The sequence below is a fragment of the Daphnia carinata genome, chromosome 2 (assembly GCF_022539665.2).
Source record: "Daphnia carinata strain CSIRO-1 chromosome 2, CSIRO_AGI_Dcar_HiC_V3, whole genome shotgun sequence".
NCBI classification, from domain to species: domain Eukaryota; kingdom Metazoa; phylum Arthropoda; class Branchiopoda; order Diplostraca; family Daphniidae; genus Daphnia; species Daphnia carinata.
Genome location: NC_081332.1, coordinates 7,215,733 through 7,287,821, shown reverse-complemented (window position 1 = coordinate 7,287,821; position 72,089 = coordinate 7,215,733). Strand labels below are relative to the sequence as shown.

Genomic DNA, 72,089 nt, shown 5'->3' with positions numbered 1-72,089 from the left:
CAGGAACAGCAAAATGTCCTCTATTTGAAAACAAGCAAAAGAACATCTAATACGCTTACATTTCGGTACAGCACACACAGAAACTGGAAGAATCTACTCCAATCCAGCGCAACCAGTCAAGGAACCGACAGGCACGACACACCTAAACACAGAAGATACATCACTCAAACAAGAAATTGACCTCCTCAAAGCTAATTTAGATGAACTCCAACGAGCGAGTGAAATCTCAAGTATCCCAAGATTGGTCGAGACCAGACTAAAAAAAGTTGGGAAAGATATCAGAACAATAAAGAAACTAATAGAACCAATCTTGAAATTAATAACCCAGATGACAACCGGGATCAGTAGCCTTGGTAACCTCGTGACACTGATGTATGAAATGTTTATCCAGGAAAGGAACGACAGGATAGCCCGACAAAAAGAAAAAGCCATGCAACATGAGACTATACAACACGCGAATGACATATAAAGGAACCTGGGGAAAAGAACGCAACCAAAACCCTAAACAAATCCAGAATTGAGCCCCCAAAGAAAACAGTAAAACCATGACCACACCGCTAAAAATAATACATTGTAACGCTAGGGAACTCTACAGATCAAGACTGGAAGAATACAAAAACCAGCTACGATACTACAACCCACATGTTGTACTACTTAGCGAAACTCATTGGAGAGATGAATACAAAATTTTCTTCTTGGCATACAACTCCTTCCTTTTTCTTTAATCGTATAAAACCAGGAGGGGCGGTAGCCATCCTAACCAAGAAAAACATCCAAGCTACAGTACTAGATGTCTCTTCACATGAAAACCTGGAAGCAATAGCAGTTTCAATCAAAGTAAAAAAACGATGAAAAAATGGCAGTGATAGCAGTACACTGCTGTGCATGACTAATAACTGGAGCGCAACAATTGATCGAGCACTGTGCACCCCCAACATTGCAACCAATACATCCATTTTGACCTTACTGGGGAAGTGACTATCTGCCCGATATCATTGAGCTACGAATAATGTTCCTGACTTCCGTGCAGAGTCGTAACAAAGAAGAATGAGGGATGAGTGGTGATAGAGATGAAATGCAAATGACGATGATATAAAACAAAAAGGGAATACTGCTTTATTTCAGGGCTTGAAAGGAACAAAAACCGCACGCTTGCTTGAACAAAACCGAGGGGACGAAAAACGAGACAACTTGTCTGAGTTTGAGGAAAAGAGGAAACGAAAAGAGAAATGAGTGTCTGGGTCGGCTTACAAATGCAATACTACCCCTCCCATGTGAGGGGTAAAAAGCAAACGAAATGGGCACACAGAAATAATGTGTAGGCCCGTGCCCCCTACAGCGCTGCCCGCGAGGGCAGCACCGTAGGGGTCAAATAAACACCATAACACAAACATTTCCGAGGCAACCATGGAAATTTGAAGACACAAAGTGGCAGCAGTGAAATGAAGAAATCAAAAACTTATTAAATGGAAACATCCAACTTACCCAAAACCCTGGAATCATGTACAATATCTTTTACTCCGCATTGATGAAAGCCACCAACAAATACTTTGCCCCCAGAACTAGCACACTCCTTCGAGAGGCACAAAAACCATGGTGGTCTAAAGAATGCAGCACCACAATAAAAATCGCAAGGAAAGCCTATAAAAGATGGCGCTCTACTCTCATCCAAGCTTACCAAAAATACCTTAACAAAATAGAAGCAATTAAAAAAAGAACTAACCGGACAGCAAATCGTGGAACCGGAAGAACAAATCGTGGGCACGTGATATCGAAACCCTAGACGAAAGAAACGCCTCAAAATTCTGGACGTTCTCAAACGCAATGATGAACGTACGTAGTGAAAATGTTAACAAACCACTAAACAAATCTAACGGTGTGCGGACAGATGACTCACTAGAAAAGGCAAACATCTTCCTGAACCAGTTATCCCCGGCTAATGATAACGATAACAATACTTCAGCCGACCCAGAGATAGAAAATGAAATTGAAGCTAATATAAAAAATTTGACCCGGATCCTCTAAATTCAGACTTCAGCCTCCAAGAACTGACAAAAAGCCTCACTAATGTCACGAAGCCAATATACGCCCTCAAATTTTATTCCCCTTCTGTCGTATCTTTATTGATTAGTATAAACATGTCAATTGCAACACCATGTACGCAGCACGGGTGACGCAGATGAACACCTAGCTAGTTGACTCACGTAGACGGTACGTCACCAACATCGCACCACTGGACATATCTCCTGATTGGCTGCACGCGTGAGGTCTACAAGCATCTCTCTATCACGCTAATTTACTAACATGCAGAGTTCCATGAAGAACTTGCATCTGAGTGAACTAGTCGCCTGAAGGTATGCTTGTTGCGCTTGCGTTTGGTTAGTAGTATTTTGTAGTAAACTGTACTCCTTAGCTGTGAAGTTTTATTGACTAAATTGACTTAATTGCGTCTGTTCGGACTTAATTAATTCCTGGACAGTGTGGTTCTCCTCTTGTAATAGTTATTCGATCCACCTGTTTGCGTGTTGCCCTCGTGAGTCTGAGGTTATCACGTTCACTTTTGTGTCGGTTTCCTTTCCGCTATCCACTCGTTGTACAATTTTTTCACTCTAACTTGAGTTTCCCTATCTTTTCTTTAATTCTTCCTATGTTGATTGCCTCTTGTAGTTACGCTTGATTACAATAATACAATCATCATTGTGGGAAATACGCCTCCGAGCTCGCCCTTATTTCTATTGTCTTAACCCGTAAAGTCACTTCCCTACGGGAAGATGCTTTACATTATGGGTAAGTAATACGCAGCGTATTTCAGAGCTCTACCACAACGATGGGCATTGTTATTCCAGGCGGGCATAAACTTTCTCGTACACTTGTAAACACTCTGTTAATTCCAGTACCGCCAGTAGTGCACATCAATAACGAAACAGTCGCTATATTAACTAGTTTCGAAAAATTGTCAGCCCCTACCACGATCGTCCCGCGTACGTGTCAAGGCTGTAAGACGTCAGAAAAAGAAACAGAAGCCATTAAGCAGTCTGAATTTCCAATTTTTACTCCAAGAGTACAGGCAGATCTAACACCGCTTATGAGGCAGCAGCTCCACCTAGTTAAGACTACCATTAGGAAAATTTGGTCCCGTAGTAAGGCTTCCACTACACCCACTCAGCACGCGACGTCTGCTTATGCAGGATTAGCTTCTCATTTTTCTCCCGTCAAATCACCTGTAAAAAACCGCGTCTAGGACCAGCTTTCTCTCGAGTACGATTTTAAGTTATTTCTAAAAGAAGAGTCCATGTGGAAAATCACCTCAACTTGAATCTCAGTGACCTATACCAAGAGACCCTAACCAATCACGAATATTCCCAGAGCCGACGAGTCAGTTACCGTGCCTGGTACTAACGCTCAAGTACCTCAATGAGAGGGAGTTGGATTTCCAGTCAGACGATCCCAAAATTTGGGGACAACTAATCTCGTTGATGTAAACAATCAGGCTGCGAAATCACTACCAAGCCAAAGTGCCAAAGGGCTTGAAAAAACCGAAGACACTCCTGAAATCCTTGGGAGAAATTCTGGAAGTCAGAGCCTGTGGACCGACCGGGACGACGACGTAGATTTCGGAGCACCAACAGACCATGCTGATATCAATATTCATAACATATGCGAACTTACAGCATCGTCGAATTGCTGATATTCACGCCAGCAAAGGACAAAATACTCTTCCATTTTTCCCCCAAAGAGAGCGTAATCGACAACAGCGAGGACGGGAAATATTGCATTCTTGCAGTCGAGATATCAGAGTTCTCAACCCATCTGGAGGACACCTAGCGGGAGTTCCAGCTGAAATTTCTCACGGACACCCTACATCTAATCTCTTACCTAAGAAAACTGCAGTCCATCACCAGTTGGAGCTACTACTGCCGGAATTGAGATCGTTTCGGACCAAATTCATCAACTTCCGGACATGGTGTGGCCGGGCGGCAGGCAGATAACAAAGGATATTAGGGAAGCACTCATCCAGGATACCAACCAATTGAAGACGTTGTTGTCATCTATGCCAAGGAACTAGGAAAAGCAGTAAACCACGCCAACTCAGCTAGTATCGCCGCTGTCGGAACGCATTCCGAAGAAACGATGGACACGCCGAAGAAACTGACATTCCAATCAGTCACGCACTCAGCACTCTCCTCGAACCCGGCGATCCAGCCAACCGGGAGATATGCCAGAGAGCCTCAGGCAATTACGAACAGCATTTCAGGATACCCTCAGAATCCACAGCGAGGAACGTTGACATTTCCCATATTCGATCCAAACATGGCCAAATCTTTTCCCCCATCACGAGCAGACTTCCACGCCACGGTCAACGACTTAAATGATTTCCAGACCAACCAACACATTTTTTCGCGCCTACAATTGCTTCCTTCTTTTTCGGGAAGCTCAATTTCTCGCTTTGACTCTTAGATCAAATCTTTTGAAAGTATAGTTTAAGGTTCAGCGTGGTCGGAAGAGAAGACTATTAAGACACTGCGGGTAAAATAACAGAAGAGGCCTTTCCAGTACTTCAAAACATTGTCAAAGAGCACCCGTATGATTATGCGTCTACTAGAGAGGCGTTACTCGATTAATTCCATGGGGATGAAAACTTCGCTGTCTATATAAAAAAAATTCAATAAGGCTAAACGTAAGGCGGGTGAAAAAATTATCGACTATTGGCACAGCCTGCAAGAGATTTTTAAAACGGCGTACTCAGTAGGTTGTGCGGAGAAATCCATCACAATCATTCTTCCGCAAAAGTTTATCGAGGGATTGAATTCAAAATTGCAGGCCAAAGTACGGCATACGGATTTTCGCGACTTTAACGAGCTTGTTTCATGGACGCGTGTTCATGCCGTTCGTTTGGAAGCTTCTTGTGGAACAAAAAATTCGGAATTAAAAGAACTTAGGCAAATGTTAACTGACCAGAAGGAAATAGTTAATAATGCCTTAGCTAATATTAGTCAGGAAAATGAACACGCAGAGAGCCCAAAATTAGAAAGGGATAAAATTAGGGATGTTCTTCATGAACTCACGTAGTCAGTAAAACAACTTCAAAGGGATAAGAAAAGTTATTCTCCTTTAACGGGCACCCCATATAGGAAATATGTTTTGTTCCAAACAATTAACGGCAATCAAGACAGAAACTGGAGACGTCCTCCTCATATCCCAATACGAACACCAATTCTTAACAACCAGCCAGATTTCCCAATAGACCTCCACATTTCACACATTCTTTTTCGAGAGCTGTTATCATTCAAGGGATAGGCCTACTCAAACTGTAATAACTTGCGATTTCTGTGGTTATCGTTAACGTACACAACCGGATTGCCGAAAATTCCAATGGCATAATTTGGAACAAACACAGCCTCCGATTTGTTATTCTTGCCGTGAAATTTGACACAAATCGAATAACTGTCCCAAGTACAGAAGCTTCAATAGGCCTAATATTCCAGGTCCACCTCAGCATCAGGGAAACCAATAGGTATCAACTGTAACTTCGGCCAGTTGGTAGGGAGCTTCAGTTGAATCCCGACAAGTCGCAAAATTAACAACCATAACAAATGAGTCGACCCCTAGAATTCCATTAACAATTTTCCAGATCCGTTACAAGCATTGTTTGGTACAGGCGCGTCTAAAAGTATTATTCATGAGAGATTGTTTAAGAAGTTACCCCCGAGAGGACAAGTGATCTGCAGCCAGCTTGAATTCGACTTATACCATGTAGGGGAGAAGAATTTACATACGCTGGAAAAGGTTACATTGACCGTACCATACGGAGAGTCAGCTTTAAGACGGGAATTAATTATTACAGACCGTGCTTCTGAAGTCTGCATCCTTGGATGCAATGCAATGCAGAAACACGGATTTCGGCTCAATGGAGAAGCAAAAGGTATTTATTTAGCGACGAATGAGCAGGGATCAGCCATCTCTAGGGTACCAGACATGACAGTTACGACGGTCCCAAAGACAACGTTATTTCGTCAGACTTCGCTGGTAATTGCAGCGCAAATGAAAGGTTCCTTTCCGTTATGTTTCTTCTAATACCACATTTATGTTTACCCCAGCTGAGGATTTGCCAGACGGTATATATATTGAGGAATTCGTTGGAAATGTATCAAGGGATGGAAAATATCAAATTGTGGCCGAAAATCATTCATTAAATCAAGTCCTATTTCCTAGGAATACTACATTAGGCGTAATTAAAATAATCAACAACGTAATTGGAAAAATTGCTTGAAGTAAATTAGTAGAAAAGCCTACTATAAAACATGAGCCGGTTTTAATTTCAGAAGTCGACGATGAATTTCAAGCAGCGCTCTCAAAATTATTAAATGACTTTCGCGACTTGTTCGCAGCAAAAAATTCAGAATTAGGGAGCACTTATCTTATAAAACATACAATTGATACACAAGGAGGAGGCTCTATTCGAAAACGCCCTTATTCGAGTTACAAATAATCAAAGAAAGATATTGAAAGATAAAGTACAGGGAATGCTAGATGCTAATGTAATTAAATACTCACATTTTCTATGAACTTCACCTGTGGTTTTAGTAGAAAAAAGGGAGGAGAAGTAACATTTTGCGTTGACTATCAGAAATTAAGTAGTATTACAAAAAAAATTCACTTCTTATGCCAAAGATAGATGAAACATTGGACAAATTATAGTGGAAGAAATTTTTTACAACTCATGATTTTGCCTCTGGCATAATTCAAGTTGATGAACCAGCGATTGAAAAAAAAAAACTGCATTTGTACTAGATAACAACCTTTACCAATTTAAAAGTATGACATTTGGTTTGTGCTATCACCTGCCACATTTGCAACGACTAATGAATTATGTACTGAAAGGCGTTTTAACGACCACTTGAACGGTACTAGAGAAATTTTATTAATTGGTTTATTAAAAAATGCCAGTCCTTTAAACGTTCAGTAAATTATTCAGGCCATGTCATCTCGACTGATTTAACCTGATCCGAGTAAAATTGACAAAATATAGAAAATTATATAACGCCCATTTTGGTAGATGAAGCCAGATTATTTCTTGCATTAGCTGGGTATGGCAGAAGATTTATCAAAAATTTTCGATCAATTACTAAACCGTTAACCCGATTACCTCTTAAAGATTTTAGCAGACAACCCTTTAGTTGGGGAAATGAAGAACAAGTTGCTTTTGAAAAATTACGCAAATCTCTAGTAACTCCACCAGCTCTTGCTTACCCCAATTTCAACGAAAAATTTTTCCTTTCACCAATGCATGCGATTATGGCATTGAGCAGTACTGTCCCAAATTCAAAATGGCCACGAGCACACAATCGCGTATTCCAGCAGACAGTTAACGGAAGCAGAAACTAAATATAGTACGACTGAAAAAGAAGCGCTAGCGGTCATAGATGGAATCAAACATTTCCGGCATTACCTTTTGGATCAACCTTTTGATATTATTAGAGATTATCGTCGTTTGCAATGGCTTTAAGATTAGAAAGACAACAATGGAAGATTAGGAAAATCGGCTATACTTTTGGCAGCGTCGAATTACGAATTAAAATATAACCCTTGACGTATCCACCAAAATACTAATTGCTTATCGCGTTTAAAAGTAGCTTTGTATTCAAACAGATCTTAACGTTAAATTAATTTGCGAAAAACAATTGGAAGAAGATTGTTTTTTTGCCATTCGAAATTATTTCGATAATGGAGAACTTGAGGAAATTTTTCTCTAATCTAAGCCAGATGGGGTAAAAGACATTGATTATTTTGAGATCGTCGAAGGTACATTTTATCGCCATGCGCAGCCATCGCCCAATAGCAAGAGAAACGAAATGAATCACCAGTTAGATTTGCCTGTATCGTTACGATATCTGGTGCTTAAGGAAATTACATAACGCACCAATTGGTGGACATTTGACTTTTTACAAAACTTACTTCAAACCCCAAAATGATTATTATTGGCAAATATGAGAGCCGATATTAAAGAACATCGCCAGGCGTGTGAAGTATGCACCGCTAACACTTCATCAACATATAGAGCTCTATTGCATCCTCACGAAATTGCAAAGGTCCCTTTTCAAGTTATTGGAATGGATTTCTTGGGTAGTATTACGCCATTTTCACCTAACGGAAATAGTTATATTCTACTTATTACAGATTGTTTTAGCCGGTGGGTAGAAGCTGTTTATATCAGACTGCGCAGACGACAGCAGAATGTTTGTGTAGGAAACAATTATAGTTAGGCATAGTATGTCTAAAGTTATTCTTTCCGACTTTCCGAATTTCACGTCGAAGTTATTTCGCATGTTTGCAAGAATGAAAAATTGATCAAAGATTAACAACTGCTTATAAACCAGCTTGTAGTGGAGAGACTGTAATGTTCAATAGAACATTAACGATAATGTTACGAAAAGAATTAAAAGGTGGTGAACGTGCCAAATGGAAAGAAATGCTGGATGCTGTTTTATTTGCTTATCGTAGTTCTGTCCATTCTTCGACACTGGACACCCCATATTACTTACTGCACGGTGGAGATCCTTTAAACCTTGTTGTAGCTCTTATCAAGAGATATCTATTTCTGTGAAATTTATGTTAAATAAAAAAAGTTTAAGCGTAACATCTATTTTTTTATCACTTGCGCCTATTACAACCTTAGATCGAAAAACAACGAAAACACCTTTTGCGTTTATGATTTTTCCTTTTGAAAATGTTGATAACAATTACCCCAAAATAGATAGCTCTTACCAAGGGCTATCGGTTGCCACTAAATCACCGAATATCGTAATTAATTTTGCTAGCAAATAATTAATAATTGTTTCTCTTATATTCTTTTATTTCAATTACCATAACCATTGTACATATATATCATACATATATAGGCTATATTTCTGGCCACAATAAATTGCGAGTTAAAGTATAGACATGGATACAGCATTCAAACAGATTATAATGTTAAATCAATTTTCGAAAAACAATTGGAAGACGGCCTCTGCATCGCCAGTCGAAATTATTTAGATAATGGGGAACTTGAAGAAAATTTTTCGAACCTAAGCCGGATTCGGTAAAAGACATTGATTATTTGAAGATCGTCGAAGGTACGCTTTATCGACACGAGCCGCCGTCGCCCAATGGCAAAAGAAGCAAAGTTAATCACCAGTTAGGTTTGCCTTCATCGTTACGCCATCTAGTGCTCAAAGAATTACATGACGCACCAATGAGTGGACATTTAGCCTTTTATAAAACCTATTTGAAGGTCAAGAATCATATTTATTAGCCAAATATGAGAAAAAACATCAAAGAATATTGTCAAGCTTGTGAGGTATGCATTGCAAACACTTCATCAACTTATAGAGCATTATTGCACCCTCATGAAATTGTAAGGGCTCCTTTTCAAGTTAACGGAATGAACTTTTTAAGCACTATTACGCCAGTTTCGCCTAACAAAAACAGTTATATTGTAGTTATTAAGGATTATTTTAGCCGGTGTGTAGAAGCTGTAGCCCTAGACATGGTATGCCTAGGGCTATTCTTCCTGATCCAGGAACCAATTTCACGTCGAAACTCTTTCGCTATTTTTGCAAAAAATTAAAAATCAATCAAAGATTAACCACTGATTACAATCCTGCTTGCAACAGCAAGAGTGAAAGGTGCAATAGAACATTAACGACCATGTTAAGAAAAGAACTGAAAGATGGAGAACACGCCAATTGGGAAGAAATGCTGGATGATGTCTTATTTGCGCACCGTAGTTCAGTCCACTCTTCGACACTGAACACCCCATATTATCTATTGCACGGTAGAGATCCTATTATACCCATTAACGAATTCCTAGACGCTTCCTAACAAACATTCATATCCGCATCAGATTATGTCGTAACCTAGCCGAGCGTTTGCGTTATAGCTTCCAAAGAGTTGATGAGGAGAGCGAGAAGGCGCGGAATCGACAGAGGGAGCAACACAATAGGCGTGCGAAAGAAAAACGAAATATGGTATGAGATAGAGTGCTATTAGATGTTAGAATAGTAAGGAGGGCGATAGTAGGAAATTTACTTCGAAATACAAAGGCCCTTATGGAATTGTAAAAGTTTATTCCAATAATACGGTCGACATAGCCGACAATTCTTATATATGCCAACGCACACGCGTTAATCGCTTAAAACCTTTATACGAATCAATGCTCTGGAGAACTGAGCAATGCCCCCCTATGGAAACGCCTCTTGAATTCGAGAATTGATTTCGTAAATCCACAATAATCACTCAAACGCCGTCCAACGTAGGAAACGAAACCGAGAGTTCTGATTCAAAACGACAATGAATCCACCGCAACGAAGGATTCGGAAACAGTGGACTGAAAAACATGGAGTCGGAAACCGTTGAGTTGGAAACAACGACACCTTAAAACGCCACCAGACGCCCACAAAGGAATCGAAGATTGCCAATTCGTTACAGAAATTAAATCTGATAACTCATACACATGCAATTTTGTCAATTGCATTTCAAAATTTTTCAGAATTTCCGGAAACGTCTCCGAGCTTACCTCTCGAGGGGGGATTTCCTCACGAAAAGACGGGCCAACGAAATAGTGGCCCTGGTTCAACAGATAGAGTGGAGAAGGGCCACTGAAAAATTCAAAGACATCCTGGATTTGGACCCGGCGAACCGCCACTCCCCTTTTCGGTCGGGTCGCCGAAAGTTGGGGAAAGGAAAATCGATGCATTTATTGCAAAAAGCCGCGTTATTTCCAACACATTTGAAACAATATCTTATGTTTGCAATATTGCCTGTTGTTTATGTAACTATATTCCCTTTCATGTTACAGCCAATAAATGCAAGGCGTAGGAAATAGCTCCCTTTACTCAAGCATAGAGCGCCTAGAAATGAATGAGAGGATTAAGATAGGAATAGAAAATAAAGGCTTTAAGCCTCATTACAAAAAAAGGTTGATGGTTGTTGACAAAATAGCGAAAGTATATGCTACAAGGCATAGCTTTTCCACCTATCATCCAAAAAAAGAACCCAACTCCTTCCCTTTGTAGGAAAACAAGTTTTTTTTGTTGACAGTCGTCACGCGCGTTTTGTGACCAAATTTCCTTAACGTAAATAAATAATCTGCCATAGATTTTCCCTTGAATTTTTTTCTCTCTCTCTATCTCGCTCCTAACAGAGTTTTTACTTTTCTCTTCCGTCCTTCCTTCGTAGAAGCTATCCTCCCATTATCTGCCCTTATATGTTTCCGCTAAATTTTGCCGAGGGGCAAGTAACCTGTCTCATTTGCAACACACCTTGTCTGGGACAAGTGACCTTATTCCGCGCCAAGCGGGCTAGCTTCCCACGTCTTCTCATATATCGCATTCTTTTCCCTCTGTCTCTTTTCTCCATTCTCTTTTTCCCCTAGGTAGACTTAGAAAAATCATATATATATACAAAGTTTATATTAAACACCTTCTTGTCGATTACTATATTAGCTCCCTTGCAAATAGATGAGTTATCTTGTTATACTGGCGATTATCACATATATATCACAGCTGAGGTCGCTACCATAGAGCTATAAGCAATTTTATTATACGTGGCGTAGGAATTAGAGAATATACCATTTTTCGCCGTCAAACGCGCCTTTTCCATTGTCATATTATACATTCTTTTCACCTTATGCCCTATCCATACCACTCTTGTTAGAACTTAGAAGTAAATGAAACCTTGCGTATGACCCTCCACGGCTAAATTTTCCGCCGTCAAATTTTAAGCGTTTATTTTTGGTTTCCCTTGCCATACGAAACCCAGTTATTTCACGATGCCCTATACATTTTACTTGCCTTTTGTCAGCGGTCAGCAGTAAAAGCCACCGGACGTTCGTTGGCCTTTGCAAATGCCATGACCCATTTTTTAATTATGGTTGTTTTTACCTATTTCTTTCAATATTATTCTATGAGTTAAGAAACCCACATGATGACATGAGATGCTTTTATCGATTATATTAGTGGCTTATTTAAGTATAATGTTCGCCATATCTACACATGTTTCCGTCAATAGAGATGTCAACGCTTTCATTTATGCTGTGGCTATGCCTTTACGGGTTACACTCGCAGGCATTTGAAACAACTGTATGCGATTGCTCAGAGCCATGGAAGATGGGAATTCTTCAATTCTCCGACAATGATTGCCAACAAAGAATTCCCGATGAGAAAACTGTCAAAGTGAAATATGCGGTATACAATGAAGAGCGCTCCGCAGCGAAGTTTCCCCGATACAGTTGCGCAATATAGGTGGAAGGGTAACATATCCGGAATTAGATACGTTGCTAAGAACGGAACATAGAATGGGACTTTAGAACGAGTCCTTTAGAAATCGTGAACAGGGCGTTCAACATTTGGGAAGATCAATTTTAGAAAATCTTGCGATTGATATGATGCTTTTTTTTTCATTCATCCAATGCACCTTGTTAATTTGGGATGTTTGAAAAAACTACTTCAGATCTGGTTCAGTGAAAGAAGAAACATGCCAATCCGAGTGTCATCCCATCAAATTGTTGAAATTTTTCGCTTCTTGGTTTCCATCAAAGAACGTATCCCAGTAGAATGCAATCAGAAAACCAGCACCTTAAAGGAACTATCGAGGTTCAAGGCGACTGAGTTACGTTTATTACTATTATATGTACTGCCTCTAGTTTTAAAGAACAGAATTCCTGACGAAGTGCACCAACATTTTCTGTTGCTACATGTTGCGATGAGGAGTTTCTCACGTGAGCATAGTGTCTGCAATGAAGAAAATAGTGACTACGCAAATAGTCTTTTGATTAATTTTGTTAATCGGAGCCGTGGAATTTATAGTGAACAATTCATCACTTACAACATCCATAATCTCTGGCATTTGTCTGAAAAATGTCTACAATTGGGCGCTCCAGAAACCTTTAGTTGTTTCGTTTTTGAAAATCACCTTGGTAAACTTAAGAATTTTGTAAGACAAAGGGCTATGCCATTGGAGCAGCTTGTCAATCGAATTATGGAGCGCCGTCAAAATCCGCCAGTTGACAGCACACGGTGCAGAAATCAAAAAAGTTCCTGGATGGCTTTAATGGGCTTGATTCCAAGGCAGTTGGTGTACAAATTGTTGACACTTTATCAACAAATCTCCAGAGCTGGCCATTGAAATTGATTCAAAGCTATTAAACTTCCTATAATACATAAAGCTCCTCCTAATTCAAATTTCGGCATAGTAAGAACAATGAATTTTGATGTAAACAACGAGTAATGAGGCTACCACGCAACTTAGTTTTTATGTATTATAATTTTTTATATTATATTATTGTTATTATTATACTGTTTATTACTATTATATTTATGTATGTTTACACATATTACATATCTAACCTGCATATTGCTTAGATTAGATTGTAAACTCGGTATTGCTGCATAACTTTTTTCTTTTCTATCGATTACATGAAGGAAAATTTTATCCCGGTGAATAATGTTTGCCAGTCACATCCTGAAATCGACACCGGAACAGTTCCAGCTTATTATCCTTTCCACATTTTCATGAAACATTTAAATTTAACCATGAACAGCAAACATTACACAATTTTTAAATTTCAATAACTTTTAATCCCCAAAATTCATTTAGCCTGTGAATAAAACAATTTAAAAACCATTTAATTCACTCATTTGTATATTGCATATATGGTGCGAGAAGGTTAAGTACGCCCCGTGGCAAGCATGCCTATTGTAATCTTCGATTTTGGGAACATACTTTTTAACTGTTGTTTATAGTGTCACACAAAATTGTTGTTGTAATTCCGAAAATAGTTGATGGAGGGAAAAAATGGAAAGATGTTTTTCATAATACAGCATGTAGACATCTGGTGGACAGTAAATTACACCAATATTTGACATATCGTACTGCTGTTGTCTTAGCTAACCAGATCCAGTAATAAGACAGGTTGATATCTATTAGATATCAAAAAGATATCACGTTCTACATGGGCATAAGTCGGCTACCATTTCTCTTGCCCACCATTCTCAAACGAACCAAAAGCCATAAGTAGTTTCGTTTGTCATTTCAAGGTAACGAATAATAGTATAGAGATGGTAACCTGAATAGGAATTTTCTAGGAACTTTTTGCATTGAATACTTTCCAGTCTGTCTTTATAACCCCGTTTATAGCATCATAATATTGTTGAAGCTGATCAAATAATACAAACAGTAGGGTATTTTACATGGAAATGAAATCACCTTGTTTGATTACCTTATCTTCTTACAGAACAAAAGATGATAAAAAACGGCTGATGCTTATCGGAGCTAGAGTAAAGCCAGTATAAGTACATAAATAAAAAAAACTGTAACAAATGGGTAGATATGTCGAGCTAAATTGAACGTAGGGGTAGGTAAGTCGGAATTTTAAAAACGAAGAGTTAGGTTTGTTAGCGTCAATTAAACGAAAGGGTAGGTGTGGACACGGCGTTGTCATGTTGGCTCCAATACTGAAAAATAAAACTAGATGCGGAGCTGCTACTCACAATGCCGTGTATAGGTAAGCACAAGACAATACGTGTTTGATAGAATATCCTGTATTAAAATACCACAAGTAGTTAACCGAATGAACATATCGGAAAATAAAGAGCCTACAGTTGCTTATAAATTACTTGGACATATGCTACGAAGGAACGACTAAGACAAACATCGAAATGTTACTAAGAGGGAAAACTTACGCTTCAGCTGGCGAGGATGAGGTAGCGGCTCGAAAGGAACGCTGAAGGTCTAATCGAGATAGATCTCTTCGGAATCAACTAACTACTACGAATTGATGGCTTTTTATATGTTAGCCATCGACCGTGAGAGCCGTATGGGACAGTGTTAGGATAGGATAGGCGGCAATATCGGGCGGTATCGGGGACTTTGGGCGCAATGGAGAGGTATAGGCAAGCAAATTCGGGCAGAATCGAACGAATTTGGACGATAGCTAAAAATCGGTCGGATGGTTTTAGGCCCTTTCGGGCAATTCCCGACCATTAAAATCAATCTATTTTTAGCCAACGTGCCCAGACATGTCTTCGTGCCAACCGCTGCGTGAGCTGTCAAGGCAGAAAAAGAGTACCAGATAGACCCCGGGGATTCCTACAATGCATCAAGGTGGAAAGACCTTTCGAAAAAGTGGGCATCGACTTGCTAGGCCCATTCCCGTTGTCTCACAAGGGTAACAAAATGATAATTGTGGCAGTAGATTACCTGACAAAATGGGTTGAGCTGAAAGCTATGCCAATCGGCAAAGCAAAGGATGTCACCGAATTCTTCGTTAATCAAGTTTTTTTATCTAGTATTGGTGTATAAGCCCTTCAGAAAAGTGGGGAAATCCGAAAAACTCGTCAAACCAACTGCATCGTTGGTTAGGACCCTTTAAAGTTATGAAGCAAACCACACCAGTGAATTATGCAGTAGTATCGGCAACCTGGCGAGGGAAAACGAATATTGTGCACGTCATTCGCATGAAACCATTTTTCGAAGCTCCCAATCAATGGCAACCTCTGCAAGAAATAGTCCCAACCGATTCGGAGGAAGTCGCAGTGAAGGACAGTGAAGGACAAGATGTACCTATTGCAGCCGGTCCTCAAACAGTAGCAGACGACAGAAGCACAATGACTGAACGACCAACGACCTCTGACGGCGCGGCACAACCGTCTATCCAGATCAGCGTTCAGCCATCTGAAAGGCCTGTGCGTAATAGAAGACCACCGGCAAGGTATCTAACTTGCCTGGTACCATTCTTGATGTTCCGTCTTACAAGATTCAGCCCGCCGCCGGGCACAATTTTTAAAGAACACATAGACGTCGCCTTCAGTGAATCGGCTTGGACAATCGTAACTGACCTCGACCTCGGACCGACCGGGGCTGGAATGGCTTACTTTCAACAAAAAATACTCCAGCAGCAGGCAGTGGCAGATAATTGGAAGGAGCAAGGTTCTTGGCCCAAAAAAATAGCGTCCACAAGAATTAGCAGCAAGTTACGTGGATTATCGAAGGAGCTAGAAAACGTCTTGGAGCAATTGACGACGGTTAAAGAAGCTTTGAACACCAGCCCTAGGAATCGACGTAGCCTCATTGACGGCGGAGGATCAGCCCTCTAATGGCTTTTTGGTGTGAACACAGCCAGACCTAGAAGAGCTAAACAATCAAGTACAACAGGTTAAATTAAATCAAAGAGAAATGATCCACATTATGGAGAAACAAGCCACAATCCTGAACGAATCGCTCTGGGAATCAACAGCCAATGCCCAGTTGATTAAAGAGCTCCGAGGCCAGTTTTCGTCCCTACAAACCGATACATCAAAATTATTAGAATGCAATGCTAAGCTAGAAGAACTTGACTTAGAACACTTCGACTATTTCTTCCAGTTGGACGACACATTCGAGGCAATGAACCAAATCTTACAATGGTTACACCAGCTGGCCGACAGCCTCAACATAGGATTCAGCCTATTAGCAAACGGACATTTAGCTCCCCAAATCGTATCCCCAGCGCGATTCAATGCAGTTGTCAAGAGGATCAATCAACAATTACCTAGAAAATGGACAATTTCGAGTGAAGAACTTTGGATGGCCTATCGCGAATCCACAATCACAGAAGCGGCTTTGGAACACCAGTTCAGAATTTTCATTCCAATTTTTTATCTTCGACCACACCCAACAGTACAAACTCTTCCAAAGTATCAATCTGACAGGAGCCGCAGATAATGGAACGCATAGTGTCAGCTTTAGCAACCTACCAAAGTAGGTAGGTTGCTACTTGCAGTAGCCGCCGACCTCGAGACCTTCCTGGTACTGTCCAAGGATGACGATCGGGAGTGCAGTAAACTGGGCCGCCCGTTGTGTAAATTCCATACCGGTTTCAGCAAACGGGACGCTCGAAAATCCTGCGCCATAGCTGTGTTCATAAATGATGCATCCCAAATGAAGACGCAGTGTCGGAAGAAATTTATTGATTGGCGAGGTCCAGAAGTCGTGTACATTGAAGCAAACCAATGCGCGTTCTCGGCAACAAAACCACACGACATAGTGTTTTCCTGCCCGCCTAATAGTGGACAGCCACCACTAAAAACAATAACGTTACCAGCAGTTGGAATATTTGAAGTATCTTTAGGATGTTCGGCCAGGACTGAAGATTTGGTTTTCTCTGCCAGCATGAAAGCACATGTAGAGGCACCGAATCTGCAAGCGGCGGTGCTGCCATCTGTCAGCATGGCAGATGGCAGGACGGGAACGGGGAACAATAGCAGGAGACAAGTCGTCATCGGGATATCGCGGTAAAATACGACATCGATCGACATCATCAGCGACCTGCTTCAGAGCAACGACCAGGCTAGCCGCGGAGATGGCTGGAGAACAAATCCACAACCTCGTGATGAAAGTCGATAAACAGCCGGAGACATCCTTCACTCGATATGCCTATGAATTGATAATCGCAATTCTATTATTAGGTATAGCAAAAATATTGTAAGGTCATAAATCTTACTTGCTTAGCCGGAGACGAGCCGCTCACGAACAACACGATGTGGTCAGCCTTGCACCAGGAGACTGCGGGAGGGAAGAGTTGGTGCTGGAAACCCTATAAGCAATTATGCACGCATTTTTTTCTTCTGCCGTACACCATTATGTGCTTGGCTTTAGGTTTAAGTTTACTAGTTTCTATTGTTCTAAAGTATTATCTTCTTCACATAAAGAAGGGGCCAAAATAAAATACCCAAAATAAATTACACTAATCTGAATAATCCCGAAGAACAAAGACCAAATTCTTCTCTCAGATTCAATCACTATAAATAACACTCAAATATGTTATTTTTTGTTATACTAAAACTAAAGTTTATAGTTCCTTCTAGTGTAGGAACAACGAAAGAGTGGCGTTAAAAAAAATGTATTGAAAAAACCGAAAAAAATTGTACCAAAAAGCATACGGTGGTCTTCGTCCCGCCAGGAGTCGGAAAGAAGTTGCAGCTAGACGAGATGAGCTTCCATCTTTGCCTCAACGGCGGAGAGTAGAATATCCGAAAAAAAGTGAGAACGCCGTGGGGTCGGGTCATAAACATCTTCGCCCGATTCGAGCCACCACAAAAGCCTCGAGTATGGATGCGAATAATAATCGCGATACTTCGCATAGCCAGGATACGTACTAAAAAGCAAAAAACAAAGTAAGAAACCAAAAGGAAATGACGAATAGCAAAAGGGAACCATACTGTAATAAAAATCCCCAAGCTTCCAAATTTCTCCAGCAGAATGCGTGAAGCCTAAACGGGCATAGGTTTCTTTTCCTTCGGTGAGAAGGCTTTTGAAGAGCTCAATCCGACGAATTGAGACGACGGTACCGGTCGACACGATCAGCGAAAGAAAACTCGGTAAAGTTCATAACGCCCAATTCAAAGTACGGCCGGTTCAATAAAACGTCTGAAAAGGTGAACATCTTCGGAGAACTGTACCACTCCAAGAGTAGAGACGAACTGTGCAGGTCAAAGGTTTCAACCCGCTTTTTATTCAATGTCATCAACCTTAATGGGTCAAATTATTGTTTATCAATTTTATTCCCATAGTTTTATGAATGCTAATAGTTAACGATAACAAGGGTGACCTTACCGTCACCCAAGGTAAAATTAGTACAGTCGGGTCGCCTGTCTTAAAAGAGGAAGAGCTGTCACGTGTAAAAATGGTGTGTAATTATCTCTTTACAGAGATGAATCACCCGCTCCTGTAGCTAGGGCCGTGGGGAAAAAAAGCAATAAAAGAATCAGTATTTAGGAAGATACGCGGATGCGTCAGCCGGAAGGGGAGTATTTTACAAAAGGGTATAAAGAGTAGTTACAAATTCGGGTTAGTTGAGTTCCCGTGGGTTCCCTAGCGGTTTTATTTTGCTCCAAATTTTGGATAAGCTTCTTCTTATTTGTCCGTCATTGGTTTTAGTGAAGAAGATTGTATTAATTGTTGTCGTCTCTTATTGTATTCTTTCGTTCCGAGTTCAATACAAAAAGTGGATTTGGTGGTTTTGGACATGTGACAATATCCAAAACGAGACTGGACAAACTGGAACAAGCCCAAAATCAAATCCTTCGTAATATTTTTGCCTCCTTTAAATCAATCCCAAGAGTACTCCTAAATATCGAAACCGGCATCTACCCTGTTAAAGATAGGTGGGAACAACTTGCATATAACTACATCCTCCAACTAAATGAAAAACCATGGAGCCTGGCCTACAGCACCATCCAGCAACTAAAAGAAACACAAAGAGAGTGGAAACCTAAAAGCACCCTATCAGCCATCATCTACCTAAGGAAAATGGACCCAACTGGTAAAACCTTTTTTAGAAAGCTTAGGCCACCATGGGAATACTTCTACATCCCCACGTCACTCTTCCCACTTAAAAAATAAAACAGCACAGAATTCAGCTCAAACAAATCAAATATTCAAGTTCCGTAGACCCAACCAAGACCCCAATCACCTAGAAATTTACACTAATGGTTCAGTGTGCGAACAATCAAAAAGTGCCAGTTGCGCCTTCTACATCCCTAAACATAAAGAAGAAACAGCTTGGTTACCTCAAAAGCATACAAATAGCTTCAACGCTTAATTATATGCCATTAAACAAGCCCTGTACTACCTCAACAATCAAGAGTAGAATCAACAACTGAAACGAAGATAAATACATTACTTCTTAACTTCTTTCGCTTTGCTTCCGTAGTAAGTGCAAGTCTGGACATGGAAAGTGCAACATCATATACGCAACTCGGCTGACCTAGATGAACACCTGAAAGCTGATTCACGCAGACGGCACGTAAAAAATATCACGCTATGTTGAACGAGTCTTTTAATTGGTTACCCGCTCGAAGCCTACAAGCTCCCCCCAATCACGCCACTTTGCAATATGCAAAGTTCCATGGTTAACCCAGCAACTAGGGGAGATCAGACCCAAACTTGTAGCCGAGTAAAGTATTTGCCTCAAGGCATCTTTCTTGCTTTATTGGTAGTATTACCTAGTGAAATCATTTTCTTTTACCCTGAAGTAATCGATTCAATTAAACTGGTTCGGACTCAAAATTATTCCTGACAGTGCGATTGTCTTTTGTTTTTCCTATTCGAATTCTTGTCTGTGTATCGCCTACGTGCAGCCGAGTTATCACGCTCGCCTTCGTGTCGTTTTTCTTCCACTCTTCCATTCGTGTTATCACGGGAAGACGAAACATAATTCTTGTTCTCTTTGTCCACTTATTTCCAAATACTTCTTTCTCTTCTATGTTTTCTTGTTTGTGTAATCTTGTGTTTTAACCAAGACATGCATCATTGTGGGTAACCGCCTATAAGTTCTTATTTCATCTTTGTCTTAAATCAGTAAAGTTATCCTCCCTTCGGGAAGAATGCTTTACATTATGGTGGCAGCGGTTTCTCGAACTCGACCACAATGATGGATGATGCTATTACTGGCGGACGTAAGATTCCCCGCACTCCTGTAAGCACTCCACTTATTAGTTGTTCCCTAACGCCAGTGGTAACAATTAACAACGAAACAGTTGCCAAGTTAATTGATTTCGAAAAATTATCAGCCCGTGCTTTGTCCACGTCAGATAAGTTTCATGGTTGTAAAATGTCAGACGTAGAAACCGAATCCATGAAGAAATCTGCTTCTCCCATTTTGAAACCAAAAGTTCAGACAAGCAATACCCAGTTAGGTAAATTACGATCAAACCCTGCTTATGAGGAAGTGGTTCTATTCGCCAGCACAGCCACCAGGAAAATCTGGACCCGTGGTAAAGCGATTGCTGCAGCCCCACAACGCCCACCGTATGCTTATGCAAGGTTAGCTTCTCGTTTTCCTCCTGCAAAATCACCATTGAAAAGCGCATCGAAGGCTAGCTTTCTATCGAGCACATTTTTGAGTTTTTTCCAAAAGAAGAGCCCAGTGAATGGACGATCGCCTCAACTTGAGTTTCCATCACCTATATCAAGAAGTCCAGAGCAACCCATCCAGAGTGTTCCCGACACAGTCGAGTCCGTTGCCGTCCCTGATACTAGGACTCAGGTGCCTCAAGGAGAGGAAGCCGGATTTTCAGTCGCGTGATCCGAAAATCTGGGACCAACTAACCCGGTTGATAAACGATTTCGGGCTGAGGTGCCGCCCCCAGGACAAACCACAATTGCTGACGGACCCGGAAACACCGACGATATTCCTGAAATACTTAACGATTCAGGTAGTGAGGGCCAGTGGGCGGACCAAGAGGACAATGCGGAAGGCAGATCAACAAGCGTCCGAGCTGACGACGTCCTTTACGACGTATGCAAGGCAGTTTATGACGTTCCTGCTGGGACAGACATACAGCATAGCCGAATTGCAGACACTCATACCAGCGAAAGACGAGGATCTCTTCGGTTTGTACCCCTAGAGGAGACACTCGACAGCGAAGAGGAGGGAAAGTACGAGTTTCCCATTCTTGAAAATTTTAGAATTTTCAATCCGTCTGGAGGGAACTTTGTTGAACTTTCAACTGAAACTTCTCACGGACACTCTAAACCGGGTCTTATACCTAAGAATACTACAATCAATAACCCGTTGAGAACCACTGCAGCCGGAATTGATATCGCTCAGAACCAAATTGACCAGTTTCCGGAGAGTGGCAAGGCCGTGCCACAAGCAGCTATCAAACATCATCCAGGAAGTCCGCATCCAGACTACCACACAATTGGAACAGTTGCTGTCATCCATTCAGGAAAACCAGGAGGAACTGCAGACCACTCCTGCTCGACCAGCATCGCCGCAGCCGAAATACAGGCGGCAGGCAGGACGGCTACAGTTCAGAAACCGTCGGTACAATTAACTGATCAAAACATAGGTGAATTCCGACCAATCTAGAACCGCGTCCCAGGCACCGCGCAAACTCGGCATCGCAGAGTTCCGAATTCCCCTGTAACGTTTTTGACCAACAATATGGCTTACTCTTATTCTCTTACCAGAATAGCTACTGTTAATGACTTAAACGATTTGCAAAACAACCACCATAACTTTTCGCGTTTACAATTACTTCCTCCTTTTCCCGGAAGCCCAATTTCTCGTTTCGACTCTTGGCTTGAATCTTTCGAGGGTATAGTCGATGGGCCTGGATGGTTAGATGAAAAAACTATTCAGATGCTGCCTGCAAAGTTGATAGGTAAAGCTTTTTCAGTAATACCAACCATAATCAAAGAACATCCATACGACTATGCTTCCATTAGAGAGGCCTTACTCGACCACTTCCGTGAGGATAAGAATGTTGATGTGTATATTAAGAAATTTAATAAAGCCAAACGTAAACCTGGAGAAAAGATCATAGATTATGATCATCGTTTACAGAAAATTTTCAAAAGGGCATATCCTGGTGGTTATACAGAAAAATCACAATTACGACAGTAAAAAAGACGGGATTATTTCGTCAGACATCGCAAGTAATTGCAGCGCAAATGAATGGCTTATTTCCGTATGTCTCTCATCTTACAGCACTTATATTTACCCCAACAGAAGATTTACCATCAGATACTTATGTTGAAGAATTCAATGGGAATGTCAATGGAGATGGAACATATACAATAATTGTGGGAAATCATTAATTAAATCAAGTCAAAATTTCTAGGAATACGCCCGCTAGGCGTAATCTAAATAATTGATAAAATCATTGGAAAAATTGCTTTAAGTAAATTGGAAGAAAAACCTAACATAAAATATTAACCAGCATTAATTTCAGAAGTCGACTTCGAATTTCAAGCATCGCTCTCAAGATTATTAAATGACTTCCACGACTTGTTCGCGTTCAAAGATTCAGAATTAGGAAACATTAACCTTATAAAACATACCATTGATACGGAAGGACGAGTCCGTATTCGACAACGTCCTTATCGAGTTGCAAATAATCAAAGAAAAATATTAGCAGATAAAGCACAGGAAATGCTGGATGCCAACGTAATTTAATATTCGCATTCACCATGGGCTCCACCCGTGGTTTTGGTAGAGAAAAAAGGTTAGGGGGTACGAATTTGCGTTGCCGAAAAGAAATAGTATTACAAAAAAAGATTCATTTCCGATGCCGAGGAAAAATGAAACATTAGACAAATTATGTGTTAAAATTTTTTTGACAACCCTCGATTTAGCTTCTGGCTATTGACAAATTCGGGTAGATTATCCAGCTATTAAAAAAACAGCGTTTGTGGTAGAAAAAAATCTTTATGAATTTAAACGTATGGCATTTGGCTTGTGCAATCCACCTGCCAAATTTCAAAGACTAATAAATTATGTACTGAAAGATGTTTTGGGAAGTAAAGCATTAGTTTACTTGGATGACGTAACCATCTTTTCGGATACTTTTGATGATCACTTGAACGATATTCGAGAAATTTTTCCTTTAATGGAAAATGCCAATTTCAAATCAAAGCTTTAAAAATACCAGTTGATGAAACACTTGGTTAATTACTTATTCCATGTTTTTTCGACTGATGGTATTAAACTGGATTCGAGTAAAATAGACAAAATAGCTAATTATAAAACGCTGTTTCATTAAATGAAATCAGGTCATTTCTTAGATTGGCCGGGTATTAAACAAGATTTATTAAAGATCTTAGATCAATTGCAACTCAAAAAGATATTAGCAGAAAACCTTTTACGCGGATACCGACGAACAAGTTTCTCTTGAAAAAATTGCGCAAGTCTCTAGTAACACCACCAGTTCTTGCTTACCCCAGTTTCAACGAAAAATTTTTACTTTTTACCGATGCATGTGATTCTGGCATTGGAGCAGCACTGTCCCAAATTCAAAATGGCCACGAGCACCGAATCGCGTATTCCAGTAGACAGTTAACGGAAGCAGAAACTAAATATAGTACGACTGAAAAAGAAGTGCTAGCGGATAGATGGAATCAAACATTTCCGGCATTACCTTTTGGACCAACCTTTTGATATTATTAAAAATTATCGTCGTTTGCAATGGCTTTAAGATTAGAAAGACAATAATGGATGATTAGGAAAATCGGCTATACTTTTGGCAGCGTCAAATTACGAATTAAAATATAACCCTTGACGTATCCACCAAAATGCTAATTGCTTATCGCGTTTAAAAGTAGCTTTGTATTCAAACAGATCTTAACGTTAAATTAATTTGCGAAAAACAATTGGAAGAAGATTGTTTTATTGCCATTCGAAATTATTTGGATAATGGAGAACTTGAGGAAATTTTTCTCTAATCTAAGCCAGATGGGGTAAAAGACATTGATTATTTTGAGATCGTCGAAGGTACATTTTATCGCCATGCGCAGCCATCGCCCAATAGCAAGAGAAATGAATTGAATCACCAGTTAGATTTGCCTGTATCGTTACGATATCTGGTGCTTAAGGAAATTACATAACGCACCAATTGGTGGACATTTGGCTTTTTACAAAACTTACTTTAAACCCCAAAATGATTATTATTGGCAAAATATGAGAGCCGATATTAAAGAACATCACCAGACGTGTAAAGTATGCACTGCTAACACTTCATCAACATATAGAGCTCTGTTGCATCCTCACGAAATTGCAAAGGCCCCTTTTCAAGTTATTGGAATGGATTTCTTGGGTAGTATTACGCCATTTTCACCTAACGGAAATAGTTATATTCTACTTATTACAGATTGTTTTAGCCGGTGGGTAGAAGCTGTTTATATCAGACTGCGCAGACGACAGCAGAATGTTTGTGTAGGAAACAATTATAGTTAGACATAGTATGCCTAAAGTTATTCTTTCCGACTTTCCGAATTTCACGTCGAAGTTATTTCGCTATGTTTGCAAGAATGAAAAATCGATGAAAGATTAACAACTGCTTATAATCCAGCTTGTAGTGGAGAGACTGCAATGTTCAATAGAACATTAACGACAATGCTACGAAAAGAATTAAAAGGTGGTGAACGTGCCAAATGGAAAGAAATGCTGGATGATGTTTTATTTGCTTATCGTAGCTCTGTCCATTCTTCGACACTGGACACCCCATATTACTTACTGCACGGTGGAGATCCTTTAAACCTTGTTGTAGCTCTTATCAAGAGATATCTATTTCTATGAAATTTATGTTAAATTAAAAAAAATTTAAGCGTAACATCTATTTTTTTTATCTCTTGCGCCTATTACAACCTTAGATCGAAAAACAACGAAAAAACCTTTTGCCTTTATGATTTTTCCTTTTGAAAATGTTGATAACAATTACCCCAAAATAGATAGCTCTTACCAAGGGCTATCGGTTGCCACTAAATCAGCGAATATCGTAATTAATTTTGCTAGCAAATAACTAATAATTGTTTCTCTTATATTCTTTTGTTTCAATTACCATAACCATTGTACATATATATTATACCGGAAACAAGGGGTGATAGGAAGAAAACAAACCGCGCTTCTAAATTCGCTGCACCAAGAAAAAAAAGCCTGTTTTAAAATGCGGCGCGAGTATGATGATTCAGTCCATCAAATATGTGTAATGTCGCACGCAAGTAATGAAATTTTTTATTTCCTGAAACGAAATTTGGAATTCACATATTGTTATTAAATGATCAACCACAATAATACTCAGTGATTGGTTTTTGTGCGTTTTCTAGTTTTCCCCATTGTCTTCTAGTCATTGTTCTCTTGTTTTAAGATTTTCCCTTTGGTTTGTTTCCTTTTTTTCTCTCTTTTTTTAATAATTTTTTTTATTGTTAAGGTTTTTTTAGTTCAACATTGTGTTTTAACGAAATTACTCTTGTTTCTCTTGCTTTCAATTACTTCACTTTCAGTTCACCAACAAGTGGTGAATGGAGCGCACGTGAAAAATACTTGTTGCTGACGAGTAAACTAGAGACTATCCCGAAAAGCCGAAAGGTTTCAAACGTTGGGGAAATGAACACTGAATTTGTCAACGGTGGTTTTGAGCTAGATGAAAGGCCAAGTATTGCAGAGATCGAGGGCGATGAGGCGACTAAGCCGCATTCGGAATCGTCTTCTAATGGAACAAAAAACCAAAATTTATCTTCCGATATGCTGGAGCGCGAAAATTGTTGTCCTGTTTTTCTTTCCAAATCATCGACGACTCTGTTAGCTGGAAAGTCAGAGCCCGATATCCGACTGCATCAGTAAGAAAAAATCGAAAAAGTCAATGATGCGGGAAACGAAGATGAGGAGCGCGGGAGATGGATCAACAAGTTTGATTTTCTGTTCTCTTGCATAAGCGTCTCTGTAGGATTGGGCAACATTTGGCGTTTTCCTTATCTTTGTTAAGTTTCAAAAAATGTTTACCCTTTGTGAAGCGTGTAGGTTTATAACAGCACTTCTGAATTTTTCTTCTCAGGTTACAAAAATGGCGGGGGTATGTTTTTTTTTTTTACTTTGCCTATAGGTTTTCATTTCTAACATCTCAGGGTTGCTTAACGATTATTGCTCTAATATTTCATAGGAGCATTTCTGATAGCGTACTTTGTTGCCATGGTATTCTGTGGCATTCCGATATTCTACGCAGGTATTGATTGAAACCTATCAACTAAGTCATCATTAACCATTTTAAAAAATTTTCAATTCGCTTTACAGAATTTTCATTAGGAAGATATTTAAGAGTTGGGTGTTTTATTGGAAATTGTAGTCTTATATATGTTTAAATGTATCCCGCATTACTATATATTACAGGTATGATATTTATTGGCCAATTAGCGCCTATCATGAAAGGTACAGTTTTTTTGTTTCGTTGTTTAAATTATTATGATTTGGCATATAAATTTCTCTGTAAAAACGTTTTAATTGCACAGCTGTGGGTTCTGCAACCATGGTGAGTACGTTTGTCAAATGTATCTACATGGTAAAATCAGTCTAAATATGATTTTTAGGTTGTGGTCGTACTTCTCGACACTTATTACACCATTATCATCGCTTGGACCCTATTCTACTTGATTGCGTCTTCCCTGGGCAGGTTGTGATATGCACGTCCTAGAATGTCGTAGAATGAAACAGTGACTCGTATGGCTGAATAGTTTATTTGCAGTATTCTGCATTTCAGGTTATTGCAAATGTTATTAGTTTTAGTTTTTAAAGATAAACCTATAATTCTTCTGCATAATTTTTAAAATACTGTATAGATGTTCCAAATTTAAGAATTTTGCAACTTCCCTATTTCAACGCATGGAATACGCCGAATTGTTACGTCTCGACTGACGTTGCGAATCTCACGTATGGAATCAGCCTTACCAACTCATCAGTGTCTGCAGTCGAAGAATTTTGGACGTAATTCTACACTTAAAAATAAACGCTTCAAATTGATATACTGTAAGTAATCATAGTATCACAGGTGCTTGTAGTGAGCGAGTTTTGGGCATCACAGACGGCAACGACAATTTGTCTTCTGTGCGTTGGGAACTGTTTGGAACGTTAATATTGGCATGGATTCTTGTTTATTTCATCATCTGGAAGGGCTTAAATGAAAGCGGTTACGTAAATTTTTTAAAATCAGATTCTCCTCTATTTAAACCAAGTTTTAAACCAATATGAAATGTAATTATATACTGTAATATGCAGATAGTCTGGTTTACAGCCTTGTTTCCCTACATTATACTTTTGGTGCTTCCTGTTCGAGCAGTTATTCTGGAGGGGCGGAGATTGGATTGTTGTACTATATCACCCCGAAATGGTGAAAAGTAATTATGAGGATATAATAATAGAATTAAGTAAAATAATTTGGTATTTCCATGGATCTCCTGCTGACTGCTGGGCCTTGGATTGATGGTATAACAGACTGTTTTTGAATTTGGGCGTGCCCGTAGTGTCATATTAGCCATTTATTGTTACGTACGTACAACCCAAATCTTCTTCGCCTATAGCATCGGGACCGGAGCATTACCCGCGCTAGGTTCATATAACACGTTTAAATACAATTTCTTCAGGTGAGAAATCTTTCGGGACATACAAAGCTTAAGAGTTTGACAATGAATTGTAGATCAACGGCTCATGTTGCTATAGTTGTAAACTAAGTGCAGTAGTAAATTTGAGACTGAGTGTCGTTTGTGTTGGAATCATCGCTAATAGAATTTGTATTGGAAATAGCGTTTTCTAATCATCTCGTCGAAAAAACTCGGCAGAGGCATATTGTATTACTGTGAGAGTTAGGTGTCGAACCTAGACGCCTCCTGCTACCTAGAAAATGTTTCCTCTGTACAAAGAAACACGAAGATGCTCCTTTTTTCAAATGTATCAAAAACCGTAAAATAAAAAAACTAGGAATGTCATTAAGAGCCATATTTCTGTGTTTGCTACACGTGAGAAAATCCGTTACTTCCGAGAAATTTCATCATTTCCAGGTGTCAACTACTAACAACAATTTAGGGAATCCGGCATCATTTTGGAAACTAATGGCGATCTTCTAAAGAGAACCATGTATTGCAAAGAACTCCTGACATTGTATCCAGCTCATAGGTCTTTGGTACAAATTTTCGCTACTACTTTCGTGACAAGAATCCCCGATATCTGAGAAATTTCAGATGATCCTTTAAGATAATTTCCTGAAAATGTGGGTAGCATATACTTAATCCCGGCACAGGAAGCCCTGCCAATAGGCTAATCTCGCGTTAAGATAATGTAGTAGCAATCGTACGTTCGTTTGTTCGTTTGCTTTTGTTATTATTTTAATAGTTGGCTTTAACTTTGTTGGATAATGTCTTCCCATATACAGGGACGCCATGATAACTTGTCTAGTGAACACGGTGACGTGTTTGATTGCAGGAATCGTTACGGTATTTGTGTAGGCCTTGTTTGGAATTAAACACCCATCTTAATTGTTATCCAATATTTACGCCATAAAAAGTTTGCAATTCTTGGAACAATTGCGCATGCTACCAATGCCAGTATTGATTCGGTGATGAATTCCGGTCCTGCCCTTGTTTTTATTACATATCCAGAAGTAGTTCTACGCCTTCCAAGAGCGCCAACCTGGGCAGTCTTTTCTTTATTATGCTTGCGGTGAGTTCTGTTATCCTAATGGTGCCTATCAATTAACCGAAAAGTAAAGTGGTTCAAATTTTGAGTCAAATTTTATTAAATAGATTTTAGGAATCGATTCGGAATTCTGTAATGTCGAATCTTTCGTTACTGGACTTAGCGACAACTGGCCGGAAAAATTGCGAAAAAACAGAAAATTCAGAGAGTGTTTATGATGTTTCTTCTGGATATTTCCATAATAACTCAGGATTGACAAACACATGGAACAGTCACGGTGCCACAGTACTGCGTGATAGAACGTGTTACATCGTATATTTTTTACATATTTTAGGGTGGTGTTTCATATTTCATGTTTCAGTTGATGTATTTCAGTTGACATATTGTGTTTGACATATTTCAGTTGATGGACTATTATTCGGCCAGCGGGATGTCTATGCTATTCCTTGTATTTTTCCAAACCATTTTTATTGCATGGATATTTGGCACTAGCCGCTTCTGTGACTGCATTGAACAGATGTCCGGTAGCAGACCCTCTTGGTTCTTCTACGTTTTCTGGTCTTTCTTTGGCCCCCTTGTTATGGCAGTAAGAGTCTTATTAGCATGCGGCTGCTTTTGAAATTACTAAAAATTTATCCCGTTTTCGTTTTAAAAGGTGTTGTTTTGTTTTGTTGTCATCCAATACATTCCTGTAACATACCGTGAAAACTATTGGTGGGCTGAAGCCATTGGAATTACCATCAGCTTGTCTTCCATTAAATGGATTCCTGGTTATGCTGTCTACTACATCGTGACGACTCCAGGAACGCTAAGACAAGTTGTTCCAAATTTAATCCTTGAATGCCACTTGAATGTTTCTAATGCGTCTTTTGCATTCAAGGTATTGGCTAAAGGGGTTACGCCTGTTTGCAAGCCCAGAGGTGGAGCTCCACAATTACCGCCTACCGCGGATGAAGCCCATAAACTGCTTTATCTGGAGTCATATGTCATGCAGAAGAATAACAAAGGCGTTTGTATGACATCATGTACGTGACGTACGTGACGATGAATGTATTCAACAATGTAATCTACATAAGAATTGGAAGTAAGTGAACTGAGCTATGTTTTGCATTTTCCGTCTGTGTCCGTGAAATGTACTAGGCTCTCCTTAGGTGCTGTTTCAGAAATTTGACGTTATTTTTGAGCCCCAACCGAGAGCATTCTAGTATTATAAACTTAAACGTGAAATGTTCCGTCGTTTAAACTGTAAAATCCCTAATAATAGTTCAGATACAAAATACATAACTGAACTTAATTTGAAAGCTAAGAGACATTTTATGGGAGAATTTATACTAACCAAACTTTTTGTGCGCAATGGGTTCACTGGCTCCAACGCAGCATTTTTAAAATGAATTTACGGTACATACATCCAGTTCAAAATTTTAAACCCCCATGGATCGTAGTAAATCATGAATTTCCACTGCATTATTTGTGTTCATTTGTTCATTTGCTTCATAGTATCTTCACGCAGTAATGAGATTTTCAAAACCCTCGAACAATCTTAACCTAATGCATCGAAAAAATGAATTTTTCAGAAAAATGGCGAAGTAATGAAAATGTAAATAAGGATCAACGTGATTTTAATGCAATAAAAATATATCTAGATTTCCTTTTTTTATTAAAAAACCTTATGGAGAACAAAAAAAGATTGAAGGTTCTAACAAATTAGATCTATAGTCCCCTAAAAGAGAGATCGGCAGAATCGGGGTAGAAACCTATCTAATGTAGGCACAAAACAGCACCTTAACCTCTCTTACTATTTCATGGGATTTCTAAGCTCACACAGAAGATAGAATTTTTAATTCAGAGACAGTTCTGTGGTGTATGGGGGGGGGATTTCTTTTCTCTTCTGGTTTATGCGAAATTTCAAAGAAATCCACTGGTTAATGAAAATTTCGAGGATACGGTCTTATTCGAGGTTTCAGCACGGAGTTACAACACTGCCACCTCAGTGGCATATCCTTACATCCTTGATCCTGCTGAGATGAATTTTCTAATTACCAGTTTACGGTAGATAGCTTTTTTGTTGTATATAAATTTTTATTTGGTATTTATTGCAGGACATAAAACGTTAGCAAATCGAATGTTGGATCGTTCACTTTCAACTTGACCTTGTCGGCCTTACTTCTATTTCATAACTTTTATTTAACCACATACCTCTACAATTTTTTAGTGGTATTTGATATATTAGAATCGACTATCTTAACAAGAAGGTGAAAACAGTAGTTCATTACAGTTTAACATTGTCCCTACCAACCAATAAGACGGTGGAATTACCCATGCTACAATGCAAATGATGATAATGTTGGAATTGATCCTCGAAAACCTGTTGCGTTCCCTTATGTGCTGTTAATTTACATCGAACCTTTAATGCGGGTGTAATTCCTTTGGTTAACACCTAAATTGGGGCGATTGAGGCGTATTAAAAACGCTTAGAAGTATCACAATGATATTCAAAACATGGTTTTTTGCTAAAAAGATGACACCAGTTGATTGTGTTCCATTGGTTCCTGGAGTAATGGAGTAATAATAACGCAAGATTGCCATAGTAGACCTGGAAGCGCGGTAAATGAGGCAATCAGATAACACAAAGTCCATACAATGATGATGGAGTAGTGCGTAAAATAATTAAATAATCGGAAAAGAAATTTAAAGAAAAATTATTAGAAAGGCTTTTTTACGCAGCTATATTTACAATTGTAGTGTATCCAACACCTACGATAAAACAGGTTTGAGTAACGGAAAAAGCGGTGATTACAAAAAACTATGGCACTGAAATGAAATAAATACTGTCCAATAGCTACTTCTTGATAGAAAATAGGAATACCGCAAAAAATCTAAAAACATTTCTTTGTCAGTTAAATTGTTTGATAAGGATGCCACGGAATGTTGTTAACGTGACACTGAAGTACGTGACCAAAAAAGTTCCTGGTTGTAGTCGAAACAAAAATCAGCGATTAAATAAAATCTATAACAAGTAAATATCAAACAAAGGTAGAAAAAGTAGGGACAAAAGGCAAAATCGTTGCCGCCTTACCACCGCCATTTTTGAAACACAGGTATGGAAATCTCCATATGTTTCCTAATCCAACTGATACATAAGCTTTTCAATTTCCTTTATTGGTTAATTTTTTTCGATCTAGACATTGAATTTTTCGTGTTTCATTACTTAATTGCAATGGTCTATATATAATGCAGCGGTCTATATATAATGCAGCGGTCTATATAATAAAGACGATTTTTTTTGGTACGACGTAAAAAATAGGCGTCACAAAATGAGGGATTCCGCCGATTAAGATTATATTTCATTTTAGGTAATGGCTCCATAAAACCACTAGAGAGAATTTACGATTTTAAAGTATTTTCGTTTACTAAACTTAGGTTGATTTTGAAAACTACCTTTGATTTTTCTAGTGCTTGAATCACAAGTGTTGAAATTCGCAGGCTCATATTTAACACGGCACAATTTCAATAGTGTTCATTATGAATAATCTTCCTTTATGTCAGGGTAAAATGCATAGGGTAACTGAAATTTTTTTGAACATCGAATACATTTACAAAAAGATGAATTTGTAAGCTAATTTTTATATCGGTATACATTGATTTCGCAAAGTTTAACTGACGTATTTATTCGGATATATGGGATATGAGCTGCCAAACAAATCTCAACACCCCCAAAATTCCAAAAGTGGTTCTAAAATTAAAAATCCTATACGTCCTAACTAACTGATATATAGAGAGAACTACTTATTTTAGGTAATTAATAATGAAATAGACAAATATTTTTCTGAAAAAGGTAGCTTTTTGTTCGGTTACCTAATGATTCGGGTATATCCACATATTTAAAATTACTTGCTTTAATTACCCATGTAGGGTAAAAGAGCGAACTGGGACAGCGTTTGGGCTAACAGTCATTCATATATGGAATGTGTGTAAGACCGATCTGCTAATTTCGGACAAAAACCCTAATTCATTCGACTTTTATGCCAATTCTAGGCAGTCTTATTGATTCAAAACTAATTTATTCATTCGATTCAGTTTTTAGTTCTGAATCGAATAGCTTAAGACACCCAATGGGGTGCAATAGAAAAATATAGCGAAATTTATGTTTTCAATAATCAAAACAATGAGCTGTCAAAATGATTTTCTGGCCTGGTAACTTGGGATCGAAACTCTCCCCAAAAACATAAATATTGATTTTAAAAATTGTATTAAACACTTCTCTCTTTAAGTAGCCAATATGCCGTAGGTTCAACGGTAAAAAAACGAAATAATAAATGGGATTGGAATTTTCGAGAAAAAAACATTGAACTTCCCGTAAACACACTGTAATGTCCGAAATTTTAAGCCGAAGAAAATTGTTTCCAACTTGCCCTATCCTGCCCAATATCGCCGTAATAATGTTCGTCGACTGTTTCTTAACAATGTGGTAAAATTTGTTACCAATGTAGACATATAATTTTCATCTAATTGGTGATTGATTTTACTCTATTTTTCCATAAGCTCCCATGACGCTAAAATCTGGACAGCAGACTATATTGATATGGATAAGCTGTATGCAAAGAAATGATGACATGTTTATAGCGCGGTCATGGCCTACTGTAATAACGGCCACGCAACGCGCTATACCTCCTGCGCCAAAAACTAAATTGCCAGAGGGGCGTAATACCCCAAATCGAATTCCACTTTCCACAGCATCATTTCACTCATTCCGATTTCCTTCATTTTTGCCATTGGTTGGCAATAGGTTATATCTACTTTGGTCCCGGTAGAGCACTTGATTGAAGTCCGGGAGACCCGAGTTCGAATCCAGTTTCAATCTTGCTTTTTTCCCTTTTCCTAACGTAAGCTGGCTGTCGGAAATCTCCGACTTATCTATTAGAATGTTTTATGCGTCTAAAAATTGTCTCTGTGTTTAAGGATTGGGCAATTGAATTTTGTTGTGCCTCCCTTGTTTGGTCAAATCCGCAACCCCCCTTTGTTCTTTTCCCTTCCCCCTGTTTTCAACGACGTAACGCTGGAGGGTGCTAATTTTTTTGGCCTTGATCAGTCTTTGGTTCACCCTCACGAGAGAAAGTTCTCAGAAAATACAGACAGTGATTTCTTCATCTAAAACTTTTTCGTTAGTGAATGTCGTTAACTATTTTCGACACTGGCGACGCGTGGTGCTAGGTTCCACTTTCCACTGTTTTTTCCACTCGTTGCAATTCTGTATTAGTTACCAAACAGTGGAAAATGGAGCTCGATTTAGGGTATTAGGCCCCTCTGGCAATTTAGTGTTCGGCGCAGGAGGTATAGCGCGTTACTAGGTATTTTCTATAGTAGGCCATGAGCACGGTCATTAGGCTTTGGCCTGCATCTTCGAAAGTCGGTGGTTCTATCCTACATAGTGACCGATTACAATTTATTATTAGTATATTTCAGCTCACTTGTTTTCACCATTTGAATTTCTTACTTTATTCAAGAGAGATTGTTATTCACTTTAATCATCCAAAGCTAACATTTTCCCAATTAATATTGACATTACTGGGTTCGCCAAAATTCTGTTTATAAATCGGAAAGTTTGTCACCTAAGCCACCTTGCAATATTCATGTAATATGTGATTTCAATTGCCGTATTTTTTACATAAGCTCCCATGGCACTAATTTGGGACAGCAGACAATAAACTAAATAAGGTGGTAGGCTGTGTTTCTATTAACAGTTAACAGTGGCATAGTCTTACGATGTTGGAATACTAATTCAAACGTTGATGATTCATTTCCAATTGGGAATATCGATTTATTATTTTAGATTTTTAATCTTATTTTGTGAGATTTTGTAGAATCGCCAAAGACACCTTACACAAACGCAATATCAACAAATATTGGTAAAAATAGATTCGTTGAAATTTTCTCTGCAGGGCTGTTAAATATTTTATGAAAATCCTATGACAATATTCATCTAGTCAATGATTTAAATTCTTATGTTTTTTACATAAGCCCCCGTGACGCGAATTTGGGACAGCAGACTACATACTAACAGATTTTATGCTTTTCTATAATTATCTATTCATCGTGGCATTATCATAAGATGTTGGGTTGCAAATCTTAAAGCTGACGGTTGTGTACTGTTTGGAAACTAAGTATAAATGTTTGTCCTTTTTTTTATTTTTTTTCCTATTTGGTGAGATATTTTAAAATCATCAAGAACACCGTAAAGTAAAGCAATATCATCAATACTAGTATCAATAGATTCGTTTAAGTTTCCTCTACATGGCTGTTGAATATTTAATGAAAATCCTGTGAAAATACTTATCTAATCGGTGATCGCAATTTTAATGTTTTTTACATAAGCTCCCCTGACGCTAATTTGGGACAGCAAACTACATGCTAGATGACATATTATGCTTTTCAGTAATGTTTTGTTCAAGATGGCACAGTCGTACGACGTTGGATTGCCAACCTATAGGAGGATTCTTCTGTATAGACACTGTAATTTCTTTTTCCAAATTTTTGAATTTTCCCCTTTCTAGTGTATTTTTAAATCATTAAAGATATTCTACACTAACAAAGTATCAAAAATATTAGGATCTATAGCTTCGCTTAAGTGTTTTCTATATGGCTGTCGAATATTTTATGAAAATCATGTTATAATATTCATCTAATCGATGATTGCAGTTCTTATATTTTCTACATAAGCCTCCGGACGCTAAGTTGGGACAGCACATTTAAATTTATTATATTTTTATTTTCTATCATGAAAACGGTGGCAAAGTTGTAAGACCTTGGATTGTCAATCGGAAGATTGATGGTTCAAATCCAGTTGTAGAACAACAAAAACAGAATATGAACGGATAGCTTTGCATAATTTTTTCACTTTTTGTGAGATAGGATATACCTACTTTAAAACCTTCAGTGACACAGAATTATGATGATGTAACCGGTGAGCGCTGTATCATTCATTATAAATACGATGACGGTGGCTCTGTCGTAAGATGCTGGAATAGTAATTAAAGGATTTAAGGCTTGATTCTTATTGGGAAAAATGTTTATTATTTTCCATTCTTGTTTTTTTATCACATTTTGTGCGATATTGTTGAATCGAATGTTTGCAAGAAAAAATTAGGAAAAAATAGGGAGTTCTAGTAAGTTTCTTGGGATCCTGTTGTGTGGTTTCAGTTAAACAATAAAATGAAGTGTATTTTTTCATCAATGAAAACAAAAAAAAAACAGTGTAATTTCACTGTAATATGGGAAAACAAGTGGCTAAATATATAAACAAACCTATTTTCTGGCACTATTTTCTTCAAAGTCCTTGTTTCTTTAAAATAAAATAGATTGTATTAAACATCAAGGGGAAAAAACTGGAACCTGAAAAACTTTTGCTTACTTGACAAAGGTATCCATGTAAGTTGGACAACAAAAGCTGGGGATGCCATGTTTCTTAAGGATATCCTTACCGAAACAGGCCTTATGGATTCATGAATCGCAAGCTCTACATTTGTTACAATCATCCTCTGTACCTGTGCGTTTACACAGCATATAGAGAAGACGCAGCAACATTTGCTGAGTTTCTTCCACAAAAGCAGATGAATCTCCGACTTTCAATCGTGCTTGAAGACTCGATGAGCGTCGTGATCTTTCTATAAAGACCTTATCTGTCGTCTTTTTTCCTTTCGTTTTCGGACTGTAAAACAGAAGAAATAATAATGAATAACTGGGGAATTCAAAACATTTAACTAATCAAGTGCTAAAATCAAACCATGTCAAAAAGACATGTGAAGTATTTGCTTCATATGGCCCTGGTGTTGGCAGCGACTGGAAATGTCCGTTCTTACCAAAATTCTGTTTAATTGATGTTTGTTAAAATGGAAAAATTTTACATTTCCATGCAATGTGTATCTATCCATCTTACATTTCCATGCAGTGTAGATATCCCTCATCCACGGCGTCATCAAAGTCCTCATCCAACTGTGGCGCATTGTTTTTTTTTGAAGACATTTTCCCTTTCCTGCACTTTTCACGGTTTGCTGCTGCCTCCGCTTTTCCACCTCCGCCAAATGGTTTATGGCTATTTCTGGCGTATGAATGGATAACGGCGGATCGCGTTTCCGTGAAGGTTTTGGAATCTTACGAAGGGGTCCAAAATCCAGTTTGAAGGATGTTTGCATATCGACACGGCTGGAAACGCGTAGTGCTTTTTTCTCTTACCTCTAATTTCTCCAAAATATCTTTGAATAAGGTCTTTTCATAATTCATACTTGACCTTATCTATATTACGTAACTGGTTGGCCATATCGGAAACTTGGCCTGGTCTTCGAATGCCAGAATTTGAATGAGCCTGTCTACTATAATTGGCAAGATATTCTTTTCAAATTCTGCCAAGATTGCTTTCCACTCTTGGATTTTAATACAATGTTAAGACATGTTTCAAAAATAAAGATAATGAAAGCATTACGTATGCTGGGTTCAACGATGAATCCGATAGCAGTTTTGACGAATGAACTTCAGCTAGTGGCACCGCGGCAAGAGACTACAGTTCGCTAATGGATGGATCTTTAGACTAAGAACGAATTTGATCGATCAAAAAAGTCGCAGAAAAAATACAAAACATAATAACAACATCTATTTCCAGAATCAGGAAATCTCTCAGAATTTAGATCTGATAGCGACCAAGAACTTTCTTGGGCAGGAGCATCTTCCCGCCAGTCCAACGAGGAAATAGGGACGCCATCGATATCGGGGACCATATCGTCGCTATCTATTTCTTCACATCCACCATCTTTTGACAAACATCTGGAAATTCTAAAATGCGAACGTTGTTAGTTAAGAAGTCTAATAAATGTTCAAATAGTTAAAAACTTCGGGCATCGGGATTCCACGGATACAAGACACAAGCTCTGAAAACATTTTGCCCATTCTTAGTAGGAAAATTTTGCCACACTTCGTAGAGCAAATGAGCCACATTCTTCACTGTGACTTTATTGGTTGGATCTTTTCCTGTCCACTCGTGAACTTCAGTGTTCCACAAACTCTTCAAAGGCTTAAATAGAGCCGCATCACGCTGCAATGTATGCGTTGTGTTTGAGGGGAAAAGAGACTAAGATGGTTTTCCTTGCAAATCTCTGGAATCCGGTATCAATGTGGCCGCGGTGGCCATTCAGATACAGCACACGGGGAACTGTACATCCTTAATTTTCAGTATAGAAACAAATTGATCTGACAGCCAATGGCAAAAGGCTTCGACCGTCATCCACACTTTTTTGGTACAAAATACCTTAAAAACAGGTGACATTTGTTTCTTCAACATCCATTCCCGTCCATCCATTCCGTTCATAAGGCTAAATCACCATGGGGGGGGGGGGTAAAATCCAACCAAACGCCGAGACTGTAGCCAAAACAGAGACATCAGTCTTTGCAGAACTTTTCAGTGATAGATAAACGTCTTTAGTCACAAGTTCTGTCAAGACTTTCCCGTTGCCTGGCGAAACAAGAAAGAAACTTTCATCGCAATTGAATTATCTCGTAGGGTCGGTGAAAATGCCCTCTTAACTGTTCTCACTGTGAAACAAAATTATAAATGAATATAAATTCTTCATGATATGCGTTAATCGATAAACACACTGCGAATGTGAAGTGGTGCAACTATATACAGGTGGAGGGGTAGCCGGAGAAGTAGGACCTGGAGAAATAGGACCCCAAGATAGGACTGATAATTAGGAGAAATAGGACCTTAATTCCAAACTTTTTTTGAAGGGTTCTATTTCTCCATGTTGAAGGTCCTATTTCTCCAGCATTGATGTCCTCTTTCTCCAACATGAATGGACTAAATATCGAACGAACATTATTTGTCCGCTATATGAAGAATACTGAACGAATTATTTTGGTTTCTCCACTTCAAACACCATTACAATATCATTTCTTTTCACTCCATCATAACTTTTTTGTTTCAATAAATATTCGTAAGTTTTTTGCATGATTATATGCTTCATCTATTGCTTTTAGAGCTTATTTAATAGAAAAGTAATTTTGTTTACACAGTATTTGGATTTTTTTTATTTGACATATTCTTACTGGTGTTTTCTGGCCTAGCATCACCCTCCCTTTACTGATGTCCTTATTAACTTTTTTCACTTTTTTCTGCGTGCCACGATGGGGATTCTGGGGGGGAGGCGTTGAAGTACGCTTTAATACACTGATAAATAAGAAAATTATTACATAAAAATAATTTAAGAAACGTTCATTTAATAATATAAAAACACTGTTCGTCTTGCGATTGTTCCATTTCGTCTGCGTCTTCGTCTATTCCATGAATCGTTGAAGTTGTTTGTTGTCAGCGGTGCTTGTTTGACAGGTAAGTGGCTAGTTTCATTAAAATTTACGATTTTCTACTTCCTAGGTTTTGCAGTTTAGTACCGTTTACAGTCTTGTTGGAATTACCACCACAGAAGAAAAAATTTTACTTTGAAGGAAAGATATTTAAAGTGTAGACGAAATTTTATTAATTGCGTTGGAAATTTGACGGAAATTTGGCTACAGGAGAACTCTTTTTTGGGAAAGCTCGGATGTGGGTTTTATACTGCGGCCTGGCTTGGGGACGCTAAGGTTAGCGTGGGCAATAAAACAGCAAAAAAACAGTGTCAGAAAGGGAGACGAGGTTAACAGATGAACTTAGTGTGGTTGACACCTCAGTCAAGCGAACGAAAGTAATAAAAGGGAGAATCGTAGAAATAAGGTCGAGTGGGTTGGGGAGATAGCAAGAGGCAATATATGAGTCTTCCAACAAACTTAATTCTAGCATGAAGTCCTTATAATCTAGATGTTTACAGATTCTTGAAATTTATGTAATCATTATTCCTATCGTTCAGATGAAATGACAACATTACAGCTGATAGAGTTACGTCAGGACATTCATCTCAAGACGCAAGTACTCAGCTTTAACGGAATTCAATTTACAGAAGCACGACATCCAATTCTATTGTTGAGATGAAAACCAACTAAACACTCAGTTATGAATGGTAAGGTATGTACAATTGAATCTAAATTAATTATATTTTCATGCTATAAAGGTGTTTCATTCTTCCATAATTTTTTTTTGTTTGTAGGTGTTTAGAAAATGTCATACGTTGCTAAAAATTCATCGCGTACAGTATGTTCCAAAAAAATCCGACTACCCCCCTTAAAAAAATGCCCCCTATCAACATGTAGCTAAGTTACTTAGTAGTTAGGTGGGTTATGTTAGAATATGGGAAAATGCGGGAAAAAATGCGGTAGACGTTACCACGGATACGAGACATAAATAAGCTCGTGTCCTTACATCGCTAAGGGGTTAGACAAATTGCCGTCAGGCAAGGCCAAAAATTTTTACAAATCTACTGGAAAATTGTTTTTGCACTAGGCTACGAGAAACAGACTTCGGGATGGGAAGTCTCGTCTCCGTTATAACTAATTTAATGAATCATGGCATACGCGCCTTTTTCAAAATGGTTGTTCTTATGCGTTGAATTAGTATAAAACGGGGGTTGGATTATAAAACTGATACAGTTTATAAAAATATTTCACGAAAATAGCACAAAACAATTAACTGTTGCGGAAAGAACGTCTGTGATATCGTTATGCCTAGCCGGGTACTCAGTAAATCAAATTTCACGAAATTGATGCAAGGTAAACGTTTAAGTAAGCAAAAAACAGTTTTTAGATCTTCAAGTATTTCTACTTTTCTGTATTACAATAGGTAATATTATAAGATGCTGAGAGCAATAGGTGCAAATGACAATGCGGAATTGCTTGCCAAACCCGTTAAGAAACAGGATAAAATCAAAATCATAAAGAAGAAAGAAGTGGGTTGAACGCAGCGAAGAACAGGAAAAGAGAAAAATCAACGTTAATAAAACGAAAAATGAAAAGAGAGCATAAACTGAATAAACTAGCGGGAAAAGGCTAATTTATCGTATGAATGGCCGACATTGACTCTTGGATGAGCCGACTCGTGTTCTATTATTTACAAGCCGTGCCATGATAGTTTTGTGTAGCAATACACTGGCATGCCTTCCATGATCGTTGAAAATTTTGAAAAAATATTGGATTCATTTTAAAAGGCTTAGTGACTTCGTTAATCACTGACACATAAAAAAGATCTTTCCTGGTCGAAAATAATTAAAATGGATTTGTCATTATTAGTAGCTTTGTTAATTTAGGAACAAAGCTTCCTTAAATTTCAGTGTTGTATGTGATGAGTAATAAGGTAACCAATAGCTCATTGGAAATGTGCCTAGGGGGGAAACAAGACACAGGGAGAGGACGTCAAAAATCATTTATAAATGCGGGAAAAATGCGAATTCTTGCCAGAGATGTAGGTGGTCCTTTCGGAATAAAGGTGAGGTTATTAGTTCCTTTTCCTCTTTAACAAAAGCCACGTTATAACTATTGAAATTTTACTCAAAGATATTCCTACGCACGTTGTCCATTTACGTTTTGCTTAAACCATTTATTGCTTTGGTGAAAAATGCTCCTACTGTACATAACAGACAGCTTTCACCGCCTGGCATAGTTATAGCAGTAGGGTATGATTTTAATATTTTTATTGGAATCTTTGTAACTGTGAGAAGAATTAAAAATGTGATGAAGAAATAATTGGTGTTTGAATCAAGAGAACCTTGCTTCAGACGATATAAAGATTGTAATATTGTTCCTCTAAACATGTTAATAATAATAAACTAGTCTGTAAAGTTAACATAATAGGACCCTTACCAAGGAGAAATAGGACCCTTATTATGGAGAAATAGGACCTTCCAAAAAGAAATTTGAAGATTGGGTCTTAATCCTCCAGGTCCTATTTCTCCAGTTCCTATTTCTCCGACAATCGGTGGGGGTGCAACGAGAAACAAGCTACGGCAAACAATTATGTAAATGAAAATCAACTTGATAAATTTTCTACATGCCTAGCCCATTGATGGAGATCGTGAGGCGTTATTTGGCTCTTGCCGAGGTCCAAAATTCTGCTTGTCTCTGTGACAGGTTATGCCGCTTTGTAAATTTCGGAAGCCATCTTTCCGTTGGGCGATTGTTAGCAAATGTTGTGGTTCTTTTTGCCGGAGTAAGTAAAGTTCAGCATGCCTTTTTCCAAGGTATGCTGAATGGAATCCAGCAATTCCTTGTTTGTTACCGGATACCCTACACGCTAGCCCTACTGCGAACCCAATTGGCGATAATGATTTCGTTTTCTTCTAACAGAAGATTTGGCCTTCCTCTTTTGTTTTTTATTGGTCCTTCTTTGTTGCAACAACTAGCAAACTTTAAGATCTTATTGTACGCATACAAGCAAAATCATAATTAGCAAAAACAATTTTTAATCTAATTTAATTTTTCAGCTTAATTAATTCATCACATTAGTCAGCTTTTTAGAAAATCAAATGGATGGACCTATATTAAAAAAGCAATGGCCACGCAAGGGATGGAATCATTTCCGAAATGTGTCCATTACTTTCGAATCGAGTTTCTAAGAGAAACAATATTGCTAGCATTCATTTAAATGCCATATTTATCTCAAAAGAGATAAGAGTGGTTTTATTTTATAATAAATAAGAAGAGAATGGTTTTAAAATAAAACCATTCTCCTAATTTACAATAACAGGCAACACACCTATGATTTGCAAAGGTGTGTTTAACTTTATAACAGCTAATTGTTTGGCAGTTGTTCAATTCCATTTTGCGTCAATTTCAGGCATAACTATAAGCCTCTGTACAAAGTTCGTTTTTTACTTGTGCTAGTCAGTGCACTTAACTTTTCTAAATATCATTGGAAAATGAATTACAAATACCTGTGACTGAGTGTGGACTTGAGAATGCCAAACATGCTGGCGACGCTTCGATATGATCCATCACCGGAGACGTAAGTTACGAACGCGTATTCTAGATCCTCTGTAGTGTAAGCCATCTTTGAGAGAGGAAAACGAAAAACTCATTTTAATATTTTTTTCTTCGTTAGGCTGTTTTGTACTGCCGTTAGGTAGTTTTCTAGCATTTTGCAAAACAACTATACCTTTACCGCTGATCTATCTTACTTATATTTACAAACAATATTTGAAACAAGCCCCAAAATGCAAGCAGAAATGTTGCATTTTCACTTTTTTTAGATTTTGTCTACGTGATAGACGTACATCTTCCACACCACGTAAATTAACTGAACGAATTAATGAAACACAAGTATTAATCACCGATGATGAGGATTGAACCTCAGACCTTGGTCTCCCCGAGCATTCATCCACTGAGCCACCTCGCGTCGTATAAATCATATAAAAAAATCCCAACCATCCCATTTTCTTCGAAAACAATGTACTGAATTAGTGCTTTCGTTTAAAGCACAAACAAATGGGACGATGACTGCAACGAGAAAACAGTTTTTTAAAATATTTTCACTTCAACATAATAGCTTATAAGTAAACTTCTATTGCAAAAAGTAAAAAGAACATGGAAATCGTGTAAAACCAATGGAATTTATGAATAATCTACAAATAAGCTTGTGTCCCAATAAGGGACAAGTTTTCTAAAAATTTCTTGTTTACTACCTCATAAGATTCTTTTTAAAATTGTAAAAAGTTTATCAAGTTTATCGATTAATGAAAAACTCTTGAAAAAAGGTATTTTTTTCGAAAATATCTGCGTCTTAAATTAGCTTCGGCTGCCCCAAAGGAACAATAATGGTTTTTTTTCTTATTTTTTTATATGGAATAAATCTAGCATTTAATGGGCCAGACTTGTTCTTAATTTGTAGTCCTTAACTTTCTCTACTGTTTGAAGTAATTAGTTAATGGGTTTTTTAAATTTTACCTTCTATAAGATTTCCGAATAGAACACAATTTGATTATTGTCATTACAGGTGGTCAAACAAAGCGCAACCCGTTTTGGTGATTGCACATTCAAGATCGCTAGTCCCTCACTTCGAAAGCTTTAAATAATGGCAACTTTAATTCCAGTTGCCACAGGCAATTTATCAATTCATATGCTGCTTTTCTGCAGGCGTGCTTCCTAGTTCAGCCAGACCACGTGTCAAACAGTTCATGAAGGTGGTTGACTGTTTTGTGATGCTGGACTCATTAATTTGTTGGGAGGCCAAGGCAAATAAGAATTGAGTTTCAACGGTTATGATTTCAATATATTTATTTGGCTCTTTGTAACTGTGATCTCAATCAAGTACAATTTCAGTATTAAAGCACATGCAATTGAGTGCCCTAGTAGAACAATATATCTCATTCCTTTCTTCTTCATATATAAATTTTTACTAAAAAGACATTTTCAGATATGTTTGTGGTGTCTTTGCACCGTCGAAATGTCATGTCTCTGACAATATTTGCGTTCCGACGGGTTATGTACACCACTAATAGTATAATGTATAGCTACAATTATAGGGCGAAATGGTATAATGATCAACAGTTGAAAAACATAACCTTTATTATTTTTACCAAAATGGTACCATAGACGTACAAAATTACTTGTCCATTGCATTGCACAACGAAAAGAAAATTGCTTTCTTCATATTTCTTGATATGTGACTTATTTCTTTTAAGTCAAACAGCACCAGTTCAAAGGATACGTTAAATGTAATAGTACCTGTAAAATAATTTGTTAGTTATTGACAAAAGCAAAAAGAAATGAAATCATATAAAAAATTACGTCTCAATTGAAATCCGATCTTGTTCGACCTGAGCTTTCAACTGTGTAGAAAGAAAACGCACCTTGGCACTGCGTAGATGTAGTTTGGTTTCCTGAACGAACAATTCGTATTCCATTTCATGGGTAGACTTGTTAGAACGAATTCCATCTGAAATTTGAAATATTAAAATTATCATGCTGAAATGATAACGATTTATTCTAAAAATAAAACATATTTACCTAAGACTGCGTTCGTGATAATACAGGAAACGATTCCTCTTTTGCCTTATCTATTGTTTACCCTTTGTCTCGTCTTCCTAGCCAATTACTTCTTTTGACAGAGAATCGGCAAAACGGTGGACCATGCTCTGCGAACGTAGTCAGCAGCACTGTTTTTCGAATTTCTTCTTCCCAGCAGGCAAATACGGGTTACCTAAAACCGATAACCTGTTTAAGCGTATGTCAGTATAGTATAACTGTAATGAGGTTCATTTCAACAAATACCGCCGACTAAGAAGACTAACTGATAACTATCAGTTGTCACTCGTTGTCACACTCGCCGCCGCCGACATTTGTCAGAATGGAAGTTTCTGTGAAACGCCAGAACTAATTTAGCTTCGCATCGCCATCCCGTGATAATCCGGTCGCTATCACCCAAAGACAACACCATCACCACGTGGTCACTTTTGTGAAAATGACCCTTTCACGTCGAGGGCGACATTGGTATCGTCTATAAAGGACGGGACTCGGAAGTGTCTCTTCAAGCAGTTTTACACTGTAATCTTGCATGTAGCAACATTTGTTGTATGAAATACACCTCTCTGCATCCACTCGGTGTGCTTGAACTTATTTCCATCATAACACATGAACATTATGTTTGGTGAACGTGTCCAGATTTGGACTTTGTTCAAATTTTACCAGCCCGGGCTCCTGCCAGCAGTGGAACAACAAGCAGCAATTAGCCGGACATCGCAGACGACTATCGGTCGTCTAAAAACTCCCGCGCGATAAGGGTAGGTCATCTATGTGTCAACTGACGATTTAACAGTAGAAATATAAACACCAACTGCCCCAGTAGAAGAACCTTTAGAGGTAACAGAAAATTCCAGTAGATTAAGCCTAGCAGACATTAAACTAACAACACAAAAAGTTTACACCAAGTTAGAAACCGAACAAAAGGGTGAAATCCCGGAAACTCGTATAACTCCATTCAAACGAATCAGAAGCGCCGAAAGTAACCCTAGAGAAAGTGACGAAGAAAAACAATTAACAAAATATCACTAGATCGAGAATTTACCTAGTAAAAAGAAAAATAAATTAGTAGAAGAAAGAGATTTCCTTAAAACCGCGCTAATTGGAATTCATCAGTCGATAAACAGATACAAGCTAGAATTAGAATCTGCTAAAGATAAGTCAACGACAAAACAACTTAAAACTCTTTAAAAGAAAAGGATTAAGAATACAAATTAATTAGAGAAAAGTTAATAGTAGCTGAATCAAAAATCCAAATACTGGAAAACCAAGCATTAGCCTTGATTCAAACGACTAGTATCCATCAACAGGCAATCGAATGTCAGGCAAAAAACCTAACTTAACAATAAGAGCAAACACAGGAAGAAAAAATCAACCTAATATCTACATTAGTAAAAAAGACTTACACACTTAGGAAACGACTATACGAAAAGTAGAAGCCGAACACTCATCTGTAATCAAAAAAACTAAAAATCAAAGCTAAACTTCGGACCGAAATAGAGAGACTAAAGCAAAGGGAAGCTCAGGTCCTTGCGGAAGGAACCATTTGCACCTAAGTTACAAAGCCCTCAAAAAGAAAAGCATAGATCAGGAAAAAAAGATCCACACCCTACAAACAGAATATAAAAAACTAATCGTGGACGCAACAAATAAAAACCAGGAAATTTCCAACCTGACTGACACCATAAAAGTAAAACAAGCAGAACTAGAATTACTGAAACAGGAGCAAGTAGAGCAAGCGAACATTTTTGCAAAAATACAATCGGAAAACAATCACTTAAACACGACAGCAAATTTAACGTAACAACCTTGCAACAAAACCAGATCCGATACACAGAAGAAATATACTTGTTACAAACTACCAACCAGTCGTTGGGGGACAAACTAAGGACGCTCCAGCAAAATATTGCGATCGCCGCAAGCACGAACGAGCTCGAATTAGCACAGCACAACTTTGCGCTGCATAATCGGAAAATCGTGTCATTAGAAAGCGAGCTAGCAAGTCAACAGAAGGAAGACTAGCACTCCAATAAGAACGAAAAAAGCAACTGACCTAGGCAAAGAAAACAGAAACCTCAGACAAAACATAGAAGCTTTGATTCGAGATAACCAGGCAATAAGAGAACACAAAGACGAGAGGAAGGTATCGACGTGGCCGATAGAAGTCAAACACTATCACTTAGAATGACGGCTATTGACGACATCAGAGCGCTCGCAGCAGCTATCAGTCGTAGGGACGAAACTCAGAATATACCAATCTACAGCAGTAATGTAAATGACCAACCGATAAAAGTGTGGCTACGTGGCACAGAGGCGATAGCAACAATACACGAATGGCCAAGAGAATCCGTTAAAAAAATTCTAGCCACTCGTTTAAGAGGAACGGAACCCGTACAAAACGTTAAGCTTACCCAAACCTTGAGTTAGCTTAGATTGCGACCGCTCCAAACCCCCCCTCCCCCCAAGCTAACGATTCCAAGCTTAAATTTTTTTACGATTTAAGCTTGAAAATTCAAGCTAACCTAGCCCGCGCGTCGCTAGCTTAGCTTAGCATGGCATAGCGAGGCTAGATTAGGAACGAGGACGAAGGACGAGGGAAGTAGTGATCGAAACGAAATAACCCAGTTGCCCGTAGAAAGCGAAAATAAGCCTAAAAAACAACGTAGAGCAGGACGCAAGAGACAAACGCCGAAACGCCTATTAGAAGATCTTTAAGACAAACCAATTAACAACCACAAAGACTGACAACAGAAATCTAATTACAGATGAAAAACGTTATTTCGAGCCTTGTCTTCGCTCTAGCTGTAGGCCTAGCACAACCACTAACCATCAACACTTGCAACTGCTTTCAGCCAATAATGAAAGGTACCGTAGACTTAGAAGACCCAGATTACTGTTCACACCTCGAACCAGTAGAAGTACCAAGTAAAGTTAATTACAGGCCATTAACCAAAAACAAAGCACCCATAACATGGGAAGGATTTGCACGTAACCAGTGACTTTCGACTAAAGAAATTTCCACAAACTTTAAATTTAGCCATGATACAACTTGTAAAAAGCAAATTTTAAAAGTCAGTGCTAACGAATTCTGGGCTGCTGCTCAATATCCAAATACATGCGTTACCAGGCCAGTGTTTAAGCACGGGAAGACACACGGATATCTCCAAGAACCCGAAGGAGAAGGTAATTGGATGACGACACAGGCCTATACAACAGAAAACTGTGTCACCCAGATCATTCAACTATCAAAAGAATGCCATGACTATCCCGCAATGTCACCATGTAGAATCTTAGCAAACTTTAGTACAGTAGAAATTTCAAATCACAACAATTTAATATAGTATGGAAATTCCTGACCAGAAAGAACCAGCCTGTGAAATCATTTCAGTATTTCAAGGTCGAAGAAATTTAACCAAAAACAAGAAGCAAAGTAGAATAGAAGACCACGCGGCACAATTAGAATTTCTTTTTTCCACTAACAGAACACAAATTTGCACTAACATAACTGTATCTAGTAATAGGTCTACCAGATACATACAGTACCCACCAAAAATATTATACACTCGGTCATTTTTTGGTCCTTTTAACATGGTGTCTGATGGCGTTACTTCTCCCTAGTTTTTATTTATTTGTGGATTACCCCTATAGTTATGTTTAAGAAAAAAAATCTGCGTACTCGTAGATGAATTTTCTATCCAGCGATATGCAGCGCATAGTTGCACACGAAAAATCCTGAACGTTATATGTGCGTTCATGTGTATATTATTTCCCCGTTTTTCCGTTTCGCGCCGCCATTGCCTTGCATAGGGCTTTCCCAAAATTAGGCCTCTTTTGATTTTGCGTGTATCTTTTTAACTAGAAGCCGCAAGAGCTTCTAGTTTATTTCTCGAATTTAAGAAAAGGTTTTTCTTTATAACAATACAATAAAATATTTTTATTGTATAAATACATCCCGTTATATTTGTAGTTTTGTACTGGCTAAATTTTTTCCTGCAAAATCAAAGAAGACAAAACAAGGAGGGTTGACTCGAGTTATTTTTCTGTACCACAAGAGGCGCCTGCAACACATTTTTTACTGTTATCCAATTTGCAGACGTCTTTCTGGTTTTCAGTTAAGATGTAATTGTTTACGTTTTCTAACTTAATAAAAGGGCCAAAAAATGACCGAGTGTATAATATTTTTGGTGGGTACTGTATATAAATATTCTTGACAGTCCTAGGTGCCAGAAAAGAAGTTACGCGAAGGATTTATCAACATTTTCAATGTTAGCAAGCAACCCAATTCGTTGCTTAGCAGGCATGAGGACAGTGCTACCCTCCGTCACAAGTACCTAGAGGTATCGACAGACGTACCCCAAAAAACGACAAACGTAACCCTGCAGATAATGATAGAACTCGTAGGCGGATACCCGCAATGATGTATGTATTATTTCAAGACATCAGAATTAAAAAGACAAGAGAACAAAGAAGAAGAAGGAACATTCGAAAAACAGGTTGAAAGGGACAATCATAACTGGGTCTTTCTGTGATCACACGTATAGAGAACGGGCAGAAAAACGACACAAGCGCGAGCGTGATAACTCGGCTGCACGTAGGCGATACAAAGACAAGAGTTAAAAAGGAACAACAAAAGACAATCGAACTGTCAAGAATTATTCTTAAGTCCGAACAAGCTTAATTGAATCGAACTTGATTACTAAACATCAGCGTAAAAGAATATAAATTCACTACGCAATACTACTAATAAGGCAAGAAGGCCTTGAGGCAACTACTTTACTAGATTGCAAGTTTAGGTATGATCTCCATCAATTGCTGGGTTCACCATGGAACTTCGCATATTGCAAATCCGCGTGATTGGGAGAAGCTTGTACGATCCACAATTAGAAGGTGCGTTCAACGTGGCGTTACGTTGGTGAAATACCGCCTGCGTGAATCAGCTTGCAAGTGTTCATTTAGGTCAGCCCAGCCGCGTATGTCCAGACTTGCATTCACTACGGAAGCAAAGCGAAAGCAGTTAAAAGTAATGCATTCAACTTCCTTACAATAGTGTGATACAATGAGTTTCATCAGCAGGTTGAAACAACAGCAAATATACGTGTATTCATTGTGAAAATAGTGTGATACCATAAGTTTCACGATCTACATTCAAACACCATCAAATATACGTGTATACAATGTGAATATAGTGTGATACAATGAGTTTATTATTTATCATGCAATATGCAAAGTTCCATGATTAACTCAACATTTGATGAAGATCAGACTATAACTTACAGCCGAATACAGCAGTTGCCTAAAGGCATCTTTCTCGCTCTTATTAGTAGTATTGTGCATTACTTGATGTTTCATTAATCAGGTGGGTTCAGTTAAACTTGTTCAGAGTTATTCACGGCATTCTACTGCCTAGTCTTACTTATTTGAACTCTTGTTTGTGTATCGTTCGTGTGGAACTTGAGTTTCACATTCGTTTCGTGTCTTTTCTCTTCCATCCTTCTACTCGTGTAACCACGGTAAGGCTGAATTCGAATCTTCTCTTCTTTTAATTTGTTGTTGTGTCTTAGCTTAAAAGTAATACATACGGTAATGTGGGTAAATGCCAACGAATTCTTTTATTCATTTTATCTAAAACTCGTAAAGTCATCTTCCCAACGGAAACAATGCTTTTACACTATATTCACATTGAATACACGGATATTTAATACTATTTGAATATAGTTAATGAAACTCACTGTATCACACTATATTCCCATTGAATACAGTTATATTTGATGCTGTTTCAATCTAGTTGATGAAAGTCATGGTATCACACTATATTCACATTGAATATGCGTATATTTGATGCTGTTTGAATCTTGTTGATGAAACTCATTTTATTACACTATATCCACATTTAATACACGTATATTTGATGCTGTTTGAATGTAGATATTGAAACTCATTGTATCACACTATATTCACATTAAATACACGTATATTTGATCCTGTTTGAATGTAGATCATGAAACTGATTCTATAACCCTATATTCACATTGAATACACGTATGTTTGATGCTGTTGCAGGTATTGAAAATGTAACCCATATTTGAACTGAGACGGTATTATTTTTTACTGGTTACTATACAGAGTTATATAACGGCCTGTTAACACGGTTTTTTAATATCGTGGTCCCAAGCGGTTTATATCACTGATTTCTAAAAACGATAATTTACAATCCCACCACACCGTGTAGAGAACAAACAAGTTTCCAGTCGGAATTTACGAGTAGTTAACAGGTTGTTTAATCCTCGTTGTATTATATTGATACTTAGTATTAAAAGAAAATTTCAAACGTTATTCTGTGTAATTTCTTTGTGAACATTTTTCATGGTAGTCGGCCAGGGAAACAACAAATCACTGTGGGTTAAAAAGAATGAAATTCAGGATCAGCTGAGGTCCTTACATGTGCCTTTTTTACTGAATACGAACAACACAAAATTCTTGTCTTTGTCTCAAGATGTCTTTGCGATAAACGATAGGGCAATAAAATACAAAACATGTTGGACATTTCCAATCCCCGGTAACAATACAGATAACGGCCGAGAAAAGTAATTGAGGGAAACAAGGCCGAAATAAGCCATTAAAAATGACTGGAAACGAAAACATAAATATGGCATTTATCCATGTAAAATGTTTGCTCTCAGAAATGTAACACTTCTTAGTAGTGGAACGACAAATAATTTACTTAATTACTATCGTCCATCGCATTGGCTAGGTCAAGGGCGTTATCGCTGCTTCTTTGATCTTGCAACCTTTGTGCAAGCCTTCTGTACTCCCTATGCTCCGTGCCAAGTTTGTCTTACATTGCAATTGTGATTAATTTGGGGTTTAACGCCACTTTGTGTTTTCTTGCCCAATACGAAGTGACAAATACTGTAAATAAGTAGGGAATTATAGACATTTATAAATTTTGAAATAAAATAATGGGGAAATAAATAAAATGGGTTGCCATGAATTCTCGTGTGTAAACTGACTCCATGATTTTGTTGATCATGGACCTGCCATATGAAACGGCTAACTTTAAATTAGCTTCATTAACGTTCAACGACATCCCATTAACTAGGTACTGCTAGACGAATGCAATTACATTAATAAATGGCAGGGCTTATATAAATTGGCTTTACACCTGTTTAGCATCTTGCACTTTACGCGATCCTGAATTACCAGGCAACGAATCCGATAGTTGCTGTCTGTCCAAAAGCTGTTGAAGGTCTTAACTGTGTTTACGGGAGTCTTCTATAGTTGTCTTCAACTCCTCAAGACATACATTAATGTCTAAATTTACAAGATGATTAATTAGATTTATAATAACAACATAGACCTAGGACATATAAAGTAAAGAAATCCTCACGAATAACTAGCGCAGCTAGCTGTTGACCAGGATTCACATGAAGTAAATTAATTTCTTCTACTAGACGTGTTTCTTCCATTTGTTTCTTTTTCTGTTTTTGCATAGCCTTTTCTGTTTTCCTTCCAACATGACCGGCATCAGTTTCTGCTTTGTGAATCAAAAGATCAGCTACAGATTCTATAAATTACAAAAATCACAAGGATTTTAGAATGAAACTCATAAATAATACAAACGTTCTCACAAGCAAAAAATATTGTGGCCGCAGATTCAAAAACTGGGTTAACTTGAGTTGATGTCCTCGGCCTTTCATCCACGGTCAATCTGGAAGTACATGAAATGGAATTAGAATACCTGCATGTAATTACATTTCTACAATTAATTACTTACTCTATTGACATAGTTGTCTTTTCGTCCCTCCAACTGGTTAACCTGCTTATGAGAGTGGTCATTGTTCTTCGCTTGCATTTCTTCAGTTCTCGAATGTCTCGAGTTACCTCGTAGGGAATACTGCTGGATGCTAAAAGATCGATAGTTTCTTTTCGAATGGCTATGCGCATATGATATATTTGAGCCCTTTGATCAATTATGTTTTGAGTGCCATTGAATAGGTTCGGTAGATCTCCATTGTTTCACTCTGGAATGAAAGCACAAGTTGACCAAAGGCAACCCTAATCAATGATACTTTTAGCCAAATGAGTAAGAAGGTGCACATTGTAAGTAATGCCTCGGACACGAAATTTCGCAAAACGATCTCGTTTTTTCTTACAGATTCTACGTTAATTTCATCCAGCAGTAGACCAAATAATGAACAAGCCAATGTTGAAAAATGAGGAAAAAATGGCTCAGGCAAAATTCTCCTCAGGATAGAATAATAATAAAAAACAAATGTTCGGAACTCTGAAGCCTTCCAGTACGGAATATTATCAAAGATCTGAGGGGTTCTTTTGATTTCAGAGGGTGGCTTAATTTCCAACAGTCGCTTATTAAGTTCGTCTAGGATAACCCGCTTTCCAATATACCATGGCTCTTTGTTATACGATGAAAGAGTCCACAGTAACAGAATGGAACGAACAACTCTAAAACAGACGCTGTGCATATATTCTGGGACGAAAGCGGCAATAAAATCAAACCTTTAATGCTGAAGAATGGTGTATCACCAAGTATGCCGTGAACAGCATCACTCTCCCCAATAAGTACCTGTAGTTCATAGCAGAAAGGAATTAAATGTGATTGTCTATTTTGTTACTTTCAACGAATGTACCTCTAATAAATCATCATCGTGTTGCTTTGTAGTCCGCAAAGGGAAGCAGATTGACCCATCTTGAGGATTCGGATATAGGCGAGAATATCCCATTCCTTTCCTATTTACTTGACCTGGGTAATGAACTCCATATTAAGCATCATTGGAATTGTTTTGAATTGGTAATATTTAAATGTATCACTAATAATAATTTGTAACTCAAAAACAGCAAAAAATATTTAGCTTACCAGGATGTAGGCAGAAATCACATCCGTATAATAAATTAAATTGTGTCGTATTTCGGAGCACAGGTCGAGCAACAGTGTCAACGCTAACAATTAAAGGCTTTACGTGGTATGTCACTCCATAAACCACAATTCAAGTTGGTTTAAGACGAATGAGTTCGGCAGCATACGGCTTGATAAAAATATCATTGGAAGGTTTCTTATCCCCGTAAAAACAATTTGACTACACTTAAATTTGATGCTGTTTGAATGTAGATATTGAAACTCCCTGCGTTACACTATATACACATTAAATACCGGTATATTTGATACCGTTTGAATGTAGTTAATGAAACTCACTGTATCACACTATATTGCCATTGAATACAGTTATATTTGATGCTGTTTCAATCTAGTTGATGAAAGTCATGGTATCACACTATATTCACTATATTCATTACTCTTTGAATGTAGATCATGAAGCTGTTTCTATCACAATATATTCACGTTTAATACATGTATATTTGATACCGTTTGAATGTAGTTATTGAAACTCACTATATCACACTATATTCACATTGAATACACGTATATTTGATACTGTTCTACTACAATATATTTACGTTTAATACGTGAGCATGCAATGATATGCATTCAATGATCTACATTCAAACAGTTTCTAATATCTGTGTATTCAATTTGAATATTGTGTGATAGAATCAGTCGCCCGACTTTCACTCCGACTACAGTCGAAAGTTCAAATCTACGCTAACTCACTTCCAGAGAGTTGAATAATCTCATATATGTAAAAACACTCTTGCATTATCGATGCCGCAATTTTTCCAAAATAGTTTTTTTCAGCAGCACTTTTTTCGTCGGCAACCAAACGTTTAGGCGCCGCCCGACTTTAACCTAACTATAGTCGGGACACTCATGCAGTTTAGACACCATACTTTCTCACCAACTTTTCTCCAACTTGCGTTAACAACGTCTTCTTGTCTGAAAACTCAAACGCAAAAAGCTGGTTGTTAAACTCGAAATATTTCAATCACATTTGACGCCTCGCTGCGATTGTCGAGAATGAAATAGAGTGCTCCACGTTGGCACTGCTTCATGAGAACGCATCTCTCGCGTTTGCTTCGCCAGGTTTCTCTGACATCTTTTGCCCTTACCCATCAAATATAAGTATATTCAATGTGAATATAGTATGATACAGTGAGCTTCAATAACTACATTAATGTTGTTTCAGTTAGTTTCATGATCTACATTCAAACAATATCAAATATACATTAATAATATACGTATTCAATGTGAATATACTGTTAAAGAATTGGTTTCATGTCAATGTCAGTTTCAATATACATATAGTACAGTACAGTGACTTTTCAATATCTATATTCAAACAGTATCAAATATACGTGTATTCAATGTGAATATAGTGTTATAGAATCAGTTTCATGATCTATATTCAAACAGTATCAAATATACATGTATTTATTGTGAATATAGTGTTATATAATCAGTTTCATGATCTACATTCAAACAGTATAAAATATACTTGTATTCAATTTGAATAAAGTGTGATACAGTGAGTTTCAATATCTACATTCAAACAGCATCAAATATACGTGTATTAAAGATGAATATAGTGTGATACAGTGAGTTTCAATATCTAAATTCAAAGAGCATCAAATATAGGTGTATTGAATGTGAATATGGCGTGATAGAATCAGTGAGTTTCATGATCTACATTCAAACAGCATCAACTATACATTAATTCAGTGTGAATGTAGTGTGATACAGCGAGTTTCAATACCTACATTAAAACAGCTTAAAAAATATGTTTATTCAATGTGGATATAGTGGGATACAGTGAGTTTAAATATCTACATTCAAACTGGATCAAATATACGTGTATTCAAAGTGAATATAGTTTTATAGAATCAGTTTCATCATCTTCATTCAAACAGCATCAAATATAAGTTTATCCAATGTGAATATAGTGTGGTACGCTGAGTTTCAATATCTACATTCCAACAGCATCAAATATACGTGTATTAAATGTGAATATAGTATGAAACAGTGAGTTTCAATATCTACATTCAAACAGCATCAAATATACGTGTATTCAAAGTGAATATAGTGTTATAGAATTAGTTCATCATCTTCATTCAAACAGCATCCAATATACCTGTATTCAATGTAAATATAGTGTGATACAGTGAGTTTCAATATCTACATTCAAACAGCTTCAAATATACGTGTATTCAATGTGAATATAGTGTGATACAGTGAGTTTCAATATCTACATTCAAACAGCATCAAATATACGTGTTTTCAATGGGAATATAGTGTGATACAGTGAGTTTCGATATCTACATTCAAACAGCATCAAATATACGTGTATGGAATGTGAATATAGTGTTGTGGAATCAGTTTCATGATCTACATCACCTATACCAAAAAATCCAGAGCAACACATTTAGAGTGTTCCCGACACCGTCGAGTTCAATACCATCCTTGATACTAGCAGTCAGGTGCCTCAAGGAGAGGGAGCTGGATTTCCAATCGCGCGATCCGAAAATCTGGGACTAACTGATCCGGCTGTTGAACGACTTCGGGCTGAGGTGCCAACCCCAGTACAAACAGCGGTTGCTGACGGAAGTGGAAACACCGACGATATTCCTGAAATACTTAAGTGCGATTCAGGAAGTGAGGGTCAGTGGGCAGATCAAGAGGACTACGCGGAAGGCAGGTTAACAAGCGTCCGAGCTGACGACGTCCTTTACGACGTATGAGAGGCAGCTTACGACGTTCCTGCTGGGACAAACGTACAGCATAGCCGAATTGCAGACACTCGTACCAACGAAGGACAAGGACCTCTTCGGTTTTGTTCCCAGAGACACGACACTCAACAGCGAGGAGGAAGGATAATTCGAGTTTCTCATCCTCGAAACATTAGAATTTTTGACCCGTCTGGAGGAAACTTTGTTGGACAGCTGGCACTTCTCACGAGCATACTAAACCTAGTCTCGTTCCTGAGAAAGCTATAATCGATAACCAGCCTAGAACCACTGCTACCGGAACTCGCTCGAGAACAGATTCCCCCATTTCCGGAGAGTAACAAGGCCGTGTCACAAGCAGCTATCAATCATCATCCAAAAAGTCCTCACCCAGACTGCCAAACAATTTAGACAGTTGCTATCATCCATTCAGGAAAAACAGGAAGAACTGCAGACGACTCCAGCTCGTCAGACATCGCCGCAGCCGAAAAACAAGCGCCAAACAGGACGACTACGATTCCAAAACCATCGACCAATTTCCAACCGCATTCCAGGCACCGCGCAAACTCAACATCGCAGAGCTCCGAATTCTCCTGTAACCTTTTTGACCAACAACATGGCTTACGCTTACTGTCCTACCAGAGCAGCCACTGTGAATAATTTAAACGATTTAAAAAACAACCAGCACACCTTTTTACGTTTGCAATTACTCCCTCCTTTTTCCGGGAGCCCAATTTTTGATTCTTGGCTAGAATCTTTTCAGAGTATAGTTGATGGGGCAGGGTGGTCTGAAGGTAAAATTATTCAGATGCTACGTGCAAAATTTACGGATAAAGCTTTTTCAGTCATACAAAGCATACTCAAAAAACATCCAGACTATAATTCCATTAAAGAAGCTTTACTCGATCACTTCCATGGGGACGAAAATGTTGATATCTACATTAGGAAATTCAAAAAAGCCACACGTAACCCTGGAGAAAAAATTGTAGATTATGCTCATCGTTTACAGGAAATTTTCAAACGGGCCTATCCTGAGGGTTATATGGAAGGGTCTTTTGCAGTCATTCTCATGCAGAAATTTATTCAGGTATTAGATTCGAAATTACAAGCTAAATTCCGATATAAGGAATTTAAAGATTTTAACGAACTCGTGGCAGCAACACGAGTTTATGCAGTTCGGTTGGAAGCTTTAGATACAGATCGCGAAAAGCATGAATTTGTTAGGACCATTGACGAGTGTGTTGGCTCATAAGATTTGGAATTAAAAGAACTGAAGCGAATGCTAATTGATCAGAAAGAAATTGTAAGCAATGCCGTTGCCAATATTCGCCATAGCCTTAAGCAAGAGGTAATCCAAAGTCAGAGAAAGATAAGATTAAGGATGTTCTTCACGAACTCACTCAGGCTATAAAACAACTACAACAGGATAATAAAGATTATACTCCTACTCCACCAGGCGCTCCCTATAGGAAACAAGTTTCATGCCAAGCAAATAACGTCCATCAAGATAGAAACTGGAGTCCTCCCCAGTATCGCCCGAATCATAACTCTAATTTTTACCAATACCAACCAATACCTGCTCGATTTCCAAATAGACCTGCGCCAATTCCGCCTTCTTTATCGAAGCCACCTTACAGTAATAATAATAACAGATCAGATCAACAGGTAGTAACTTGCAATTTTTGTGGTTACCGCGTACGCACTCAGTCCAATTGTCATTTTCAGCGTTAGTCTTGAACAGGCACAGCCTCCCATCTGCTATTCTTGTCGCGAGATTGGTCATAAATCTAATAATTGTCCGAAATTCAGAAACTCTCAAAGACCTAGCATTCCGGGTCCCCCTCAACGTCAGGGAAACCAATAGATATTAACTGTAGCTTCAGGTCAGTTGATAACAAGCCTCACTTTAAATCCCGACAAGTCGAAAAATTAACCACTATAACGAGTGAATCGACCCCAAGAATTCCATTAAAAAATTTTCAGATTCCGTTACAGGCATTATTTGATACAGGCGCATCTAAAAGTATTATTCACGAAAGATTATTTAACAAGTTACCAGAAGCATGGATTTCGGCTTGACGGAGAAGCTAGGAGCATTTATTTGGCAAGGAATGAGCAGGGATCAGCCATCTCTAGGGTACCGGACATGGCAGTTGCTATGGTAAAAAAGACGACGTTATTTCGTCAGACGCCGACAATAATTGCAGCGCAGATAAAAAGTTCATTTCCGTATGCCCCCCCCCCCCCCTAATACAGCATTTATATTTACCCCAGCAAACGATTTACCAGCAGGCATTTATATTGAAGAATTTATTGGAAATGTATCGGGAGATGGAACTTATAAGATTATGGTCGACAATCATTCATTGCACCAAATCAAAATTACTAGAAACACTACATTAGGCGTAATTGAAATAATTGGTAACGTTTTCAGAAATATTTCTCTAGCGAAATTAGAAGATAATACTAAAACAGAAGCTGAGCCAATTTTAATCACAGAATTAGACTTCAAGCACCGCTCTCAAAATTATTAGATGACTTTCACGACTTGTTCGCGTCGAAAGATTCCGAGTTAGGAAACACAACCCTTATAAAACACACGATTGATACACAAGGACGAGACCCTATTAGACAACGCCCATACAGAGTAACAAACAACCAAAGGAAATTATTAGATGAAAAAATACAAGAAATGCTTGATGCGAATGTAATTCAATATTCGCATTCTCCATGGGCTTCGCCCGTGGTTTTAGTAGAAAAGAAGTGTGGAGAAGTAAGATTTTGCGTTGATTATAGGAAATTAAATAGTATTAAGAAAAAAGATTCATTCCCTATGCCGAGAATAGATGAAACATTGGACAAACTATAGGAAAAGAAATTTTTCACAACTCTCAATTTAGCTTCAGGCTATTGGCAGTTTCAAATAGATGATCCAGCTATCGAAAAATCAGCGTTTGTAGTAGAAAACAACCTCTACGAATTTAAACGTACGGCATTTGGCTTGTGCAATGCACTGCCACATTTCAACGACTAACGAATTCTGCAATGAAAGACGTTTGAGGACGTAAAGCCTTAGTTTACTTGGATGATGTTATAATCTTTTCAGATACTTTCGACGACCATTTATGTGATATTCGGGAAATTTTTGAATTATTACGTAATGCCAATCTAAAATTAAAACTCAAGAAATGCCAGTTCATTAAACGCTCAGTAAATTCAAGGTAAAAACTAGGTCACGTAATATCGACCGACGGCATTAAACCTGATCCGAGCAAAATAGATAGAATAGTCAATTATAAAACACCGGGTTCAGTAGATGAAGTTAGATCATTTCTCGAATTAGCTGGATATTACAGAAGATTTATTAAGGACTTTGGATCAATTGCTAAACCGTTAACTCGATTAAGCCATAAAGATCTTAGCAGAAAGCCTTTTAAATGGGGACCCGAAGAACAATTTTCTTTTGGGAAATTGCGCATTTTTCTAGTAACACCACCAGTTCTTGCTTACCCCAATTTCAATGAAAAATTTATTCTTTTCACCGATTCATGCGATTATGACATTGGAGCAATCTTATCCCAAATTCAAAATGGCCACGAGCATCCTATTGCATATTCCAGTAGACAGTTAACAAAAGCAGAAACAAAATATAGCACGATAGAGAAAGAAGCCCTAGCGGTCATTGATGCAATCAAACATTTCAGGCATAACTTGTTGGATAAACCTTTTGAGATCATAAGTGATCATCGTCCCTTGGAGTGGCTTAAAGATCAGAAAGATAACAATTGAAGATTAGGGAGATGGGGTATACTACTGGCAGCAACAAATTATGAATTAAAGTATAGACCGGGGCGTATTGATAAAAATGCAGATTGCTTGTCACGCTAATAAATTAATATTAAGTTAATTTGCGAAAAACTATTGGAAGACGACCTTTGCATTGTCATTCGGAATTATTTAGATAACGGAGAACTTGAGGAAACTTGTATCCAATCTAATCCAGATTGGGTAAAAGAAATTGATTATTTTGAAATTATTGACGGTACACTTTACCGGCACGTGCCACCATCTACCGATAGCAAAAGAAACGTAACTAATCATCAGTTAGTGTTGCCTACATCGTTACGCCAGTTAGTGCTCAAGGAACTGCATGACGCACCGATGGGTGGACATTTAGCCTTTTACAAAACTTATTTGAAAGTCATGAATCATTATTATTGGCCAAATATGAGAAAAGACATCAAAGAGTATTGTCAAGCTTGTGAGGTATGCATTGCCAACACTTCGTCAACTTATAGAGCATTATTGCACCCTCATGAAATTGCAAAGGCACCTTTCAAGTTATCGGAATAGACTTTTTGGGTCCTATTACTCCAATTTCACCCAATGGAAACAGTTATATTTTAGTTATTACAGATTATTTTAGTCGATGGGTGGAAGCTGTTGCATTGAAAGATCAAACTGCGCAGACGACAGCAGCATGTGTATATATAACAATTATGGTTAGACATGGTATGCCTAAAGCTATTCTTTCTGGTCGTGGAACCAATTTCACGTCGAAATTATTTCGTTATTTTTGTAAGAAATTAAAAATCGATCAAAGACTAACAACTGCTTATAATCTAAGCTAGTAACGGAGAAACGGAAAGGTTTAATCGAACATTGAAAATAATGTTGAGAAAGGAATTAAAAGATGGAGAGCATGCAAATTGGGAAGATATGCTGGATGATGTTTTATTTGCTTATCGTAGTTCTGTCCATTCTTCTACATTGGACACCCCATATTACTTATTGCACGGTAGAGATCCTAATATATCCCTTAATGAATTCCTTGACGCTTCCACAAAAAAAAATTATCTCCGCATCAGATTACGTAGGCAACTTAACAGAACGCCTTTGTTATAGGTTCCAACGCGTCAGTGAGGAGAGTGAAAAAGCAAGAAAACGTCAGAGGGAACAATATAATAAACGAGCAAATGAAAAACAATATTTAGTAGGAGATAGAGTATTATTAGACATTAGAGTAGTTAAAGAGGGCGATAGTAGGAAATTTACTTCCAAATATAAAGGCCCTTATAGAGTTGTAAAAGTATATTCAAACAATACAGTTGATATTGCCGATAATTCATATTTTTGCCAACGTACACACGTTAACCGGTTAAAACCTCTGTTTGAAACAATGCTATGGAAAGACGAGCCTTGTCCCCCTATCGAGACGCCATCGAAGTTCGAGAATCAATTCCGTAAATCGATTTCGACCCAAACGATGGAAATTGCGGAAAATATGGAACTGAACACGAGTGAATCGGAATGTGTGGAATTAGAAACGATGGAAGCTGAAAACGTGGAAAAGGAAAAGAGGCAACCAGAAAGAGTGGATGTGGAAAATGCGGAATTTGAAACAGTGGAATCGGAACCGGCGGAAATGCAAATGGACGCCGATCAAAACGATAAGCAAAATTTATGCTTTGAAAACGAAACTGGAAAAACATATGATTCAGACGGTGATGTATCAATCGCTGATGACATGTTGGTAAATCAACATAATACTACCCCGATTCCCGAAAACAATGTAGTTGCCATAGATATGGAATCTGAGACTCGACAGGTGGCGCCCGCCATCGATCAAGCTGAAGAATTGACACCGCAAAATGCTACCGGACGCCCGCTAAGGAATCGAAGACTACCCATTCGTTATAGAAATTAGAGCGGCTCATTTTAAACGATTCAAACGATCACATGACGTGCCCGACATGTTTTTAACATAAAAAAATTTCAAAGAGACTTCACAACGCTTCCAACACTTGTTGAGTTTAGACCAGAACAGTTTCTCCAAATTTTAATTCTGCCACCAAAATCAACAATGGACGCAAGCGCCAATTCTAGCAACCAGCAGAACCAGCCAGCCACCGAGTAGATAAGTGCCGAAGATCAGGCAGCCAAGGTGATGGCTCCAATGGTGGCCATCCCCATCTACGATTGGACTCAACTGCCGGAAAAGACAGTCGACGTGGTCAGCCAGACGCCGCTCTCACCGGAACCTGACAGCCAGGAGTCCTGGGAGATCGAGCGCCAGCGCTACGAACGCCGTATTGAAGAACGGACGGCAGCACTAACTCGCAAACTAAACGCTGATCTTTTCTCCGAAGATTGTTGAGGAGCTGTTAACACCCTAAAGCTCATTTTGGACCTGGATCCCGCAAAACGCCATCCCCCTCCGTTCAACAGGTCCCCAGACCTGTGGGACACAGGTAGAAGACGCCAGAGGCGCGACGACCCTAACATTCCCCATTGAAGACATCAAGGATAAAAAGGAGAACGAAAGGACCAGCGAAGAAAAAGAAAAAAAACATCTTATTTTACTCTCACCCCAGTAACAATGTGCTTATTCCCCATAGTATAGAACCCCTAAAGTTTCCCCCTTCGCATTTTATTCACTACTCTATCGAAAACACAAAAATATACACAGTAGAACGAATACACTTCGCCAGCTATTCATTACAGGAATATTTAAGATACAAAAAGGAAAAAAAAGGGGGGATGCCATAGCATAGAAATCACGCAAATATAAAAGGAAATAAAAGGTAGCAGAAAGATCATGATCTGCATCTTGTCGCCGTTTTACAACTATAATGTTTGTTTTTTTTAACCCAAAAGAAAGAAAAAATATCAAGTTGTGGTATATCAGCAACGGCTGAGACAAAGCTCGAAACCGAGAACTCTTGAGTCGTGGTCGAGGGCTATATCAAGCAGCCATCTATTCATATAGCATACTAAATTCAACAACCAATGTAATTCTAAATTTGAACCAGATAAGAAAAATAAGATAAAGATAAGATCAATAAAACTTAAAATATTTAATGTTAATCAACTCAGTAATTAGGAATTAGTTTACCTGACTAACGAGGAATCTACCAGTAAATTTTTAATCAAGGTCCCGGAGTGATTCGAAACTAAGACTCCCGAATCGCAGTCAGAAGCTATAATATTATACCACGCGGCCAACGCCCATATCTCGAATCTCTCATAATTTGATACCCACAATTTATGCATGATTAACCATACTCACTTGTAGAAGCACTACACTTCGTCGTTCTTCTTTCACTTTTTCTTCTTTCCCTGTCAACAATTAATAAACAGTAGTAAAACTAACTGTAAAAGAAATGGAGGAATTTTCCTTTTCATCTACATAATAAATCGGAACGGAAAATATTTTTTAGAGCTTATAGCGGCTGCTGCTGCCGCCGAAGCGACCTTAAATATTTTCCGCTCCGATTTAAAAAGTAGATAAGTAAGAAAATCGGCAACTATGCGGGATGGGAAGATAGCGGAAATTTCCTTGGAATAAAAATTGGCCGTTCTTAACTCAAACTTAGAATGATTCTGCATATGGCATGATATGCAAAATCCCATATTAGATTATAATTTAAATGATGCTTTTTTAAAGCCCAAAAACGCCCCCGTAGCCCCATTTATCGTCGCGTACATGAGAGCCAAAGTAGCCCCATTTACTACTGGCCCTCTCGACTGTCCGGAAACTTTTGCCAGCTATTTTAAAAGGCCTTTCCCGTGAAAGAAAAACTCACAAAAAAAATCACGTATAAAACTAATCTTAAGGAAAAATTTCATTTTCAGAATCTTCTATGTCCGATGATTAGTATATTTTTAAGAACGGAAGAATTGGTGCAATAATTGAACAGCAAGAGTGGCAGAGGGCCACAGAAGTGTTCACATCGATCCTCGACTTAGACCCTACAAACCGTCATCCACCATCGCCGGAAGAAAATTAAATGTCTTTTCGTTTATATTTTACTTATTTCCACATGCCTGTTATGTATTTGTTGTTGCCCTTTAATAAATAAACCAGGCCTAATAACAGTAGTTATTCGTGTTGTTGTTCATACATATATGTATCTATATATACATATGAACTACCCCACAATCTAGAGTCAGAGAAAAAAGAAAAAAAAGGAGGGGTATAAGAAACAGAAAGGTAGGAAACCCCATATACCGATACAGAAACATATACCTCCACTTAGAATAGGAAAAATATCAAAGTAATTTCTCGCGTTAGTATTATACCCTATTCCACAGAAATTTTAATCCATTTTAGTCCATTTCTAAGTTTTGTTTTGTCTTTTCTTTTTTTGCCGGAATATTTCTTTTGACGTAGGTTTTCTTGAAATTCTTTCGTTAAAAAAGTCTTTCCCTCCTTTCTTCCTCTCTTTGGTCCCTCGCGCATATAAAAACTTACTGAAAATACACGAGTTTTGAAACTTTACAGTTGGAGGTCCCAACGAGACGAACACTTGTTGTCCAGTAAAAAGTTTCTTACCCGTACCTTATTTCCAGGCTTGGGACTATCGTACCGATACTCGATGAAATAGTCGTCGTAAATAGTTTTTTTTAATTTCCCGACTGTCGCTCGATACTTTTTGAAATGAGTATCGATCGATAATCGGAAAACCATCGATCGATGAAATAGCCGATACCGATACTTTTGAAAATAAAAAAAAGTGCAGACGTTTATTCTTGACTCAATTTGTCATACCTGGTATTGTTGTCAACATGAGTAAACCGACCATTTTCGTACATCCCGTTTTTTTTACATTTCATGCACCCGCAGAAAAGGCTGGTAATTCTCTGTACATATGTGCAAATTGTCCGAGTAAAATTAAGAGCAGTGGTCAAGTTAAAACAATTTCTGTAAGTGATATATCTCGACAAAACTTGTATTCGCATTTGTCGTCCAAACACCCTGGATTGTTGTCATCGTTTAAAGCTGCTTGCCTTCGTGGCGAATCGCAACCAAAAAAAAGAAAGTGTGACGACGTTGTAGATTTGGACGGAATTGAAAATAATCCCAGTAAAAGGCAAGCTACAATCCAAGAATCACTTACATTAAAATTAAGGAAGCCACCAAAGCCTGTTCTCACGCAAGAAGAATTTGACAATGTAGTTCTAAATTACGTCGTGGACAGTGTTTTGCCTTTGAGACACGTAGAAACTGATCCATTTCGTGAACTCATGAAAAATGTTTCACCAAGTATGATTCAATAATTCACAATTACTACAAACATATTTTAATTTCTTTTACCTTTTCAGATCACGTAGTAATGTGCAGGAAAACTTTGGCAAAGAGACTATTGGCTAAATATATCACGGCAAAAGAGAAAATCATTGATCATTTATTGAAACTTAATCATGTTTGCACAACCGCAGACCTTTGGACTGCTCATGGGAAGTCTTATGTAGGGATGACTTGTCATTGGCTACACCCTACAACGTTCGAAAGGAATAGTATATGTCTTGCTATTCGAAGAGTTGTTGGCAGACACACATACAATGTTATTGCATCTAGTCTAGACGCAATCAATGTAGAATTTGGTGTAGAAAATAAGACTGTCCTCACAATTACCGATTCAGGATCAAACATGTTGAAGGCGTTCAAATTGTTTGGAGCAGAGCCAGTTATAAATGAGCCGGACTCTGCTGAAGAAGATGATTGCTTTAATGGCGAAGATGTTGTCCGTACAGATTTGGACTTTGCATTGTTAAATATTGATTCCGAAGAAGAACTTTATAGACTACCGATGCACTCTCCTTGTGCTGCACACCTATTAAGTCTTTTAGCGAAAGCAGATGCAGACAGTGCCTTATCAAACGCTCAGTTCAAGAAAAAGTCAAGATCAGCTATTGGGAAATTACAAGGCATCTTTAATAAACAACAGCGATCCTCTTTAAGTAAAGACAAAATAAAGGAACTATTGGGTATGATTCATATCATCATCATCATCCCTTAACTCTTGAATTACATGAACTTCAAGAGTTAAGGGATGATGATGATGTTTATTTTGCAGTTAGGTTTATTTATTTTTTTTTACGTTTTTAGGAACGTTGTTTGTCATTCCCAACGATACTCGTTGGAATGCTTGGTTTGACGCAATCAAGCATGTGCACAACTTGGTATCAGATTTAGTCACCGTGAAGAAAGTGAAAAGTAATCTGAAAGCAGTTTGTGAATTTTTAAAAATACCAGTTCTTACTTCTGAAGACTACTTGTTCATTTCTGAGTATGTATCAGTGATGACCCCAGTTTCTTATGCTATGGATGTTTTACAAGGGGAACAACACACTCAAGTTTCATCTGGATATTTGCTGCCAACTATAGTTGTGATTCGCAGACGCCTTGCCGAACTTGCATTAAAGGAACCACCACTTGCAATTTGCAAACCCCTTGTGGAAGCTTTACAAGAAGGCCTTTCGAAACGTTTTGACCACTTTTTTAAACTAGAATATTTTCAATTGGCAGCTGCCCTTCATCCCAAGTTTAAGCTTAACTGGTTGGATTACCAAGATGAAGAAGACTTGAAACTGAAAAACCAAATTATTACAAGGATTGAAACTAAACTACAGGCAATCGATGCAGAAAAAAGTTCAAGTTTAAACAAATCTGTTTCACCAGAAGACGAAAGAGATTTTTTTACCCTTCTTTCAAAAGGAGGAAAACAAGAAAATTTTTCCAATAGTGTCTGGAAAATGGAACTGAGTCGCTACCTTGAATCCAAGAACACCGCTGAGCTTTCATGCCTTAATCAATTTCCATTGATAAAGCAACTGTTCCACTACTATAATGTTGGTCTCCCAGGAAGTGCTGCTTGTGAACGTCTCTTTTCTCTCGGTGGTCGCATTCTCACTCCTATGCGCACGCTTTTAGGCGACATTAATTTTGAAATGCTTGTTTTCCTGCGTAGTAATAAGAAAGTTGTTGATAGTCACTAATGTATTCTGGATTTCATATCCATATTTTTCATATTCATATTCCTGCTCCTTTTATTGTACAGTATTCTTTTTTATTCAATTTTTTTTTCAAAAATAAAATCATCGCAAAATCATCGTTCATCGCGATACCGATACTTTTTTTCTGAACTGTCGCCCTATATTCGAAAATAGAAAAAAACAAGGGTATCGCTATCGTAATCGAAAATGGTTTTTCAAAGTATCGGTTCCCAAGCCTGCTTATTTCAGTAATTGTGCTCTACACTTCCCCCACGAGTCTCCAACAACTCTACCAGACCAAGGAAACAGCATCAAAGGTAAGCGAATACCGCTTTATCATATTGCACCAGAGACCTTTGTACCTTTGTACCCTGTACTCCCCGAATCAGACACAACCAGCCAAAATCCCAACTTCTCGTCTCCGAGAATTTTTTTTGGACAACTGGAAAACTCTCGTGGAATTTGAACAAGAGTCTGAATGAAACAACCCCTATCAGACCATCTCGACAAAAACGAATATCCAACAAATAGAATCAAAAAAGCAAGAAGTTAGCAAAGAGACACACAAAGCATTACAAATTGTATTCATATTCATTGTTAGAACAAACCGTTGCGTAAGTATCAAGTGGTATAACAGCAGAAACTATTACAAATACCACAAAGACAATTAAAGACCACGTAGTATTCCTTGGTGGCAACACCGAAAACCTTGACAGTCTATTACAGCACATTAACATCGTGTATTGTAAAGAAAAAAATTCCTATTCGGAACAATCAGAGTTTGGCAAAAGGAAGAAGTACTTGCGCAGATTGCAGAGAAAAAATCTGACCTCAACTCCGAGTTACAGAGCTTGCGAAAACAGCTAGATAGCAACAGAAAAAGGCAAAGAGTTCCAAATACACCGAGTAGTTCCCTTGAGCAACTCCAAGAAAGTAACGAAGCACTCAAGAACTCCATTGAAAAAGCTACCAACCGAATCAGCGAATTAGGAAGCAGCCTTGAAACCACCACAGAAACAGAAAGCCAATTGCAGAACCTTTTACGAAAAAGAGAAAAAAACAACATAGCCGTTGCTGAGAGAGAAGGGCAAGAAATAATTAGCAAGCTTGAAGCTGAAAGAAAACAACTGGTTACGAAGTTAGAAACCGCTGAGCAACAGATAAAGGCAGCCTTGGAAACAAACAAAAAACTTCAGACAGAAATAAAGGAAACAAAAGAAATCCTTGAGAAAACCTTAACCGAAAAAGCCGGGTTACGGAGAAGCCTGATAGATATTACTACAAAGAATAAAATTCTTGAAAAGGAATTACAGGAGATCAACATACAGGCTGGAGATAGAGACGAAAAAAATAAATATCTTCAGAACAGAATAAAAGAATATAGGAAGCAACAGGTAACATTCGCCAAAACTGAAGACTTAGACGTTTCCAACGAACCAGGAGAAAAAACGAAGCTAGTAAGTGAGATAAACGACCTAACCTCGCTAACGGAAGGAGGAGACAAATCCCCCCACCACGAGTTAGAATCAGAACAAATCCCTGAACTACAGCAACTCAACGACGACCTAAAAAACTAAATCAAGATAAAAAACGATAACCTCCTTCAACTAGATCAGAAGTATCAGACTCTCATACAAAAACTCAAAATGGGACTTTCGAGAATTGACCGCGATACAACAGATACCGATAACATCGATACAACCACAACCCAACCAATCGTAAAAGCATTAGGAGAAATATTCCCGAGAGAAGACAAAAAGTGAATTCCAATTTTCGAAGGAAAAAGTACTGATAAACTAATAACAGAATGGCTGAAGGACGCAGAACATGTAGCACGTAATAACGACTGGGAGGACAACCAAAAAATACGATTCTTCTCCGACAGACTAAAAGGCGATGCCCTAGAATGGCACGGAAACTACGTAGAGGAGCAGGGTGACGAGTTAAATTACGACGAATGGAAAACCGCCATCGTTGCAAGGTTCCAGGATGCATATGACTTAGCAGCACAAAGAAAAAGGTTGTCCATGGTAAAACAGAAACCTGAAGAGAAATGCTTTATCTCAAGAATCAACAGTCTCTACGAGTCTATTGAAGGCAAAGAAGAAAAGTCGGACCAAAACCAAACCATCGTCGAAGGTCGAATCATAAACACAGTAAAGAGAATGAGAGATCAGACCAAAATCAAAATTCTAATGCAAGGCATACTACCAAAAATTCCGAGCTGAACTCTATTTCAGAATGCCCGAAGACCCTGAAGATTTCGACCAGTTATGTAAACAATTAATCATATCCGAAGGCATCCTATATAGCAAGGAGACAGCAGAAGACAAAGAAATAAACGCGGTAATCGCAGTGATAACGCATCACGAGAAACAACAAGATAACGAACTATCACAACAAAAGACAGAAGAACAAGAAGAACAGAAGACAAAAGTCGAATTCCTAAAACAAAAAATACTAAAAAAAATCGTGAATTGTCACAGGATACTGATATAACCATAGCAGCAGCAGATCAATACGAACAAAGATCTTCGCGACCAAGCAATCGATACTCCAGACCATAAAATCCGCGAGATCGGAGTTTTGAGTGATGTTATGGGTAAAAATATAACTTGTTCCTCCACCTAAAATTTATGAAAAAGAGTTGCATGTGATTTTAATAAAGTTGCTGTTGTATTGTCTTCTTTCTTTTCGTCTTTTATTCTTGCTTTTCTTTCGTCCTGGTATTTCGGCTTTATTGATTATAGCTTGTTTGTTTTCCTCGCGGCGGTTTTGTGGTTGTTCTTTTCTTCCAGTCTGGGTCAAGGAACTACCGTTATGTTCTTGTTCCCATTCTTTAAATATAGCTTGCACTTTTTTATTAAAAGGTGAATCCGATGCAGCCGTGTCTCCATGGCAGTTTTTTATTCTTCCGTCTGCTCCGTGTATAAGCAATATCTCGATCATATCAAGTCGGTTGTATCCGACTGCTACGTGTAAGGCGGTTTCGCCCGAACCATCTTGTTGGTTGATGTTGATGATTCTCTTTGCGCAAATTTGGCTTGCAAGGTTTCTAGGCCATACATGGCTAGATAGTGTAAAACGGTTCTGCCATCTGGTCTTGTGATGGTTATATTTGTTGGTGTCCATATCAACTTCGCACTTTCTTCGTTTTCATGTGAAATCGCCAACATGAAAGGGGTTTCTCCACTGGTGTTGCGAGCTGTAAATTCGCAGTTGTTATGCTTTAGGATTCGTAGTAATAGTAGATCGTTTTCAGCTGCTACGGTATGCCCAATTATTTTTCCGTGATATAGCATTTCTGGATTCGCTCCAAAGAATAGAAGGAGATCTGTGATGTTGTATCTACTTCTTCGTACGCTTGTGTGGAGTAGCGTATGTCCTTCCTCATATCTTTTATTAAGGAATGGGGCCATCTTCTGTCTTGGCCAACCCTGTTACATTTTGAATTTATATTGGATGCACCTTCTTATTACATGTATTGGAGCTCCCATCATCGTTAATGATAGTTTACCGTCTTCTAAATCTATCATGGCTTGTCTTCGCAGTTGGATTTTTTCTGCTGGGGCTGCTGATATGGATGCTATCGTTTTCATCCGACAGTTTTTACATGCTTCTGTTTCCCTCTGTTGGTCGTGTGGCTTGTTGCGTTTTTGGGGAGGTTCACACTGAAGATAGTCGTCACTGCCGTATCCTATTGTAAATTCAACACTGTAGTCACTTGCCATTCGGGTGCTATTCCACTATACGCCGTCAATCATTCGTTCTTATCTTCACTTGATTTACTGCTGTCATTCAGTTTTTTTTCATTTCCAAAAAATTCATTCTTCTCTGTTTCTATTCCGTTCCATCCCATGTATCGCACTAATTGCTTGTTTTCAGCCACACGTTTCGCATTCTCTTTTGCTTTGCAGTCCCGTTGACTATCCTTACTTTCGTTATCGCTAATAGTGATTAGCTCGTATACTCTCTTCGTCTCCTGATGGATGATGGTTAGTTCCTGTTGCTGACTCCGTGCGAGAGTCGGTAACAGAGAAAGAAATGAGGATGAAGGAGTGGTGACTGGTGAAATGAAATGGAGAGATGATTTTAGAAGGGACACAACTTCATTTCCGGGCGTGGGGAAAAAACAAATGATAACGCTTGATCTTAACAATGGGGAACTGAGACTGCGACGCAATACTTTTACTGTCTGGGTTAGACAAAACGAGACAACAAAAGACAACTGTCTGGGGGGTAACTTAGACGAAGACTGACCCCTTCCCATAGACATGGGAAAAAAGAAAACTAAATGAGCACACAATAAATGTGTAGGCCCGTGCCCCTTACAGCCCTGCCCGCGAGGGCAGCACCGTAGGTGACAGCGGGACCCACCGTGACAACAGGTGCACAGAAAAAAAATAACATAAGACAAACTAAAAAAAGGAAACAAAGTGAATGTGAAATCTTCTCCCAGCAGCTGCATACTTAAAGACTGGACGAAATGATGGGCCATCCTTAGTGAGTGGGCAGATTGTTGTACGCCCTTTTTGGCGCACACAAGATCTGATGATGATCTTGTGTGTTGCACAACGTACAACGTCGGGGATGGGTACAGTCCACGGTCCTTGTGTGCCCGGCGACGGCGGTTGGAACAAAGCAACCAAAACACCGTCGCTGGGCAAAGAGAAGTTCCAATTTATTCTGGCTTGTGAGGAGCATGAATTCCTCACACTCCGTGGTCTTCTTTCTGCAGGGGGTCGGTCCCAACACGTGTGACTTTAAAAAG

At 38.3% G+C, this 72,089-nt stretch overlaps 1 protein-coding gene and 1 pseudogene across 1 annotated transcript; both read left to right on the top strand.

Moving 5' to 3' along the window:
• Positions 1-25,909: 25,909 nt before the first annotated feature.
• Positions 25,910-30,135, top strand: LOC132087767 (sodium- and chloride-dependent GABA transporter 1-like; annotated as a pseudogene).
• A 31,583-nt stretch (positions 30,136-61,718) lies between these two features.
• Positions 61,719-62,246, top strand: LOC130704358 (uncharacterized). Its single transcript, XM_057525808.1, has one exon. The coding sequence runs from the start codon at positions 61,719-61,721 to the stop codon at positions 62,244-62,246; it is 528 nt and encodes a 175-aa protein (XP_057381791.1).
• Positions 62,247-72,089: the final 9,843 nt, after the last annotated feature.

Excerpts from the sequence above, each read along its gene's own strand:
- LOC130704358 (XM_057525808.1), top strand. The coding sequence starts at position 61,719 with ATGCTATGGAAAGACGAGCCTTGTCCCCCTATCGAGACGCCATCGAAG.